General features: G+C 43.5%; 1 protein-coding gene across 2 annotated transcripts; it reads right to left on the bottom strand.

Annotated features, from left to right (window-relative positions):
* Positions 1–2,054: 2,054 nt before the first annotated feature.
* Positions 2,055–49,812, bottom strand: satb1b (SATB homeobox 1b; the record flags this gene model as incomplete). 2 transcript variants are annotated; one of them, XM_079241218.1, is made up of 12 exons in its annotated part: positions 2,055–2,663; positions 4,620–4,826; positions 22,175–22,330; positions 22,692–22,763; positions 25,948–26,160; positions 30,999–31,495; positions 34,447–34,524; positions 35,571–35,682; positions 40,932–40,980; positions 45,072–45,198; positions 46,030–46,206; positions 49,599–49,812. In XM_079241218.1, 12 exons carry the CDS (start codon positions 49,810–49,812, stop codon positions 2,055–2,057), a joined length of 2,511 nt encoding a protein of 836 aa, XP_079097344.1. The 2 variants fall into 2 exon arrangements, with proteins under 2 accessions (XP_079097344.1, XP_079097343.1); XM_079241217.1 differs by lacking the exons at positions 22,692–22,763; positions 34,447–34,524 and having other exon boundaries at positions 2,055–2,678; positions 40,857–40,980.
* Positions 49,813–72,089: the final 22,277 nt, after the last annotated feature.

Raw genomic sequence — 72,089 nt, forward strand, 5'->3', positions numbered from 1 at the left:
CGGGGTGTTAACAGGTGAGGGTAATTTCCTAAAGGTGCAGACACCTGTCCTCACCTGGGGGTTCACCGCGAGGCCAGGACACCTGTGCCGTTACAGATCTGAACTCCTCGTAGAGGCTTCGCCATTCCAGGTGTTCACACCTCACATCTTTTTATTTATTTCAGATTTCACAGGTGTTTCAGATACACTCAGCAGTAGAAGTGAAGATGCAGTAGAAGCGCCCAGGTACAGTCAGGTCTGAGAGGAAGAGGCACAACAGAACGCTGGATTCAGTTTCGCACGGTGAGCTCTTACACAAACTTCCAATATATTTACAATAATAAACAATCAATGATTCATAAGATGTGATATTTACAGTTCTTACAAACAACACGTGTTCAGTGACCTCGGCTGAAAACGAGTCAAGACGCTTTTTCTCCAAGCAGTAGTTTTTAAAAACAATTCACATTGTCTCGTCTTTTGTTTCCAGAGGCGACAAAATAAAACAAACAAACACAAAAAAAACAAAACGAAACAAAACAAAAACCCCTCTGGGGCCAAAAGAGTCTGGTCAAGTTAATGCCAAGAAATCTGTGGTACAATACAAACAGTTTAATTGTGTGTTTTTAAACAATCTGAACCACTTTCTGAACGCAGGAACACTTATAAAACAGTCAGTCGTAACAAAATAACTGGTGTTCTCATTGAAATGAACTCATAAAAAAGAAACGCGTTTGTACAGGAGATTTATACACAAGAAGCCTTTTGAACTGGGAAGTTAACCAAAGGAAGACGCGTCGCAGACATCCAGTTTTTCTTTTACACAGATTGCATATGTTTTTCTCTCTAAGGTGTTCTATAGGTTAGTCATTTTTACCTAAGCTTATTTGCATGATAGTAAAAATTGCATACAACATTAATCGTGAAGCTTGTAGCATGAGTTGCTCGACATACAGCACTTTATAAGCAACCTTTAAAGCACATTTCTCCATTTTAAACGTTTAAGACACTTTTCGTTTTTACTGCCCATTAAAATTACATTTATAAATAGAAATAAAAAGAGGATTTTAAAAAGAAAAAGTAAGCGCCACGTGACAAAACAGTGAAATAAAAACAACATAAAATGACAGAAATGCTGCAGAAACTGCAAATAAATAACGCTGGACAACATAAATGTCGTGTCGTTCACATTTCTAACTGTGTGGCATTTCAGAGTTACAGTGACGAAGGTTCGCAAAATAATCTAACATCGGCAGTGCCGTATCATACAAGGCATTTGTTGGCATAGTTTCTTTAAGACTTTTTTTTTTTCCTTTTCTTTTCTTTTACAGTTACAATATAATGTATATATATATATTTATATATTTATATTTCTTCCCTAACAAATAAGTAAAGACTGAGTTATTCTTGGAGATGCACCTGGGCTGGGTGATTGCCTTCCAAAAGTTTGGAGTGATCCATAATTACATTATGCTCTTTTTAAAAGAATAACTTATCTGCCAGCAGGCTCCAGACTTGATACCTCATGATTAAGGCCTTGACAACCACTTGGTCCTTGATTTCATTTGCTATTTAAAAAAAAAAAAAAAAAAAAAAATCCAGTTAAACATCACATACGTAAACACCTATCAAAGTCCTACAAACTCCAGGGGAATTTTTTTTTTTTGTCCTTTTAGATATAATCAGTAGTTCAGAAAAAGATATTCAGTGTAAAACAACGGACGTGAGTGCAGTCAGCAAATTTCCACGGCAACATACTCGGAATAAGTTTCTTTTTTTTTTTTGTGCAGAATATTTAAATGATGCGTAAGTCTTTACAGTAAATAATACAAGTTTTACAAAATCCAAAAAGTAGTCCTTGTTTTACTGAGTCTGAAATGGGCTTTCCAGTGTGTGTGTGTGTGTGTCTTCACATGGCCCGTACATTTCATTCGCTATAAACACCCCCCCGTTCAGGCCAAAAAAACACGACTTTTCCGTATTTGCAGCACAGTCAGCAGTCTGTGTGTGCGTGAGAAAAGTCGGTGTGCGTGGCGAGACGAGGAGGAGGAGGGAGGAGGAAGAGGAGGGGAGTCCTACTCCTTCACCTCGTGCTCCAGCTCTGACTGCGCCTCGGCGCCTCGGACCAGCTGCTCTTCGATCTTGATGGAGAAGATGGTGCTGTTGGTCTGCGTGCTCTCGTCCAGCTCCTTCAGCAGCTCGCCGCTCTCCCGGAAGTCCGTCAGCTCCTCGTCGAAGGCGGGGCTGCTGCCGCTGCTGCTGCCGCTGCTGCTGCTGTTGGCGTTGCCCGCCGTGCTGCTGAGGGTGTTGCCGTGCTCCTTCAGCGCCTTCACCGAGTGGTTGACATAGAAGCGCTGGTTCTGGAAGAACTTGATGATGGTGAGCTTGGGCAGGTCCAGCTGGGCCGACAGGGTGTGGATGGCCTCCTCGTCGGGGTACAGCCCCACGTCCTGGATGAAGCTCTGCAGGATGCCCAGAGCCTCCAGCGAGATCTTCCCCCCACTGGTGCGGGACTTGATGCTCCCTACGCGGCTGCCGTCGTCCTCCGTCTCGGCCGGGGAGGCGGTGGAGGGCTGGCGCGGCGGCAACCGGGGGCCAGTGGTGGGCTGCTGCTGCTGTAAGGGCTGCTGGGACAGGAGGGGCTGGGAGGGGTGGAGCGACAGGGAGGGCTGGTGCTGCTGTGTCTGAGGCGGCTGAGCCTGCAGTGGGGAAACGGAGGGAAGAGAAAGGAGACGGGGATGTTATCAGTGGACACCTTAACATTAAAACCAACTGAGCTGCGAGGGGAAAGGATGAGAGGACGCCACATCTCGCTGCATGCAATCAGCTCCGCTGGGAGGAACGTTTTGGTGTCAGAGGGAACAGAAACACTCGCGCAGACGCTCCACAGACACCAGCAGCTCAGAGGGAAGTCGCAGGGAAACTGGTCTCCAGTATATCCTGTCCTGCTTATCAGGCTCCAGTGCCAGGCAGCGATAAACACGCAGCGATGCTCTGGCTGATTGGCTGCAGGGTGAAGCAGAATGGCTATCGATGGCTTTCACTTCGCCGTCAGACTCCCGTTAGCATAAACACATGACACATTACTGGTAAAATGTCTCATTGTGTGGCTGGAGAGAGAGAGAGAGAGAGAGAGAGAGTGGGCAACTCGTGGTGCCTATTGACCCCACAGAATGGGCGCTCTTTTATTTTCATTCCTGAGTCAGATGCTGTAGAAACGCGTTTCGTAATCAGGTTTGGAAAACAGCACTTTGCAGGGACTCCAGCTGCATAAATGCACCCAGAGATGTGATTTTACTGTACCAACACGCCGAGCCACCATAGTTCTCGTTGAGCGAATGCGAGATCATTTGGCTGATGTGTCACGTTATTTAAACGTGGGTCTTTTCTGGACGGTGCAGAAGTGCAGCATTAAAACAGAAATAATCCTGTTTTATCCGTGTGGAAGTGTTTCTGTTTGCACAAAACTCCCTCCTTCCATATCTGCTGCTCAAACTGGTTAGTAAGAGAAATCCTATTACCTTATTTATTTCCAGTAAATGAGAGTCTTTGTGTAACGGCGGCCATGTATCCAAGTAACCAAATAACTAATCAAGCAGTCAGCTGTGGCACGGACTTTTAATAGAAGTATTATTGTACTTCATTAAGATGTTTCTGCCGTTAACCAAGGCTGTGTGTTATTTTCTATTCATACGCCAGATGTCTGGTATAAAGCAGTTCAGCCTAATCATATCTCTGAAATGGCTTTCGCTGAAAAGTGGGAACTTTGAAGTGTTGCTGTGGTTCTAATTTACAAGTGTTCATTACAACTCTTAAGTGTTGTTTATCCATTTTCCAAGAATATTAGTTAAGAATACATAAAAAACTGTTTTACTTGTTTGTTTTCGACAGACTTTCAGGATATGTGAGGCGGCGGATTATCGAGCCCGTCTGTGGATCCGTTAAACATTCATTTAGGGTCTAATTAGTCTTCATTTCTATTGACGGGTCCGTGTTAGAGGAGTTATTTAGCCTCATGACGTAAACTTTCCACGTCTAACTGGGAATTAGGAGCAAAAGGATTAAAACGCAGCTTTTAGAAAACAGATTTTTACACCATTAAACCCAGTTAGACATAGAACTCTGCAGCTGGACATACTGGTTCCGTGTAACACGTCTCAGGGACTATGTTGAGACATAAACAATCAAAACGGATGTATTGATAAGAAATGATCAGATCACGTTGCGGTCTGTTCTGCTCAGTTATGCCACAAACAGAACAGACGGCGTTTAAACGAGACGCTGCGCAGATTTATTTACCTTCTCTTTATTTATTTACTGCGTTTATTTCATGTTTGTTTCTTTGTTAAAGCGACATATTTTCATCCGTTTGGGACGTTCTTCCTCCTGTTTAGCCACTATTTCAGATGTGTTGGTGTAACCCAGGGGAAGGCAACTCTGGTCCTGGAGCGCCTGCAAGTGTTAGGAGTTTCCCTGCTGCAACACACCTCATTCAAATCAATGGCTAATCAGGTCTGATGTGTGCCAGGTGTGTTGCAGCAGGGAAACTCCTAACATTTACAGAACTGTGTCAATCAAGGACCGGTGTAAATGGTGCAAGCCGGGGGGGGGGGGGGGGGGGGTCTGATGGTCGCACTCACCTGAAGCTGCTCGCTAGAAACGTGGATGAGGTGCGTCGGCCGCTCGTTGTGGTGCTGCTGGCCGGCGCTGCTCTCCTGCTCGTAGATGGCGTCCCGTTCGGCCTGGGAGAGGCTCAGGAAGCGTCGGATCATGGAGAGGTTCTCCCAGAGCGTCCGGTTCTCCGGAGACGGGTCTTCTTTCCAACGTAGCAGCTCGCAGAGCCAGCCCTGGAAAACACGAAGCATCAACGTTAACCTGCTTCTTCTCATGCTAACAAACCGCTTCTGCATGAACAAAAAGACAAATAAAAACAACATTAAATGTGTTTAATTGATGAGAAACATGGTTGTACATAAATAATCCGGCTGTAAAAAATAAAAAAACAAACAAAAGGAAACTAGAGACTGGAAAAGCAGGACGCGCCGCTGGGCGCCCACCGTGCACCTGCAGGCAGCGTGCTTCTGTTGCACGCCGAAGATGAAGATGTGAATTAGCCAAGGTCAAGCAGCACAGCAGGGTGGAACAATTTACTGTGACAAGCAGCACACACTGGCATACTGAGTGCATATTGAGCAGCACCTTAGGGAGGACTCCGTGTTTGAAACTATCCAGCAGAGGGCCATGAAACACACAGCACACACACACACACACACACACACACACACACACGAGATGGGACACAAATGGAGGGGGGAAAAAAAAGCTTTATTTAATAAATAAAACACACGAGTCTGACTGTTGTGATTAAAGTGTTCAGATGTCACGTCTTAATTCACTTATGTCTGTTAAATATCAGCCAGAGTACAAATACTTCAACATGACATCCAACTAGATGAACAAATATTAGTTGAGAGAAACTGTGTTAACAGGATTATACCGGGTGGAATTTCTCTGTTTATCTTCGTTTAAATCTATCAAGACAAGATGTTTACATCCAGATCTCATGACTGAGTTTTTTTTTACGGTAAAAAAAAAACATATTCAGACAAAAGAAGCTAAAAGTACTTTGAGTAAAGTGTATTTTATGTGCATCTTATTTACTGTTTGCGGATATCTTTACTTTGCTGAGAGGTGGCTCTTTTTGGAGAATCGGGGAAGATTATTATTGATCAGATTAAATCTGAAAAGAACATTTTTAGTTTTGCAAAGTTTGAAGCAACTTCAACCTCAAACACAAAGCAGCTGCAACAAAGACCGCTTCATGTGGAGTCGCTTTGGAACGGTGATGGAAAAGTAAAAATATTTGCTCCAAATGACACAAAAAAGTTTTTGGTTGTTTAACATGAAAAAAAAAAAAAAGATTTCTTCTCTGAGACTAGCTGGAACCAGACACCTAATCTGATCTGATATCTAAAACAAGCTAAAACTTCTGGAAGCAACAGGAGCTTCTTCCCTTCTCTGAACTGAGCGTGCTCTGATTGTTTACACAACCATACAATATAATAAACCAAATTTCTGACATCTATCCCAAAAGTAAACAAGCTGAAATTAAATAAATAAAATATATTTAAAGAAATGTAAAAAAGAAAAAGCCTGCTATTGGGCTTGACCCTTGTGGGTTGCTGTAGCGACATGGCAGAGGAAAGAGGACTAATTTAACCCAGAATTAAAGTCATTTGAGCCCAGTGTTAAATGATCCAGCTTCTTGTTTTCTGGACCTTACTGGACACCAGAAAGCAGGAAATTACGCCACAACAATTCTGACATATCTCATAGTAAAAATAGTAAATATTTCTAAAAAATTTGACTTTTACATTTTGTCAACAAGCCAAATAAAGCTTTTTTTTTTTTTAAATTAAAAAATGCTTTTTTTCCTCATGTTTTCATAGGCTGCCTCTTAAATTATTAAAATTTGTTCATAAACATAATTTTTCATTCCTGTTGCTGATTGGTTTAATTGTCCGTGTCGTTTCGTAATGCTTGATTTGATTGGACGGCAGAATTCAAATTAAACAGTTTTTTTTAATTTTCAGGTCCTGAGTCGCTTTCTGGCGGATTTATACATTTTAAAAGAACTCTGTAAATGAAATTATTATATTAATACGCTTATTTAAAAAGTTTATATAATATAAAAAGTAAATGATCAAAGTAAATTGCTAGGCTTACTAGGAGCCGGAGCGCTGTGGAGCCATGTATTCCTTTCTCACTTAGCTGTGATGATTTCATGTATTTTTTCAGGAATAAAATTGACACTATTAGAGATCAAATTCACAATACTCTTCCTTCTACCTATAATGTTGAGCCTGTTGTGGTCTCCGAAGCATCCTTAGAACCAGGATCTGATTTGTGTCTAAATAGTTTCTGTCCTGTCCAACCCTCTGAATTAACTAAAATAATAGCTTCATCTAAACCATCCACCTGTATCTTAGACCCTCTCCCAACGAGCCTCTTTAAGGACATTTTCCCTTTAATTAATACATCACTACTAAATCTTATCAATATGTCTTTAGTGACAGGATATGTACCACAATCATTTAAAACTGCTGTAATCAAGCCTTTACTTAAAAAGCAATCTCTGGATCCAGAGGTGATAGCAAATTATAGACCTATATCTAACCTCCCGTTTATGTCCAAAATTCTGGAGAAAATAGTTTCAGCTCAGCTACATGCCCACCAGAGCAGAAATAATTTATGCGAGGAGTTTCAGTCAGGATTTAGAGCTCATCATAGTACTGAGACAGCATTGGTGAAAGTTACTAATGACCTTCTTATGGCCAGTCGATCATAACATTCTGTTACAAAGACTAGAACAGGTGATTGGAATTACAGGTACAGCGTTAAGCTGGTTTAAATCATATTTATCTGATAGACTTCAGTTTGTTCATGTAAATGACAAGTCCTCCTCCCAAACTACAGTAAGTCATGGAGTTCCTCAAGGTTCTGTACTTGGACCAATACTCTTCACGCTATATATGCTCCCTTTAGGCAAAATTATTAGACAGCATGGAATAAACTTTCATTGTTATGCAGATGATACTCAACTATACTTATCCTTTAAACCAGATGAAACAAATCAGCCCAATAGGCTACAAAATTGTCTCATAGACATAAAGACTTGGATGTCTAGAAATTTTCTCCTCTTAAACTCAGATAAGACTGAAGTAATTCTCGTTGGATCTGAAAAACTCAGAGCTAAATTTTCCGGTTTTGTAATGAACCTGGATGGCATTACTTTAGCTTCCAGTGCTACAGTGAGAAACCTTGGAGTAATATTTGACCCTGACCTGTCCTTTGGCCCACATATTAAGCAGGTTACTAAAACAGCCTTCTTTCATTTACGTAATATAGCCAAAATTAGGGACATTCTGTCTCGGAGTGATGCAGAAAAACTGGTTCACGCTTTTGTTACTTCGAGACTAGATTACTGTAACTCTCTATTACTGGGTTGTCCTAAATATGCCCTGAAAAGCCTTCAGCTGATCCAGAATTCTGCAGCCAGAGTCCTGACCAGAACCAGCATGAGAGATCTTATTTCTCCAGTTTTTGCCTCTCTTCATTGGCTGCCTGTTGAATCTAGAATAGAATTTAAAATCCTTCTCCTTACATATAAAGCCCTCCACAACCAGGCACCACTATATATCAAAGACCTCATTGTTCCTTATATACCAAGTAGAGTACTTCGTTCGCAGACTGCAGGCTTACTTGTGGTTCCTAGAGTCTCAAAGAGCCGAGCAGGAGGCAGAGCCTTTGGTTATCAGGCCCCTCTCTTATGGAATAAGCTCCCAGTTAGTGTTAGGGAAGCAGACACCCTCCCCACCTTTAAGACTAGGCTGAAGACTTATCTTTTTGATAAGTCCTATAGCTAGGGATGGTTAGCATCCCTTAGTTATGCTGCTATAGGTTTAGACTGTTGAGGGACATTTCCTGATACACTGAGCTTCTTTCTTTTTCTCTTTATCTCTTTCTTTCCCCCCCCCCCCCCCCACCATAACAGTGTTGCATCATTAACATGTATGTCTCCTGTCTCAGCAGGTCTCCCTGGCCGGGAGTAGCAGTTCCTGTTGTCTGTTGTCTTTCTGTCCTCTTCCCCCCACACAGCAGAGGCAGATGGCTGCCTGTCCTGAGCCGGGTTCTGCCGGAGGTTTCCTTCCTGTTAAAAGGGAGTTTTTTCCTTCCCACTGTTGCCAGTGTGCTTGCTCAGGATGGGAGATTGAGTTGGACTCAACTCAATCTGTTGGTTTCCTTATATAGGCTGTTATGAATTGGCCTTCATTATGTTTTCCCCTCTGTCTGTAAAGCGTCTTGAATTGAATTGAAAACAAATGAGCAGATAAATCAGTTGATGAGTTGCAGTCCGGCTCATTTCCATCTTTTAAAAACTTTTTAACTTTTTATTTCAGCAACTAATGTTTCTGATTTTGAAGTGAAGCTAAAAAAAAAAAAAGGATTTGTTCTTTTTTCTGTGTGTGTGTGTGTGTGTGTGTGTGTGTGTGTGGGCAGTTACAGTCACGTTAGTGTGTTTGTTCACTGAGCTGAGCGATAAAGTGAGGGCTCTTCAGTGGCTGAGTGATGGTCAGATGTGATGACCGAACCTGACACAGGCCAGTGTGTGTGTGTGTGTGTGTGTGTGTGTGTGTGTGTGTGTGTGTGTGTGTGAACGCGAGAGAAAGGAAACAAACACACTGAGGAGTTGTGTAGGAGAGCAAACTGGAGATGGTGGTTAGGTGGGCATGAAACTCTGCTGAATGGATGAAAAAAGGAAGGAATGACCGAGGAGGAAAAGTGTCAAAGAGAAGCAGCGAAGTGTGTGTGTGTGTGTGTGTGTGTGTGTGTGTGTGTGTCTCAGTTGGGTAGTGTGTCCTGGCAGTGCGACAGAGCAGCGCTGTAATCTCCCGGCCAGTGCGCGGCAGCACCTTTCATTTCCACAGGATTACACCGTGCTGCTGGTCTGCGCGCACACACACACACACACACACACACACACACACACGCACACACACACACACACACACACACACACACACACACACACACAGAGGGCAGAGCCACGCCGCCACACTGCATGCAGGAGATAACTCAGCAGTTTGGTTGTCCCCTGTTCCAACTCCTCCCATAAGCCACATCAAACCCAGGAGGGCTTTTAGACGAAGCCGAGTGGGGGAGAGACATGAAGAGTAAAGGAGAACGGGGGAGAGAGAAAGAAAGAGGTGGGGGGGGGGGGGGGGGGGGAGTAGAGGGGGCCATAAAGCCTGCGTGCCCACCTTGTTCCTTTGCCACGTTTATTGTTGCGTTTTTAATTTGCATGCAGAGGGATTTGGACGACGCTCCAGTTGGGCTGTCTGTGGTTTCAGCTGATTCGGTATTGAAGAACACACACACACACACACACACACACACACACACACACACACACACACACACACACACACACACACACACACACCATCTTGTCAAAGCCAGAGAAACTGTACCCCAGCCCAACGATGGAGTAATCCAACTCAAACACTCCCCAAACCAGCAGGATTAAACCCAAAGTAGCAGAGCCAATCAAACAAAGGCGCGGCGTGAACTCCGTCTCCATGCCAGGAAGTCCATTTGATGAAATCAAGTGCAGAGACTTTATTAGTGCACAAGTCTGATGTTTTTCTTTTACATTTCTGCCTGGGTTCGACTGTTTTAAATGTCCTTGTTTGAAAACAACTGAAGAGGAGAAAAATATCATGTGCTACAAAAAAAAACAAAAAAACACCCTTTTTTTTTAGCGCGATACGCGCCAAGCAGCAGTTAGCGCTGCTCCCAGCCAGCACTGTGGACAGTGGACAGTCAGCATTTTCCACTGCAGTTTCAAGAGCTTTGTTTGTGTTTGTCTAATTGCATTGCTTCCACAGGCCAGGCGGAGGCAGCGAGACAAGAGAGGAAAGACTGAAAAGTTACACGTTGCTTGTTTGTAGGTAAACTTTCAGAGATTAGCTTGATTTGTTAGAAGTTCGTCTAAACATAAAGTTATTTATATACTGAATATTAACAAATGAACATGGTTTAGTAATATTAAGTACATGGAGGAGATTTTCTGTTGAACATACTCGCACTCGGCTGATATTACCATACTGTTGCAAATCTGTTTGCCTCCTTTATTGTTTAATGTAATTTGTCGAGCCTCTCCACCGCAGCTGACAAGCACCAACTGCTCTTGATTGGATCATGGAAGTTGCTGCCCCTGCCGCTAAAGTGTTCCAATACGTTCCAGAAAACAAAAATCTAGGGCTCTTCAATCCAGTGTACTCGGTGTTTTGTTGAAGATCATTAAGGGCTCTCTATAAATAAACAGAACGAGTAGTTCAGAGCAGGCCTAGTTGCAGACCAACAGAGAATACACAAAGAGGAGAGGCTTTCTCATGCGATGCTTCAACCACCTCTGCTGCAAAAAATGCTGCAAAGACAGGAAGTAAAAGTTGGGAGACCTTTTGTGAATGATGGAATTGATAATAATACCGACATTTAACTTCTAAGTGAAGAAACAGATTAATTTAGGTTAGTTTCACACATTAAATCCTCCTACAGTCAGGTTTGCACCCTGTTCTTTCTCACAGTTACAGAATAAGAACTTCTTTCAAGCTGTTAATACCAGTCAATGTGAAAGTTTTACCTGGTTTTTTGAGTTTTTCTTCCCATTTTAGGCATCTTAATAAATCACAACAGTCAGGGACTGTTTGTAAACTTAACATAAACTTAGCAACAGAGTTCAGGGCTGGAGAATTGAAGCCGATCTCAGGAGCCATAATCATAGTTATCAGACTTTTAATCTGAAACTCAAACAAGCACATATGCAGATTGCACGGCTCTGTGGGAAAGTGCCGCTCCTCTGAATTCCCGGATGCAAATGTACGAGGCTGTTTAAGCTTTGTACGCTGATGATGGCTGGTGGAAACACACTTACTGCCCAAATCATAAGAACATGAGAAAATACAGGCAAGAGGGAAGCACTGGTAAACACACCAGGACCCACTTCAAATGGGTCATAACCTTACTGGTGTTTGCAGGCATCCTTTACCTTTTATCTTCCAACATAGAATGAACGGCAGCGTTGTATTTATTTTGGGCAGTGATGTTTTTCTTGCCTGCAATCGATTGATTATATCATATTACGCCAGTCGCTCCCCCTAACCGTACTGAACAGTTTTCTATGGACCTACAACTCTTGGAAGGCTTTGGTGTCATGAGATTCTAGATTATGGCTGAGGAGGTCAGATCAGACCAGAACCCCATGAGCCTCAGCAGATCATCGTATAGTTGGGTTATAAATAGCATCCAGGTGTTCAAATTGAAAGAAAAAAAAAAAAAAAACATTTCCTTGCTACACAATAGTTGAATTCATGCACAAGATTCACCCAACTATGCAACGCAGTATATCGTGCATGAGAGCTGCAGTCACAAGCTGCCAATGAGCGCATAGGCCTGCCCTGTCAGAGGACAGCATGGTATTCACTAGTCAACCCGCCCACCAACCCACTGCTGCAGACACCCCCAGCACGCTCACAAAACACAAAAAACAGGCTTTGCTGGGAGAAAGGGACAGTAGACAGAAAGACAGACAGAGTGGTCTGTCACACGGCCTGGACCAACACCTTCCCCCTAATCTCATTTGCTCGTTATCAGCCCCATCAAGCTGACCTCGGCCACCGCGAAAATAAATAAAATAAGCCAACAGATGTCCATCAATTTGCCATTTTAGCTTTCCCCCCCTTCCATCCTCAGATTACTGTGTGACCAGAAATAATGCTTCAGTACGAGCTCAGTGAGCAGACTGAGTACAGTAAGCAGCATCTGAACAAAAACGGCCAAGATGACGCATCAAAAACACACAAATCATAGATGAAGAAATGATTGTGGCTGCCGTTGTGACTGGCTGGTTCAGGAGAGGACAGCTCCTGAGACAAACCTCTCCTCTGTCTGAAAAATGGAGAGCTAAAAGTAGGAGAAAGACAATGCATAACTGTCTTTCCTCCTCCTTGAACCTGGCAGAGACCCAGCACTGGCAGGCAACACCATGCAGATAAATGCTGCCGATAACACGGTGTGTTCAGACCTGTTTCTCTTCCCCGTGCGAGCCAAAGCGGCGGCAGCACGTGCACGTTCAACCCACACGGCAAGCTGCAGTGCTCTGTAAATACATTACACCGCGGTGGACGCCCATCTGCTGACGACAGCAGAGTTTTCAGGTGTTCCTGGTGCTCGGGCATATGTGAATCTCCTGCAACAATAGGCAGTAATTGGCTGCACATTTCAGGAAAGCGGTAAATCTTTATATGCAAACCGAAAAGCTCTGTGTGAACGTACAAATTGACTTTGGTCTGAGGAAGAAAGAGCGGCGGAAATGGGGTCAGTGGCCTCAACTGAACTCGACCGGCAATAGGAAGGATAGTGGCAAAAAATCCAGTAAGAACACTCCGTGTTCCTCCGACATACAAGCACAAAGTTCAATTTATTTGTCTATAAATAACCTTTTTATTTAATTTAGCATTTTGTCTCAGTAGAGGCCCAACGTCCCCATAAAACCCACACTGCCCTGCAGTGAAGGACGAGGGTTGACCCAAACATATCTTCTTTTTGTTGTTTTCCTTCTTTTATTGCACTAAAATGAACTTTGTAGGAGGTTTTGTCACAGAATTTGTCTCAACGTAGAAAAAGAGGGACAACAGAAGTCTATAAAAGCAACAATGCATTGTTTCCTTCAGTTAAAGAGGTGTGCAGAACCAGTTTATGTAACCTCAAAGGAAACAACATGTGAGTCATTTTATTATTTTGCTTTTTCTCTCCATAAGACTACCCACGAGTTGTCAAGCAAATGCAAGCCAAAATTATAAACTTCACTAAATTAAAGAAATAGTGAAGTATTTGTTCTGTTAACTGGGTTTGAAGACAAACAAACTGGGGCCCAACAAAAACCAGTCAACTTTGCCATAAGAATGAAAAACAAAGAAATACACAGAAATTATTTTTAAATAATCATCCTTTCATATCGGTGAAAATTGGCCATGTTTTTTTTTTTTTTTTAACAAACAGCTAATGATTGATATGCTCAAAGACTTAATAAAAAAAACAACATCTTTATTAAAGCGCAGAATGGACCGGCGACGTGTCCAGGATGTACGCTGCCTCTCACTCAGGGATTGCTGGGATAGGCTCCAGCTTCCCTGTGAACCTTGATTGGACTAAGTGGCTAAGAAAATGAATGAATAATTGGCGTCCAATTTTTTTTTTTTTTTTTTAAATCTAAAAACAGCCAAAAACACTTTTAAGCAATTTTTTTTCCACACATTACAGGTTTTCTATATTTTTATTGTTGTGAAGCACTTTGTGATACTGTGTCTATGAAAAGCACAGTATAAATAACGTTAAAAGGCGCACTAAGCTACCAGGGCCGGATTAAAAGTGCACAGGCCCCTGGGCCCAGAGTCTTCCAGGGCCCCCCCGTCCCCACCGCAACGTTGTGAAAATTGTGAATGATTAACTGTGAAATGACATTTCTAACATTTCTCAGCCAATGGTACCAATAGCAATACACTAGACACAGTGGTGTAACTATCTGGCTTTTATGTACATTTTGTTTAATCTCCAAACTGCTGGTGTTTGCCCTACATTGGACCCAAGTGGGTGTGGGCCCCTGGGCCTGTGCCCAATAATGCCCATTGGATAATCCGGCCTTGTAAACTACGTTTGCTTGGAGGACCAAACTACCATTTAATGCTTGTGTTGTTTTCACTCTTATATGTAAGACGCTTTGGACAAAAGAATCTGCTAAATGATTAGACTAGACTAGACTAGAATAGAATAGGACCACATCAGACCTCTGGAGCTTCTTTATAAGTCCCTGCATTCATATGAATCCTCATCCTACCAGGTCACATGACCATCTGTCTCAAATACAACAGCGGTAATGATCTTATGCAACATGTCGGTTGAAAAATGAAGGATGTAATGTAAAGAAAGGAAATTAACTTCTTTATTTAAACACACTACTTTTCTTTCGAAAGTATCCGAGCCTGTTCACCATATGGTGATCAAAGAGTTTATTGTTAAAGCACATTTTTTATTTACCTCTGCATAATTTCTCATAACCTCACCATCTGATTCCAATTTTCCGCCTGGTCCTGAGCCTTTTGTAAGGACGCAGACGAGAACACAAATGGATCAAACGGACATCCTTCTGAGATGACGGATAGACCCTCAGGATTGGTTGAATTTCCCAGAACAGATGATGATAATGACGAAGCTTTATAGTGCAGCTCAGAACGTTTCTCCTCTCAAGGAAAACATCTAACGATTAAAAACTGAATCATCTCATTTGAAACTTGTGCTTTTAAATATGTTTCTCTTATTAAATCAAGCTGGCGTGACTCTGATGTGTCGGAGCAGATTGTTGTTGCCAGATTGTGTCACTATCCCCCTTTTGTGAAGATGTCAGGGGCTGAGCTGACTCGTACATGCCAAACCCTTCGTCTCCATTTGAGAAGTCTGAAAAGGGGTCGCAACCTCTGCAGATACAATAAACAAGTTGTCAATGTTGACAGATTGACAGCTAACATGCCGCACATTGTGTGTGAGAGACATAACTGTGCAGGAAATGTGTCAGCACTTGCACCCAGAGACAATACCAGCTCGTTCTGTGTGGCAGCTTACATCATGGCCACCGGACCAATAAAGCGTTGGGGGAATTTTTAGAGCAAGCAAATAGAGGCAGATGGAGCACAGAGAATAACCAACGGCAAATGACCAGTCCATCAAAATGGAGCGCATTAAACATCTGTGTGGTTAAATGATTTTTTTTTTTTTTATTTTGCAGTAAAGTTCATCACAGCTGCAGAAAACACTATCAGAAGTTCAACCTGGGAGTTCCCCAAAGCGCGCTCGTGTTGCACGACTAATGCGTTGCTCAACACCCTTCGTTAACAGACGTAATTTCATACACACAAATTAAACTGCAGGACTTTAAGCTTCTTCTAAAAAAACAAACACAAACAGAAAATAAACAGTAATTGTTTACACTACCGACTAAACATATAGACAAATTTCACCTTCAAAATCAATCAAAATCCACAATAAAAGCAGCGCAGATTGATCATGTGTACCAAATGGCTGAAAAATGAGTCACAGATGAAGCTTTAGTACATGTGCCTCTTTGAATCAAATATTAGTATTGCTGAATTGTGCCATAATCTAGTTTATCCTGCTGGTGGGCTGATATCTGGGTACTAGAACTGCAGTGTTCAAACACTCTTCTCCCACCACAAATTTACCTCTTGTTTATAATCTTTTCTATTTAATACTGATGAGACAGATGGAGGATGAACTACAGATAAACAAAAACTGCAGCTTCATTACAAACACACACAGAGCACCTACATGGAGCCTGATTCCATCAATTACAAGAGCTTGATTGAGATTTAATTCAAAGCTGGGGTTTAATTGCTAATATCAAAGGATAATTAAGCTGATAAATCATGACTGATCTTATTGAATTAGAGATTGAAATAGCAGAGAACTTGCAAATTGTCTATGTCAGTTAAATAAGTGATTTAATTGGGCTACAAGTTTGCTTCAGATACTAAATATTCAACCCAAGAAAGTGTTGACAGAACTCCAGAAGTGCTTGTGTGTATTTTGTCCACATATCTGAGTTTGTTTCAGGAAATTTATCTTCATCTGAGAATGGAATATTTATTCCAGTAATAATCAGAAAGCCTCAGACGCATCTGAACACGGCAGAGAAAGCAACGTAAATCCCTTCTTCAGGTTTCCCTGAAGTAGGAAAAGGACGGAGAGAAGATGCTGAAATGTACAGGAGCACGATGAGGACTTGGATAGGTGCTAATATCTCCCCATGCAACCCCCCCCACCACCTCTCATACATCTCCTGCACACACACTTGTACACACTCCCTCTCAGAGTGCATCTGCTGGAGCTAGTGGCTGTAGTTAAATTGAAATATTTCCCGGCGTGTGTCAGAAGCATGCAGAATGGTAATTATGACAGATCTGATTAGGCGGGCCGAGTCGGGCGGCTCCGGGCTGCAGGTGCGACCTTGTGCATTCCTGCGTGTGTAAATAAAATTAATTACAAGCGTAGGGGGCGCGCAGCGCGTGACATCAGCGCGCACAGGGGGGACTCCCACGGGGGGCACCCTAATGGAATATTTTCCCCGAGTCTAATAATACAGTTGGTATTGACTTGAGGTAATTAGGGGGATCATTAAAGCGCTTTTCCCGGCGTATTTGCCTGCCTGATCAGATTAGCAAGAATGGGCCTCAGAACAAGCCCTGTGTGGTCTGTCAGGAGAAGTGGAGACAGTGGGAGTGGGTTAGCTTGCTAACATTTGTAGGGAAGACAAAGCAAGGGAAAATAGGAGGAACTTTTTGTCAACACGGCTGGCGGACAGGAAGAGCGAGGCAGCTTGTGATTGGTGCACTTAGCACTTCTACTTAAGCTGACTGAACAAGAGAGGACGAGTGAAATTAGCTCAGATATCAACCAAAGTGGCTAACAGCTGCTGCGCAGTACAGAACATTTATCATCTAATAATGCATTAAAGGTGATGACGAAGAGTCCCGACAGCCGAGGAAGATTCTTAGCTTGGACTGCCGGGTAGGAGGTAGGCGAGGAAGAGTGAGTCCTGCGGTTAAAGACAGATGGGGTGAAGAGGTGGGATGTAAAGGCGTAAGTGAGAGAGATGGCAGAAGAGACTCAAAGTGCTCTGAGCATGCTCAGTAAGCTGGCTCAACAAAACGGGCGGTGGGGAGAAAAACATGCTGGTGGGAATTCCACCGTCCATTTAACAATAAGAGAACGGCTTATTTGGGGAGTTTGGGGGGGGGGGGGGGGGGGGGGGGGACTCAATGTTTGCAAGATAACTCATTCACTAAATTAATTATTCAGACAGCTGGGTCTCCAGTTCAAGAAATTGTGTCTTTAATAATAGAGGGGATCTGGCCTAGCCTGTTTCCCATGGCAACCTAATAACCAAGCAGGGAGAGGAGATAAATAAATAAATCAATTAATAAACAGTCACGGCCCTTTTAGATCCCTGGGGGCTTCGATACGCTTGCTCTGATCTGCCTAATTTGAGAGACGGAGAGGTGTGGAGAAGATATGAAGTTTTCCCGCTGCCCTGCTGTAGCCACACAAAGTCCAACTCTGCAACCTTTCATCTGCATCCCACTATTCTAAGCATCTGCTAACGTTTCCTGTCGGTTTTCTGAGCCGTTTAACAGAATTTACACACAGATCTCGACGCAAAGCTTGACTTTTAACACGCTGACCCAAAGAGGCTACTCAGTAACAGACACGCATCTGAGCTGCGGCAATCTAGAAACAGACACGGAAAAGGTCAGCCATCTGCCCCTCTTGTTAAGCAGCCGCTGGATGCAGCGGAGTGACAGTGTGTGTGTGTGTGTGTGTGTGTGTGTGTGTGTGTTGGGCGTGTCATGTGCTGAATTAAGAAAAAGCTCCCAGAACGACGTGAAACAACGCAGCAGATTCTCGGTGTGACAGGAAAGCTGTAAGTTCTAAAACGTGACGGAAACGTTCGCCGTAATTCTGTCAGCCTCCTTTCCTTCTTTTATAGCGTCACCACCCCGCCCCCCACCCACCAGCCCCCACCCACCTCCACCCACCAGCCCACATCTCTAGACCAACATGGCACTCACTCCCCACCATCCTCGACTCCAGGGACTGCTGTGCCAGGCGGGTGCAGGGTGACAGATGGCATGCACCAACCTCTCCCCCCCCACCACCACCACCACTCGCTCTCTCCTCTCCCCCCTACTGCACCAGCCCCCCTGCACGGCTCCCCCTCCGGTGGCACAGCGGCGGACCAGATCAGTGCCATTCTGTCTCATTAGAGCCTGGCTAATTAGCGAAGCCTCTTCCAGGGGAGAATGAGCGAGAGCGACAGAGAGAGAGAGAGATGAGGAGGGAGGGGGGTGGCGTTGACGGCGATCTGTACGCTACTGGTCATTGAGGAGTCGCAGGGTTTGGAGCCCCCTCGGTGCGCGGGGGCTCCCAGGGTGCTTGTTTTACGACAGCAGGGGCTCTGATTCCAACCCATTGCAAATTTCCTCTCAGGAAGTGTCGGGGATGTTTAGATATAAAAGTCGAGTCAAAGGAATACCCCTGGTCTGCTCCACCCCCACCCTGCGGACAACCTCCCATAGTTTTTTAGCTGCCCTCTCTGCCAGGCTAGCCAGTCCCTGTAAACACGAGCGAAAACAAAGCGCTGCAGGCGACCCGGATCGTAGCGCACACCTCTGCAGGCTACAACGAAACAGGCCGTTTGCCTAAATGTGCGACTTCTCTCTTTACTGGATTTAGACCAGCAGCAGAGCCTCTCCTTCATCAGCTAGCATCGTTGCAGAATGGATCATGAATAACAATTCTGATTTCTATCAAAGAGTAAACACAATATCTCTCCTAATAAATCTGAATAGCTGGGTGGATGAGAGGAAAAAGAAGCCTGAATGCTCAGGCTTGAAGTGAGTAGCAACCATTAATCTGATAAAGTAATATGGCTCGGGTTAGATTCACTGCTCTATAGTTACTACTCTGAATATGTGGCAGTAAAAGAGTGATTGAAATGCAACATTGAATGTGTGAGCGAGAGAGGGGGGGGGGGGGGGGGGGGGGGGCAGTTAAGGTCTGGCAGAGGCCTGCTGTGGTTACGAGCCCTAAGAGAGGACAGAGTGGCTGCATTCCAGAAACCTCCCAAACACACTCGCACACCAGCAGACACACTGGAGTACACAAACACTGCTCCGCACATTAAACCTGTATTTAATGCAAGAGAAGCACACATGCATTTCTATAAACAGCACAAGCACACACCTACACGCTGAGCGTACACTCAGTCAAGCATGCACCAATCAGTAAACTCCTATTTGCTGCTTCCCCACCCAGGGGACCAGCTCTGCCGGTGGCTTCTTTCAGGTTCCTGTCTGCCTTCCTACTCTCATGGATTTCCAGATCTCATCGCCTTTTCACAGCACGTCTGTCTCTCTGTGAATAAATGCGCTCCTACATGTACTGTAGCACGTAAGCAACACGCGGGACCAAACATATCCTGGTCACCTGATCCTGTGCTAGCTAAAGCATGCTGGGAAACCCTGAAGAGGCAGAGTCTGAACTGCACACTGAGCTGACAGGACAGTGCCAGCTTCAGTGATGAGGCCTCTTTGTCACCCTCCCCCAATGATTATTTCCCTGGACCCCATATGGGCATCCTGCCAGTCTTGCCCATCCTCCATCCTCATTGCCAACCACATCCACACTGCTCTCCCAGGCTCAGTACCAGCAGTCTGCTGGCAGGGTTCTCTACCCAGGGCTTGGATGCTATTATTATTATTTTATTTTTCTGCTGCAAGGCTGCAAACATCTCCTGACCTAAGCTGAAGCGATGATGTAGAGCATTGTATATAAATTAAATACCATTAACCTTTCCTGTCAGATTTACGTGGACGTTTGTAGAAAAAAAAAAGCAACACAAACCACCAAATAATTAGGCGAAAAGAACTTTTTTTCCCAACAAAAATCCTCCCATCAGATCAACTTATTTCAGCAGTTTAAGTCTACAAGCAGAGACGGGGAAGCAGCTTGCTTAAACAGACTGTGTTAATTACGTGCTCGATTCCCCTGCTTGCATATGGATTCCAGAAGAAATCACATATTTTTGTCTGTAAATACCAGATGAACCTAACATTTTAAAGATCCTTTTTCTGCCTCTTTCTGTAAAGAATAAAAAATGATATTTTATATGAAGAAAGCCATCAGCAATGAAATGCATAGCGGCCAATCAGAACAGAGGAAAGCGGCTATCTCGGCTACATCACTGTATCATTATCATCATCATCAGTGTCTTGGCTCATGAAATGTTAGAAAATGTCCCAAAAAAGAAAAATATTGTATAAAAACTTTTAAAATCCCAAACTGGTTTATATCAAATTTACAAATATAAAGTAATTATTTCACATAGATACATCTGAAGCCATTACATTTTTATGTGAAGCAAATAACTGATTGCTTGGCAACAATGTTCAATCGGCTAATCAAATATCTGTTTTATGTATATAAAAAGGAACAAAAGACGATTTCTCTCTTCGCATATATTGGACTGATGAATTTGGGGAAATTAAAAACTAAGTGATCCATCGAGCGGCACTTGGGAAGACTTTCGATGAAAACTCAACTCGAGTGTCTGACTTTTCAGGCTCAGCGATGTCGTCGTGTTGGAGTAGGTACTGGTCTGAAGGCACTGGTAGCTGTGGCGATCCCGGCTGGGGAGGAAGGGGTGGGGTGTGTGTGGGGGGGACACCAGCTGCCCGGGAAGCGCCCATTACGAGATAGAGCCAGAGATAAGTGCTCTCACAGGCCCCTTTTCAGAGGCATAATTAGCACACTTCTTATCTGCTGCTCAATTCACATTCACACCCGCCTGCCATGAATGGAACGTGAAAGAGAGGCAGAAATTGGGGGAATGGCAGAGGTAGAGGGGCAAGACGGGGAGACTGGGAGGGAGGTGGAGAAGGCACAGTGGAAACCAGTTTCCCAGACAAACCATCATTTGAGAAGAGAGAGAAATGAGCGGGTTAATACCCACCCCCCCCCCCCCCCCTCCCTTTCTCCATCCTACCAAGGAGTCTTTGAACTCCTTAACAAAAACAGTGGTTTGTGCATCAAACTGCAATTTGGTAAAACAAAGCTATCTGGGGGTATAATCATCCTAATCAGCAAGAAAAAAATAAAGCCTTTGCAGATATTTCAAGATTATTCCGCCCTTGGTGATCTATTCCCCCCCCCCTCCCATCTTCTTCATCAAGCACAATTGTGGAAATCTTTCCAACTCTGCTTGCGACAGACTCATAAAAAACCTTTAATGGTAAGTCTTTGGTGGTGCATTTTTAATTGCTTTTAATAAAGAGTTAAAGTGCTGGTATGTTTCCTCTTATTTCTCTGTTTCCAACACAGACGGGCTTACAGTGTGTGAGCTGTGTACTCTCAGAGAGACGATGACAGGGGCCCCTCATCATCTTAGCGTGAGCAGCTAATATAAACAGGTTTGTTTGCTGTTGAAACAGCGCTGACCGCTAAACTCCAAACCCACAGCGAAGAAGACATAAGACATTGTGTGGATAACTCGCCGCACCGATGCATCAATGCAAAGTTTTCTGACATTTTCAACAAACTTCTTCATCTTTGACATATTCTGATGTAACAGATGTAGAAATGAAGGCGTTGTGTGCTTGACTGTGTGTCTATAAGGAATTAACTAAATGCTCCTACAGTTAAGGATTAGCTTATTTAGACACAAACAAACCTGCTGAAACTAAAACATCTGTATTCTCCTGCTTTAATTTAACAGGGATTCTTGCTTGTGTGTGTCTGTGTAAAATTACGTACGCTAGTGTCGAGGACGGATCAGAGATATACTTCTGGATTTTAACAAAGATTCTGTTTTTTCTTTCCTCCAATCAGAGAAAAATGACCTTTAGATGTTTGTGAAGGAGAAGAACTGCAGAGCAGCTGACACAACCGGCTTGTTTGCAGCTTTTCTGCACTAATATTTAGTAGAGTAAAAGTGTTTTGGTACCTGACTCTTGGAGGCGGCAACCTTTGCAAACAGGGCCTGGGACACTTTGGCCCTCTTCATCTCCTGCTGGATCTCATCATAAATGGTGGAGTTGATGTTGAGGATGCAGCTTTCTGTCTTGCCGTTCCACTCGCTCGGCAGAGGCGACGGTTTCACCTTTAAACACGAGTAAAAAAGTTTGATGTTAAAGTTGAAACAAAAAAAAACTTACAATTTTTAATCAGATATAAAATATCTTCATAATTATCATTTAAAATGTTTAAATGTCCTCTTAAGATTTGCTCCTTTTGATCATATTAACTGATAGTTCTGATATGCTGTTACTGTTCTCACCAAAAATACAATAACAGCTTAAATTTCTAAATAAATGTCTTAAAAAATGCTGCAAAATAAACTTTCAACAACAACAGCTGCATGTTTACAGGTTCTTGACTGTGTATTGTCCACTAGTTCAATTATGTGTTTGAACTGGGAGTTCTGGAGTTTGAGAGGTGAGTGGGTGAAGTTGTTTGCTCACAGGTGAAATGCCCACGGGGATTCTGGGATTCCAGTCCTCGGGCCTCACGCTGGTACAGTCTTCCCTCCGGGGCTGCAGGATCAGGAACACACAACACAGCCATGTTTGTTCAAGCTAGCACGAACAGAAATAAAAAGGCAAAGATGTCTACACCAGCTTGTACACACACTCACACACACACACACACTCACACACACACACACACACACACTGCAGTGTAGATTACACCCACATGCAGAAAGAGAAGAGTGTTACTTTGCTCAAAAACACTTACATGTGTTGTATGAAATGTTATTATTCTTATGTCAAGCTGGTGATTAAAAAGCAAATGCAAGTCAAGTGAAATCAAATCATTTTTAATCAGCGGCTTGTTGCATCTCGACAAAAATCCTTTGACAAGGTAACAAGCCTCCTAATAAAAGCATTACCCGAGAACCATTAGCATATGAATCATTCCATACGAGGCTTTTTCAGAGAAGACATCCACAGGGTTGGGAGTGAGTGCGAGTGAATGGCATTCAAATAAACCATAATAACACCAACAGCGACCAACTCCTACCAGATAAAAAGCAGCAATAAAATATATATGCATTCAAGTATTTGTCTAGACACCTAATACAAGCTTCATGTGTTAAAAACAATCATATGATCCTAAAATTTGAGGTGAAATTGGAATGTCTGACGAACCTTTGGGTCTTTTATCTGCTTTTATGACAGCTTGACGTGGGCTTGTCAGTCTGAGCGGGACGGCACTGTGTCAAGCAAATTGTTAAGGCTGGGACGTGCACTAACTGGCTTTGTGGAGGGGAGGGGAGGGGTGTGGGGGGGGCTGCGCCGACCCATCAGCACACATGAGAGAAACATACCTCTGCATCTGTTTTTATGAGGCCAATAAAAAGCCTCCTCTGTCTCTGGCTCAATTGCCACCCTGGCTGATTTATGTGTGCAAATTCACACCGCATTGCTCCATAGGAGAGGCTGGCAGATGGCCAGGTGTATGGAGTGTGCAGACGTGTATGTGTGTGTGTGAGAATTACCTTGTGTGGGAGCAGGTCGACATGATAAATGCCAGTGAGTTTAAGTCATATGGGTGAAGTATATTAGGCCAGGAGCTATTGTACTGATGTGTCTACAGCACTGAGCGACAGGGAATAAAAATAAAAAAATAAAAAAATAAGGGGCTTTGAATGCTGTTTGAGTCGCTGTGTTTACTTTTCACCTTGCAGATCTATGCATGGCTTGTTGTGCACTTCTACAGATATGAAAACTGGTTTTAAATATGTTTAAATGGACCCAGTTAGACTAACTGGAAGCAAAGCCGTCAGCTTTGGCTTCTGCTGCACAACAAAAACACTTAACAGCAGGTTATTAAACAAGAAGATTCTTCTTGTTCTTCCTATAAATTCTGGTCGACTCTTTGACGTTTTCTGCCTCCGATTATAAAGATGAGCTGTGAACTTGTTGAGTGGCGCTGCTAATCTCCAAGCATGGCTGCTTTAGAATGCGACTCTTTCTGAGCTTTGTGCGGGTGCTAACAGCCGTCCCGCTGGGAGCTTTCAGAATGGAGGCTTGCTTTTGGAGATGGGTGGGCTGGAGCCTCTTTTACCTGAATAAAAGCCAAAGCTACACCGAGGACAGGACAGAGGACGCCTTTGTCGGCCCCTCTCACCTCCCAGATGCAGCTGACTGCACTTCAAATGGACTTAAGTGGTAGAAAGTTGCCGCATGCCTCTCTCATGAGGGACACTGATTTGCACAGAGGGTACAAAGTTGTTCTGTGGTATGCAGGGATTTTAAAAGAGGCACTGACTAAACCCCGTTTGATCTTTCGCAGGGTTGTCATCACTGAGCGAGCTTTATTTTGTTGAAACGCAGGGCTGCCTAACGGCTGGTAAAAGGTCAAAATTAGCACAAAAAATGATCCATCATTTGCACCATTCTCACCTGAGTGATGACGGCGGGAATGAGGCAGAAAATGTAAAGTATGTTGTGCAGCGTGCACGTTGGCAGAGTGAATCAGATCTATGTGTTTTCAGACCTGTTGCAGCCTGATGTAACAAAGGGGGAATATGAGGTGTGTAACCACACAATGCGCTGGTGTGGCGCTCGTATGCATGCTTGTTGTCGTCACATGTAAAACTAAAACATTTTAATGAGTGTGTGAGGCGTCTGTTCAGCATTACTGTGTAACAGAATAAATCTTCTGAATGGGAATACGACAGAGAGACGTTTTGTTGTTACGCAACAGTGTCAATGTCATGATTGTCACTCATGTCTGGATTCAGTCAATGTTTTCCTTTGACTGTCAGATACATAAATTAAAATAAGTTTAAGTTTAGTTAAGGAGATTTCTAAGACTAGAGTTAGGCGGGTTATGAATACTGAAATTTGCACAGGTTATGTTGTTATGTCATTGTGCGTCTGAGGCTCCAGCATGACTAACGAAGGTTTTATTTGTCGGTCTGAAACATGATAAATTAGTGTCAGAATGTGTAGACGTCCACTCAGACCCACACACATTCACATCCTTGTTGGATTAAATGGACTCATTAGCTGCTGCTAGTTTCCAAGAAGAGGCAGAAACCATGTAACAAAGAGAGAGGAAATAACCAATCAGGAGGGCCTGTTGTTTCTGAACAGCTAATGAAGCTAAAAATGAGGCGAAATGCTGCAGTACTTGTTGGTCGAAGCTCCAGCAGCATCACGTTTTAGCGAATTTGTCCCTGTAGCGATACGACACCGGCAGAGATCATGTTTGCTAATCTAACCTGATTTTTTTTTTTAATCTTCTAAAACAAAAATTCTTTTTCAGTTTGAGCATGTCTGGTTTTTCTAGCCATGACCGTTGATTTCTTCTGGAATGAAAAGAAAGGATGTTAATGTGATTACTTAGGATACATTAGGCGTGTTTACAGCCATGCAGCGCTGCAGAGATGCTACAACCCAAATTCACTTCTCGTCTCGTGAAAACCTCCAGACTGCTTCAACTCATTAAATATCTTCCTCCAAGAGTTATTAGTTGAGCAGCAGCAGTGAAATAAGCTTTTTTCCATTTCTACTTCTAACCACCGGTTTATTTTATTGTGTCTTATTTTCTATTTTTATTGGCTACTATGGCGCTTACTTCTCTTATTTATTTTGCTCATTTTGTGTGCAGAGCTTTGCGGCCGTTTGTCTGTGAAAAATCTCTGAAAAATGAAAGTTTTGTTGCAGCTGCTTGGTCAGAACTTCGCTGCCACAGAGAAGAAGGGGGTACCTGTACAGGCCGACTGGGCGGGGTGCTGATGAGCGGCGCGGAGCCCATCGCCGAGGCCGCCGTGAGGCTGCGCTCCCTCTCCTCCTGGTAGATGCGGTCGCGCTCGGCCTCTGGCAGCTGTAGGAAGTTCTGCATGGCACGCAGGTTGACCAGCAGCGACTGGGACGCTGTCTTGGGGTCTTCCTCCTTACGAAGAATCTCAGACAGCAGGCCCTGCAAGGTGAAGCGGAGGTATTAAAACAACATGGCGAGGAGACAGCAAAGCAGCGGGGGGGTAGGGCTGCTCGATTAAGATCTCGATTATTTAACACAATTATCCAGTATTTTTAAACAACGCTGCGCATCGTGGTGTTCTCGACTCCGTGTCGTGCATTATAACCGTCTAATGCACGGTTCTGAGTTGTTTAATCCGCTTTTATCGCTTATATAGAAACTATTTTACGTTGACCTGGATGTACGTTTTATACCAAACAACCGCTGTCAGGCTACAGCGTGTTTCTCTCATTCACCTGTTAAAATACAGCTGATCTGAACCAGCTGAATAACAAATTGCTATGGTAACACCTGGTAATGGAGGGATATTACAGTGTTTAACTCGCCGAACTATGTATAGGAAAATAATGCAGCCAGTTGTCACTGACAATGGTATAAACTATGTTCAGGTGAACTTCCACAACCGACTGCAGTTATTCTACATTGACCTGCAGCCGGAGCCGACTGAGACTGGCCGCCTGGGAGTGCTTTAGGACGGGAGAGGCTCCCGCTGCTCCTTCCTTACAGTAACTGCAGAACAATATGTGCCTTCAAGTCAGTCGCCAAAACACCTGTAAAAGTCTCTAATAACTCCAGTAAAAGTTGATAGATTTGTCGCTTTTAACTAAAAAAGTCGCCAGATTTAGTGAGAAAGTCGCCAAGTTGGCAACAGTGTCTGAATGAAAGCAAAGCGGCTGTGGGAGGAGTTTACAGCACAGCGCTGCAACGCCAGAGACGCTCGATTAGCAGCTGAAGACAGCAGGAGAGGAAACTGCAGAGAGAAAAATAATCACACCCTTTTATTTTTATGACCGACAGCAGAGGCAGATGGCGGCATGTCCTTGAGCCGGGTTCTGCCGGAGGTTTCCTTCCTGTTAAAAGGGAGTTTTTTCCTTCCCACTGTCGCCATGTGCTTGCTCAGTCTGGGAGATTGAGTTGTAGCCTCCAACTCAATCTGTTGGTTTCCTTATATAGGCTATTATGAATTGGCTTTCATTATGTTTTTTTTGCTGCCTGTAAAGCGTCTTGAGATGGCACTGCTGTGATTTGACGCTATATAAATAAAGTTGAATTGAATTGAGTTGAAAATCCAGATCGTAATTGAGATTAAAATCCGATTAATTGCCCAGCCCTAGCGGGGGGAGAACAATAACAAGGAAAAAAGGAGAAAAATCACAAGAAAGGATTCTGAAATAAGATCAGTCTCAACTCAGCATTTGGTTTGCCCTTCATGCAGTGTTTGTACAGAAGCAGGTGAAGTCCACCTGAAAGAAACGACGTCTTAGTTTTCCCTCCTCCAAGTCATTTCTTTAATCATTCAGTCCATCAAAGGAAGCATCACATTGTTCTGCTTCTCTTCATCCTGAAGTGAAAACACATCGCTCTGCTGTCGCTTCATTTATAGATGACTAAACGGCTCCACAGAAACTTCTGTTTCATCTCTCGACTTGTAATTTTGCACATCTGACATGTTTTTAGGCTGCCTTCGATAAGTGTACAGCTATTTGCATGAAATGTCTTTTTCAGTGGGCAATCAGTGGATCCTCTGTTTACTTTTCAATAGCGCTCAATTCCATCATTATGAGACAGCGATGACTCCATTATCAGAGATGTGTGATTGGGCCTTTTCATCAGCTCTTGGCCACACACTGTGCAAAGCGTCGCTTTGCTTCTCTCACCATCAATACGTGTGATTTGGTGATAAAACAAGGTGGTGTGGAAAACATGCTTGTGCTTTTTTTTCCTGTTTCCATGCATGGAAGTCCTCTTGGATTAATGATCGGTTTCTGTAAATAACAACGCATGTCACGGCAAGCGTGAACACAAATCCCACGTTTAGACTGGAGGAAATTATTTCTGCACGTTTTCAGGAGACGTGAAACAACCGTCAGAGTCTACAACCTGCAGCGTTGGTCAGAAGTGACCAAATTTCTTTGTTTGTGTCTCTTCTGATCTCCCTCCTGCATCGACAGCAGCCCCTTCATGTCACTGCCTGACACACCTCCCCCTCCTTTTATTAACACAGGCTGGCAGAAGAAAAACAAATCTAATAAATAACCCTCTAAAGGCATACTCTCCAACGGCACATCGGGCTAATTCCTCATATCAGCCGCAGATAAGACTGCGTGAGAGCTTCCCAATCTGCTCAAAAACACCACTGTCTGCCTCCACCATGTCATAAACAAACATCGTTTTTGTTTTATTTGGTTGGGGAGCATCTTATTAATTTACACAAACCTAAATGCAAACAGAGCGAAGATGATGAAGATTTGCTGATGCCCAAAACAATTCAACTTTTTTATGAGGCATCGTCTCACTTTTAGATCGAGATAGTTTGATTGCAAGAGCGACGACATCAGACTGGGAGTAATACCTGCAGCAGCTTGACAGAAGCAAAACAAATAATTGTAAATAATTGTAAAAGCATGACCCATCATTGTGAATTGTATTTTAGAGTAGGATGGCCTTCGTTGTCCATCAGGAGAACGGGGTATTGGTACATTTTGATTTAGAAGGCCATGCTTGGGCTGCTGCCAGCCTATGTCTGTGATTTAATCACACAGAGATGTGTTGATTCTTATTTTTTGCGATTGAATGATCATTTGATGCTTTCTGTTCCATTTGTCCGCACAGAACTGGGAAAAAGGGCCTTTGTCTACGTGGAACTCTTTGCAGAGAGACTGGAAATTGTCGCAACTTATTTCTTTGAACGGTTTTAAGTCCAGAGTGAGAGATTTTGAGATGTCCTGCTTTAGTTGTAATTGCTTTTAAATATTTGTTGTGTTTAAGTGGAAACATGTAAATTGCCTGTAACTCTTGCTGACTCTTGGCCAGGACTCCCTTGAGAAAGACGTTCTTAACCTCAATGGAACTTTCCTGGTGAAATAAAGGTTAAATAAAAAAACAAAAAAAACAAAGCAAATGTACATATATGCACCTAAAGGAGAAGATAACCGTGTAAAGTTAAATAAGGTAAAACAGCAGGGCTACATGGACATCTGGATAAAGAGCCTGATTGGAATAAACCAGATGTGCTCCAGTCTGGTCCTGGAGATCTACCAAACTACAACCTTTAGATGCATCCCTCATCCATCACGCTTCAATCAAATGGCTGATTTCCTCCATTCTCACGTCCTTCAGCTCTGCGGAGGCAACAAGGTTTTATTTGATTCAGGTGTGTTGGAGAAGGGAAACATCTAAACGATCTCGAGGACCGGACTTGAGAACTCTGATGTAAACAAACCGGTTGAAAGATTCGGCTTCAGTCAGACTCATTCAGGCTGATTTCATCTCGAGGGGAGCTGCGTGCGTTATGGCGATTGTTGCTCCGATCGATGTGCATGAAAACACATCCAAAATGATCCTAACTGTAACCTACTGTAACATCTTCCATGTTAACGTAACGCCATCCTACACTTTACGTCATGGCTTAGTTTGGTCTATTTCATGAAACAATAATGTTGAGGCTACTGTAAAAACCATGGGGTGTGCAAAACAGAACGGATCGGTGTGTGATCCAAATGCATTGATTGATATCTTAATCGAACTTAAAATGATTCAGAGGAAGAAACTGAAATAATTAAAACAGCTATAAATATGTGTTTGTTTACACAGGAAGTCGCTGTTTCTCCTTCCAGTGTCGTCTCCAGAAAGTTCTGTGCATGTAAGCATGACTTGTGCTCCTCACACATGTGATGCATGTAAACTCACATCATGACTGGAACAACAGAACATGTCTGTGGGCTGACAGATGAATTCTTCTGCATGTACACATGGATACTGTTTTATTGGCTTTGTTTGGATCCAAACTAAAATAGACATAAATGGCTTTAAGTTACGCAATGCAAAAGTCATGTAACATTCAGAATACTGTAAATGCATCATGAATAAAGAAGCTGAAAGACGTTCTGCTGTCTCTGTGCGTGCATGTGTGTCTGAGTATGAAGGGAATCTACATATGTAGCAGAAAGAACGGATGCTCCAACCCAACCTGGGATCATTTCCATGGCAGACTGCCAGCTCTCCTCATGTACAGTAGAGATGTTATCTGTACTGAATGATAATTATGAATGAGATATAGGCTGCGGCTTCAAACAGTAAGCCTTTCTTACAATTCAATACCGTGAAATTGTTTTGCTTATTCCTTAAATTGATGTATTTCCTTTGGAAGCGGGACACTGGTGGGAAATTTTTCATAGCGAGGGGCAAATTTTCTTGAGGTTTGATGTCATAAGTGGGACGTTGTAGATTTGCAGATATTTACGTTGGTTATGGAGCCTCGCTGGTCCCTCATGATGTCATACACAAAGATGAACAGCTTTCCAAGAAGCAGCTGCTGTGCAGGAAACTCTTTAAATCCACAATTTATGCTTCTTAAACATGAAATTACATAAAACTATGAATGAAGAAGTAATGTTTTACTTGGAAGAAAATGCTTTAAATATACAAAAGCAAATAATGTTGACTGAGAAAGGAATGATGATGGAGTCAATAATAAAGGTCAATCCAATTGATCCGCATTATTATCTAATGTGATTCAGTCTGAGATGTCCTGATCTCAGTCTGCAGCCAAGGGGGAGATTTCCCTAAGAGATTATAACTTCCTTTTCTTTTCTTTCTTCTTATTGTTGGTGCTTTAAGTCGAGAAGCAACCCTAATTTTCTCCCTTTGCTTTACTCCCAGTTTTGTGCTGGGTTAAGTCGCCCCCTTTCTGTTGGTCATTTAGCCTTAAAAGAGAGCCCAACTGGAGGGGCTACACAGCCTGGGTAGAGGTCTGGGGACTGGGACAACGTCCTCACCTGGGTTCTGTTGAAGGCCACTCTGGCAAAGACGGCCTGCGAGATGCCGGCCCGCTTCAGCTCGTCCCTCACCCACTGGTAGATTTCAGAGGAAACCTCCGTGTTGGAGGCCACCTGCGACTCCAGCGGCTTGGTGTGGGAGCTGCGGTTGACAGGCGGGTGGTTGAGGTACTGCTGCGACAAGGACTGCTGCGCCAGCAGCCGGTTCACTGCATACTGCTGGTTGAGGATCTGTGCCATCACGAGCTGCTGGTTGACCAGCTGGGGGCTGATGGGGGTGGACACCAAGCCCGGGTGGTGCAAACTGGGAAGCTGAGGCTGCCGGCCGCCGGCCTGGCCACCGTGCGGCGGCGGAGCGTGAGGAAGAGGCGGCACCGGAGAGGACGGGGTCTGCTCTGCCGTGCTGCCAGGGATGGGCTGCTGCTGGGAGAAACCCAGGTGGTTGTGGTTGTGGTTGGAGCCAGGAGGGGACAGATCAGACAGGCCGTCCATCTCCGCTGCAGACAGAGAGAGGCGCACAAATCAATACGGATTCTCTTTTACAATCAATTACTTATTACAGAAAACACCAGAAAGAAACGCAGAAAAATACGATTATTTTTAGGCAGAAAAAAAGAGGAAAAATCGTTGGATTTCATTCATCCAATCATAAACATCAGTTTAATGCGACCATAAGCCAAGTCTCCAGTCAGAAGACGTAAAACAGAGCTGGTCTGTTTGGGATCAAACTCTTGCCTCGGGTGGATCTTTGCCTGTCAGCTAACATTCCTGTTTACTCTCTGCAGGGAGGGAACACATTTCTGCAACCAGTGAGGCTTCCAGACCAGATCAAGGAAACCAAATTATTATCAAAAAGTTACTGGATTGTGGTGTCTTTCCCATAACCAGTGCCCTTCGGAGTCCTCTTCCTCCCTGACTGGATATGACACAGCTAATCAGCCGGCGAGTGGTCGAGCAACAAAAAATAAGAAAAACGAAGAAGATGGAAACGCAGATAAAAGAGCTTCATTGTGTTTGACCTGTGTCTTCCACAAGCCATGCCTTCAAAATTAACTTCAGAATGTCTGTGGCCTCGTGTGGAAAAGAAAAACATTTTGCACAGACACTGGAGTGTGTGTGTGTCTGTAGGTGCAGGACTAATGTGTGTGTGTGGGTGTCCACAAAGGCAGAAGCAATACTGCTAAATCTGATTCCCTCTTTGCATCCTTAATTCTAAAATAAGGAACACACGCTGGCCAATATGACATTTTTAGGGGAGGATGGTTTAAATATAAATGTGAAGAAGTGGACGAAGACAGAAGCAGCACACATCGGAGCGTATAGGAACTACCTTGTCCCTACACGGTACCGGTTTGGCTCAAACACCATAAAAAACGAAAAGGAAAAAAAAAAAAAAAGTCAGCGTGCGATCATTTAATGGCATTTCGGTGATGTTGGTGATGTCTCTCGCTTTGGGAATCCTTAAGTCCTATAATGGCTGCTGGGGAATATTTTAAGACAGGTTTAAATTATGAGCTTAGAGGATGAAAACAACTATTTAACATTCAAAGTACTACCCACAAAGAAGTGAATGAGCAGTTGGAACGGCTGAATGTTCTCAGGTTGCTGCTTCTCTTTAATGCTGGGGTTTGGTTTTCTTTTTGCATATGCTGCGCCGCATTAGTGAGGGGGCAGCGTTTAAGAATTCATCCCAAACTGCAACATGAACAGCTCAGAAGTGGGCTGCGGCCTCCACATCCTGGTGTTGAGGGGAAAGGATGAAGACAGGGGGGGTCTTCAACCAGATGAATTTACCGTCAGATGAAAGATTAAAAGGATGAATGTTTTCCAAAAATATCGACAATAATCTTGTGTATGAGCCGTCTGCTTTGGCTTTTTCTTTAACTGTCTACGCGCACAACACACCCGGCTAAGATGAGTGTGTTTGTCATGATGTGGACTGGAGGGGTGGAGATGACAAAAAATAAATAAATTTTAAAAAAAATCCTGGTAATAATCACATCTCTGCTTCTAATCCCTGGCATTCCCTGGCTCTGGCGGTGTGGCGTGCCTATTCACTCATATGCGAATGTGTGAGTGTGTGTGTGCATATGCTTGCTCATACAGACTGCTGGGGGGCATACTCACAACACACAAACACAGAGGCACATGGAGGCATTTCCATGCAAATTGAAAAGAGAAGGGGTGACAGAAGAGCATGGCAGACCCTGGGAGAAAAAGGCTGCCACAGAAGCGGGAGTCCTCGTGTGGAATCCTGCCACAAAAGAGCCCCGGATTAAACACACAATGGGAATGGGATGTGGGCTGCGGGAGGGAGGGACTGAGTGTGTGTGTGTGTGTGTGTGTTTCTGAATGTGTCTGAGAGAGAGAGGGATGAAAAAGAGACATTGACCCAACTCTCGCTCCTACGTTCACCTCCCTGCACAAGTCAAAAGCAGCCCTGCCACACCCGCTGGCTGCTGGGAACACTTCAGCTGAGGAAGCTGCCAGTACCTGCCGTCAGGTACTTACTCCCCGTCACTTCAGGCTCTCGCAGCTTGTAAAACGCAGCGCGGTGACGTAAACCTCGACAATCATGAGATGCTACAGCCAAACACAAAGGGATGGCCGTGCTACTCCTTCCTCCTGCCTTGGTATGTGGCACATCTCCTCTGTTTTCCTCTGCAGACAGCAGCTCATCATGAAGAGGTTGGGGGGGGTGTTGCCACGAGCCTGTGGTGGGCACCTCAGGCTTCTGTGCCAAGGTTGTTGTATCTGAGGTTTGGCCAACAAGGCATGTGGCTACTAGAGTTTGTGTGAATGCAAGCAAGTACATCTTGAGATGTTATCGCTGCTTCTGTGTACAAATGCAGGCGGTGAGGCGCTTATCAGGACTTCATGTACCCAAGACAATGAGGCGGAAACATTAAGGTGAAAAGTTAAGCATTTCATGCGTCTTTAAAGTTAAGATTAGTGGCTTCATATCGGCATCGAAGCAGAGAAAAGACTCTTCCTGAACAGCATGAAACTTTTCTCCCCTCACTCATCTACATGACCGTGTAACACACAACGCTGCTCAGGTGGATAGTTTACCCCAAAACTAGGAATAAGACGAGATCTGCTGAAAGTTTTGTGACCAATCAGAGCAAAGAGAAGACTTTTGCCTTAAATAGACAGGAGCTAAACAGAGCTTTAAGAAGCACAAGCTGAGAAAAATAGGACGAGGAAGCAGCTAATTCCAATCAAACCAATCTAAACTTCCCATTTCTGATCACTTTAAAATGAGTTTAAATTGTTTTATATCAAACATAAAGATTATAGTTGAGCTTTAGTTGAGCTTTAGTTCAGCAAGCGACTCAGAGGCACCATTAAATGTGGCCTCTGTTGCAGTGGAGGTTACCTGTCCACAAAATCAACGCACACCCATCTTTATACGTGTGTTTGTGTGTGTGCCCATGTTGTAACATACCTAGTGCATTGGCACGCGGGCTGTCGCGGAGGACACACGTCCCCAGGTAGCCCTCCAGCTGGGAGGGTTGGCGCATGCCTGCACAGTCAGATGGCAGGGCACGCACATGCGCACACACGCAAACACATTCACGCACAGACACACAGCACACAGTGTAGAGTCGTGAGGAAAGAAACACAGGAGGTTAAGGCTTTCTGCAGATTGACTCTCCCACTCCAGCTACGCAGGAATAAAACATCAGCATGGCTAAAAAAAAAAATGCCCGACTGGCAGCTGAACATTAAACCAGACAGAAAAACGTGTAGGAGTATGCAAGAGAATACACAAGTACTGCAGGTCTGAAGTAACTCGTGTTGTCGCTTTAACAGCGTAAAAGATAAGATGTGATCACAACGCGCTATTTGCATGGAGGCTGTGAAAACATTTTGATATAGTATCTCCTCTGTCATCGCTGTGGAGCAGTAGCACGCTGGCAAAGAAAAAAAAGAAAAGATTCAGTTCAACAGATTGCTAAAACTAATATCTCAACGCTGCGTTGCCTTGTGAGTCTCTAAACACAGAGCCGTTCTGCTTAATCAAAAGACGGGAAAAATACATCGGAATTCCATCTCCAGCCTGGGTGCTCCTGGTATTATACAGCGTAACCCCATTTCCTGGCGGGTCAGAGGAGATATTTTTGAGATGATATAAAGCAATGCATTGGTGGAGGGTAGATAAGGAAATTTAATAGAATCTGAGACGAGGCAACGGCCAGTTAAAGCCGTCGCTGCCTTTGGTTGAGGGAAAAACTAAAGAGTTAAACCCACACACACACATGCAGGCAAAAACGAGAAAAATGAAGTCAGAGGCCTCAGTTTGGCTCTGGCAGTACTCTTAGTTCAGGCAATCATGGATGATTCAAAGATAACAGCAGGTTCAACTGCACAGAGTAATCTGGAATTATTAGATAACGAGATAAAAATGTATTCGTGCTGCACGCAGCGGCGGAAGACAAAGAGTCGGCTGGTTGGGGCACATATTGTAATGATGACTGGTGTGAATGTGTAACTGTGTGTGTGTGTGTGTGAGAGCAAAGAGACAAAAAAGTGTGAGCACCATACTTTGCGCCCCTCCGTTTTGCTTACCCATCATATCTTTTGTCTTCTTGAAATGTTTATACCAGCGCCCAAATTCCTGACACTTCGCCGCCGACACATTTGCATAGTAAGTGCTGTTCACAATGGAGGAAATCATACTCTGAAAGAGAGAGATTGATTGAGGAGAGAGAGGGAGAGAGACTTTAGATTCCCATTGAGGGACATGCAAACATAATATAAACGCTTGTGAAACATGCAGCTTGTCAAAACAAATAATAAAAAATAAGGGTATGGTAAAGCCCGGTATCCAAAACAACCCAAAAGCATAGAAGGCATGCAGAATTTTAGGATCTTAAAAAATAAAAAAGAAAGAAATGACAAGATTTTATCTCATCTTTTTATCAAATGCCTTTGAGTTTGTGTGGTTTTCTGTCAGAGTGGGTGTTTTAGTGCAAACTTCTGTCTTTCTAATAACAGCAAGAGGCAGGAGAGATGTTTACCTTCAGCAGGAAAGGAGGAAAGCAGCTGTGGAGTTGGGCAGTGTAAACACATAATCTTTATATTTTTCAGCTTTTTATTCTCACAATCTGTTTGATACAACTTCAAGAAGATTGGGGGGGGGGGGGGGGCGGGGGCGCGGTGAACAAGCATGTCGTTCTGATGCTCCAAACTCTCCCTATGCAGTCGGCTCTTTGCCCTCTCTACATTTACTTCGACTGTTTTCCCCTCACCTGGGTAAAAAAAAAAACAAAAAAAAACAAAGCGCTGTTTTGCTCCCCCCCCATTCAGTTTCATTAAAATGAATGTTTTAACACCTTGCCAGCCTCCGGGTGAATACCGAGGTTGGTGCAGGAGAAATTGTTTTTGATTGTTATAAATATTCAAAAGAACCAAACCATCTGTTTTCAAATTATAGGTATGCCATCTTTATCATTTTCTATAATATATGCAGCTGAAGGATGGTGGTGGTGGTGGGGGGGGGGGGCCTTCTGGCAGAGTAGCATGGCAGCACAAATAAAAGTGCTTTGGGATGATTCTGGTTCTCCGGCTGCGGCTTCGCTGCACAAAAGGAGGGTAAAAGGTGACAGCTGTACCATCAGACGGGTCGGTCCGACTCTGAACTCCTGACCTCTTCATTAAAGCTGCACGCACATCAAACAGGCCGCCGCTCGCTGCCAACACCATAAAAACTTGAAAAAGATGCTCATATGCAGGCAGGAGGAAGATGAACCCAAGTATTTCACATGAAAAGTTTCGGACTTATGGGCCACATCGTGCAGAGACAACAGCAGCGTTTAACACAGAGGAAGAGCTCGTCTAAACCCAACCGGTTAACAAACAGCTCGGCCTCCACATACCTGCTAACACCATGTGGAGTCAGAAGTGCTCGCCTTTTGTCACACACACTCAGCTGCTTCTGTTTTTCCCCCAGAATAAAAAAAAAAAAAAGGCCAGCTGAGGAGAGTCACATTGGTGACTGCAGCTGGGTGTGAATCTGTGCCAACCAAGCTGCGGTGCATCATCCCGTCATGATGAGAAACGGGGGGGTAAAGAGGTCTGCAGTTGGACTTGCACAGTGTAACAAAGCAGCCTTTTATAGATATATTGAAAAGCCTTCATTGAATAAAAACCCTGATGGAGTTCAGGTTAGGGTTAGGAAGTCAGAATTAGCCTTTTAATGGGAGAATGCATGAAGCAGTTCCTTCTCTCGGGTTTACGCAAGATTGTTCTTATGGACTATTAACTCCTAGTTCACCCTGGCGTGCTCTTTAAATGTCTGTTCCTGTCTGTAACGTATGACGTGTCAAAGCCACAACCACTGCAATTCCATTTGATCCATTTCCTTGCAAAAAAACCAGACAATTTGGGATGTTAATTTGCAGATTTGGCAGCAAAACACAGATCTAGTAGCCGATTCCCGACCCAAAGATCCATCTGAGAGTCGTTGGCTCAAAGTGAGAAGACTTCTCCTTTAAGTTGGCGGGTGGGTGGGATAATGAACTCCTCTCCTCCAGCCTGCCATGTTTTATTTACAGTATATCTGGGCTACGGTGGCTCCAGGCAACAAACAAGAGGCCTGCAGATCTCGTCTCACTCCCTCTTCCTCCGCCATCTTTGACACAGATGTTCTAATAAACGCTCCTCATTAATCAGCCCTCTCCCTCAATACATCACTCTACCTCTCACAGGGGGCCCTGCCTGTATGTGTGAGGGGAAACAATACACACACACAGACACACACACACACCTATTTTCCCTCTCTCCCCGCTGCTCTGTCACACACACATGCATACGCACTAAGTGAAATCAAGCAGATAACCAGAGCCTCTGCTTCCACTGTGGAGCCAGCAGGAGGGCTGAGCTCGGGTTTGTCAACAGGTAGTAAGACGATGACTGCGTGTATCTCTGAATGTGTGTGTGTGTGCACACGGACCCTTTAAGTGATAGCCATCTGCAGCACAGAGAGCTTATCAGCAAGACCAGGAAGTGGCACTGGGCTGCTATCGGTCCCCAACATCTACTCTACTCCCCAACATGGGAGACAGGAAGAGAAGAGTGTGCGTGTGCGTTTCTCTGTGTGTGTGAGTGCAAGCTGTGCAGTGAGTAGGTACTGTAGGTGCACACACACACACACACACACACACACACCCCTGCAGACAAACGTACACACATTCCAACTTAGCCTGATGTCTTGAATCAGCTGGGGGAAAAGCGGATCCTATTTGTGAAACTGTGCCTCGCCTCTCGCCAACATCTAGCAGAGCTCAATTATGGCACATATCCACCCCCCCCATCCCAAACTATTCACCCCAACACACACGTACATCTACACACACACAGACACACACACACACTGGCAACCAGGTTGTGCCTGTGGCAGCCGAGGTGGTGAAGGTCTGCAAAGATGGCATTTTGATGACTATTTGCTGCTACACCATGCAGCAGCTGGTGCATCGGGGGGGCGTCTGAGTGAGAGGGAGCAGGGGGGGGGGGGAGGCGGTGGGGGCAACGGGGAAAGGTGCTGGTGGGGGTCTTGTTTGTTGCTGGTGTCTGGTGAGAGGTTGGGAAGCGTGGTGGAAACCTCGGCAGCAGAAAGAAAGAATTAAAAAGCCTGATTGGTGGATAAGTTCCGATTTGCTGACGCTGATGTGTGTGTGTGTGTGTGTGTTATTAACTGTGAACGCTGAAGAGCGTGTGTGTGTGTGTGTGTGTGCGTGTGTGTGCAGGTCAGAATTAGTTCCTCCTGCAGACTGACAATGGCCATGAGTGAATGTGTTCTGTCCTGCTGCCATTTGTAGGGCAAACACACAAAGCGTGACTCCCCGCTACAACAGAATCAAACTAAATGTTTGACACGGCGCCGGACAAAAGACGCATTTCACAAACGAGCCCCCCCCGCTGTATTCTTTTCTCTGTTCTCCTCCTTCTCTAGCTGCTTGGAGCCCAGCTCAGAGGCGGAAGAATTCGCTTTCGCTTCCTCAGTGGCTGCGAATCATCTATTAACCTCTCTGTTCGCTGTGGGATTACACAGCAGAACATCCAGAGAACACTAATCCAAAATAACAAAAAAAAAAAAAAAGGTGCCAATCTTCTTCTGCCTCCTGCTACGCCCCTTTCTCCTCCCACTGGCTGCACTTTTAGGGGGGAAGTCAGAGGGAGGGGGTCAGTTTGTCTTAGCAACGTGTTGACAAGCAGGTTTATGTGGAGCAAACCGCCGTTCTGCGAGCGAAGCAAACCTCGCCATCGGCCATCTTTCAGCGCGGCAGATACTCAGGCTGTGACGATACGCTTTAGTCTCGATTTGATTTTTTGGGTGCCGATTCGATTTGAATTTCTTCAATATTGCTATTTTTTTTATAGATCAAAAACCAATAAAAATGTATAAAACTTTTTTTTTTGCTCGTCATTTTTCATGATTTCAATTAAACAACACAGTCGCCTAAAACTGTGAAGCAAAAAAAGAAAATCCCGATTTTCGATTTTTCGATCCGGTTTTCTAGCAGATCCAGATGCTATAAAACACAGAAAAGCTGCTTCAAGTCAGAAACTGGAGTGGTGTGTCTGAGATCGCAGTGGGAAGTTTACACACACCAACAACGGAAGTTATTGTTTCTCTACGGACGAGACCATCTTTCATCTTCCAAAGGAAAGAAAAAAAAAAGCGTCAATCTTCCAATTAAATTTGAGACGAGTGTGTATGTCAGTACCGCAAATGTGTGTCTGAGGCAGACTGAGTGTGCTTTGTGTGTTAAATCCTCTGAGCTAGTGTGTGCTCTCCGCTGAGCCGTCTTCACATATGGACCGTAAACAGGGTGATTACCAGACCGGGCTGGGCTCCGCCTGAACGCCACCCAGGGACTCTTTACATCATCAGTGCACTGCTCATGCCCAGCTAAACACACACACACACTGAGAGCAGACACTTGCTTGTCCAAGTACACACACACACACACACACACACACACACACACACACACACACACACAGCACAAACGAGGGTCTCCAGGTGACCATACGGTGGCCTGGGAGGAGAGCTGGCTTCAAACTGAAGGCACTTATGGACATGCTTGGATGTACGAACACATAAAACACAACTAGCATTCACACACATACATCCTTGACATTTCACCAGCATACTCAAGCACACACATATCTTGTTGAAGTGTAACTTACACACACACACACACACATTATTGGGCACTGCGAGAGATATACTGCCTTTTCATTCCATTCACTCCCGAGCTGCCGCGATGATATACAGACTGCGCTGCCTGCTAATGCCATATCTGCTTTCTACTGAAGCTCCCAGCCGACTAAAACAACACAAAATATAACACCTAACATGAGAACGTGCCGTTTTCCAGCCTGATGCAGCGAAACGCTGAGAATGAACCGAATCAGAGAAGGAGCAACAACAAAAAAACAAACCAATCCGGATCGTTCTGGGTTCCGTCCAATGTTTATCTAACAATAACCATATGTTCAAGAACACCTCTGCTTTTTGGCTGCCATTGCATGTGCATGTGTGTGTGTGTGTGTGTGTGTGTGTTTGTTGTGGGCGACGACACAACAAAAGAGAAAAAAAAAAAAAAAAATCTTGCGGCAAACAAATGACAATAGCCATTGACTTGGAATTTCTATGCCAATTCTCTTTCCCACTTGATCAACCTCAGGGCATTTGATAAGCGAAGGATAAAAGACGGAGGTGATGGAGATAGGGGTGTGTGTACTGGTGTGTGGTTATGGTAGCGGGGGGGGGGGGGAGGTTGAGTTTTAATCTGTTTTCTTAATTTTTTTTCCCTTCTTTTGAATAGACAGTTTGGGCTTCAGCACCTGTGATAAAGGACATTCTTTAGCCAGAGAGCTCTGATTCATGTCTTTGAGTAACTCCTTGAGGGCGTTTCTTACTGTAGAGTGGCTCCATTGCTCTGGCGGCAGGTCCTCCAGCTTAGGACAACTGCGAAGACAGAGGTGACACACAGGCATGGAGAAGGAAAGACGGACACAGGGTAGGTCATGAGAAACAGCGAACAGTGTTTCTATTCATGCACACAAGAAATAACCTTCAATCTTCAGCAGGTTTATATCATTTCACAAAAAGATCAGAATAACTTCTAATTTAAACATTTATTTCATGTGTGATCATGTTTAATTAGCTACTAAAGACAACCACAACGTTGACTGTGTTTGTTAAAAGTCAAGTGTAAGGTAAACATTTCATCAACTTATAACTAAACAGCCAACAAGATCCTGGACTGTAAAAGCTCCCACAGCGACTGGAAACTGGCTGTGAGAGGTTCAACCTCTCCACACCAGCACATCCACCCCAAACCAGCAGCTTTCATTTTATTTTATTGCATGACAAAACACACAAGTCCCAAACTAAACACAGAACAATGTTATTTATTAGTTCTGAGTGTGTGTGTTGCTCTTTTTGTGCAGTGTATAGTATCTAGAAAGCAAACGTCTGTGTCCAGAGTTCCTGGTTTTTAAAGAAGGTGAATTTCTAAATGTCAACCGAAGCTGAATCATTCAAGTCTTTGCAAACCATTTAGGTGCTCATTTTAACGAGACTACGAGTTAAAAAGCTTCTGGAAATCACTTTTTGTGCCTTGCAAAGAGATTTTTATATCTGTTTATGAACTTATTTACACTTGGCCTAAACAACAAGGTTAAAGCTACTGACTAAATGTAGAACAACAGTCTGAGGATTATACCACATAAACCAATGTGAAAACTAAATATACATTTTTTTTTTTTTTATCATGAAATAACTTGTCAAGTGTTTTTTCCTCTGATTCTTCCAAGAATCCAGCACTCCAAACCCCAAACATGCATCTAAAAAGTGAACCTAGATGGTTAATAATTCCTAATCAGTAATATTGTTTAATTTTCTGTTGATGGGCTGATCGTTCCTCCACTGAGCGCAGCTACAAAACCGGCCTTTTGGGAGCAAATTATTCTCCCTAAAAACAAAGATGCGAAGCCTGTGTGCAGTACTGGTGGAACCCTGTTTGAACCACATTTATTGATGAATTGAACTAAGATGAGACGGGCGAAGCAGCACAGACAAGACGGGAGAAAGCGCTGCGTGCACACAGGGCCCCTGCTCGCTTTTCCTGCTGCAAGCGTCCCTCCAAGACAGACAGATTTCATTTGGCGCATCAAGCAGATGCATCTGGAGATTGCTCCGTCTCTCTCCATCTCTGCCTCCCTCTCCTCCCTTTCAGATTCTCCCTCTCTCCCTCTTTCTCTCTCTCCTGATTGTTCTGATTAGTTAATTACTTTATACAACACATCTGCTGGATTGATGCATGAATTATACATCAGCTGCATGTGGCGACTATTATTTCGTGTTACTTCTACCTTTCTGGCTCGTTGTGCTCGGCGAAACAATTTAAGGTCTTACTCGTGGGTTTCTGAAGCAATCGGGGTCGGTGTGTGTGTGGGGGGGGGTGACCATATGCAGCAAAGATGACTGTATCTGAAACAGGCTAGCTGTGCCTTGAGCTGGTGGAAGAACAACATGCTGCAGGCACCCAGCTCCACCTGAGCATCAGCAACGTCTGGAGTTTAAGAATAAGAACCATATTCAGATGGTTGGTGTAAGAGAACCTGGCTCCAACCCTCCACATGTGCATGACACATGTTTGCTGCTATATATGACACTTATCACTAAATCATTTCTGATCAAAGCTGGCTTTAAGTTAGAGAAAGGAGACGAGTGTGCGAGCGTACGAGACGATGTTTGCACGACGGACCACAAACCCGTCCTTTGATGTGCTGGAAATATTACGAGCAGGGAGAAAAAGGAGGAGGATGGAGGAGACAAGGATGCGTGCATTGGTCCAGGCCACAACATCTGCTAGTGAGAGAACACACAGACTCGTACATGCACACTCTTCATCATGCCAACAACGGATTTTCCAGAACACCTTAAACTGCTCCAGCAGCTAGAAAGCCTCCGGGGAGAAAGGAGAGTGAATGGGGGGGGGGGGGGGGGGTAAGAGACAGGCAGAGAGAGAGAGAGACAGAGAGACAGCTATCCGTGCATTCAGAGGCTGGCAAGCTGGAAATAAACACAACCTTCTGTGTTCTGGCTGGTGGTCGTGTTCACATCAGTCGGTGCATGTGTGAGTGCTTGACTGGTGAAGGTGGGAGGTGGTGGGAGACAGAAGGAGAGAGGAAGAAGAGGCAGAGCGAGGTAGAGGGAGAGTAGAAACAGCTCTCCAGAGGGTTGCAGAACACTGGGTTAGCATGCAGCTGGCACGAGCCTCCACACCAGTGCCAGTCGGCTGTGTGTGTGTGTGTGTGTGTGTGTCCATACGGGCCTGTCTGTGTGCAGGACTATGAATGTGTGTGTGCTCTAGTTATGTGTATAAATACAACAAAGCCTTAGCATACAATCCGGTGAGCGACGGCAGAAGCATCCCGACCAGGAGGAAGAGGTTGGACTTAAAACATCCAGGTTTATTCATGGACGTATTTCAGGTGAACAACCTTGTGTTCATCTGCTGGAAATCCTTCCTAGCAACACAGATACAAACAAGCTTTTTTCTTTATTAAAACCGCTCGGGTTCAATCACTGCCGCTTTATTATCATATTTCATTTTACCAATCTCCAACGTAAAATATCAGTCTTATCTGCAAACAAGTTAATATCACTTAGAAGTTAAATATAGAAGAGAGCAGGAGCTAAATCCGCTCCATCATGACCGTGGAAACTGGATTGTTAGCAACGAGGGGAGATGGAAGGATGGTTTAGCTATCTGCACTCCCATCTCTTAATGGGAAAATTGACAAATAAAACAGTTTCTGTGTTTCATTGGCATCATCGGATGGAGGAAGTTTTCATTATTCAAATGGGGTTTTTCCTCCCGCTCCGCTTCCTGGGAGCGGTCAGTCTGTTGTGGGTGTGAGTGATATGCTATTCTCAGTATCAAACGCGCAGATTGGCACCTTCCTCTGGGCAAACAGTACGTGCTGTGTGTGTTACTGCTCTAATCAGGGATTAATGTGACTCTACAGTTTATGCATTTAAAAAGGAACTTGTGTGTTTTGTTCAGAAAAAAAAAACAAAAAACTGAGGCATGAGGTTGTGGATTCAGCTGTTATATAAACGGCCTGACTCCAAAAAAAAAAAAAAAGGTCATACACACTAATATTCTGCTTTGATTACAGCAGCGATCGCGGTGGCATGGCTTGATAAGCTTTTGCAATGTCACAAGACTCATTTCCACCCAGTGGTGCATTAATCTTCATCCAGGATCTTGTATTGATGACGGGGGAGTTAAAACCCTTTTTCAGCACATCCCAAAAAATCTCATTAGGGTTCAGGTGTCATGCTCCCTTGACCCCTCCCTCTGAGGAGTCAAGGTATGAAGGCTGCATCACTTCCTCTTCCTCTCTCCTAACACTGATCTCTCTGGAATGGGTAAATCAGGACTCATCAGACCACATGACCCTCTTCTAGCTCCAGAGTCTGATCTTTATGCTCCCCAGCAAACTGAAGGCTTTTTCTTCAGCTACCCTCACTGATTTGTGGTTTTTCTTCTGACTACACAGCTGTTCAGTTTCCCTTTGCATCATGCATGTGGAAATATGCCGACTTTCACTATTAAACGGAGATCAACTTGTGATCTCTGGTTGATTTCAACCGAACACTTCAGAGATCACCGCTCAGGATGTTTTTACGACCATGTTTCTTCCTGGAAGGCGATGGTTTCCCAAAGTCCTTCCAGTTATTAACAACGCGCTGGCCAGTTCTTAACCTAATTTTATTCGTTTCTGTCATTTCCAAACATTTTTTCTCTACTTGATGCCGGTAATTTGACCCTTCCTGAACAGACTAAGATCTTTTCCACGACCACAGGACATGTTTGTCCCACATGGTTGTTTAGGAAACAAAAGCTCGGGTTGAATAATTTGTTGCCAGCTGAAAGATAACCAGTCATGCAGTAGTTCTCCTATCGGAGGTTTTACCTGTTTGCTTCCTGCTGACTGTTCTTTGGCCGGGCATTCATAAGATTTACCAATGCGTTTGCTTACCTGTGCAGCTGGATCTTTAGCGTGACCACGTGGTAGACGTCCTGCAGCATGTCGGCCACTGTGGCGTCCGGTGCGTCTGTCACGTAGGACAGGGGGACGGGGTTCCACTTCCCCACCTGAATCATACCTGTAGAAATAGCAGGCGCGTATACATGTAAATGCGGCCACACTTAGGATTAATAACAGATGTGGATGCAAGAACAAGTACATCTGAGCATCTGAGCTCGCTGTCACTGCTTAATTTAAAACGGTAACACATGTGCAGTGTGAATAACACCATGTGTAGGCACCCAGGAAGCATCTTGGTGCCATAAACACTCCTCATTTCTCTTTATTTGTTGCTGAAATCACAACAACCGTGCGAGAATTTCTCCTGACACCGTCTCAAAACCAGCGTCAGCCCACACAACAGGATGTGAGAAGGAGGACTGCTTCTGGGAGAGGTGGACTTAGATATGCATGTGTGTGTATACGTGTGTGTGTGTAAGTGTGATGGACAGGCTGTAATAAATAAAAAAATAAAAATAAAAAAAATAAAAATAAAAAAAAAAAGAACGTGATGAAGCGCCGACAAACGACCAGCTTTGGTTTTTGTCTTTTAGTGCAATTAGCCGACCCTTTCCTCCACCTGCCTCACACACCTACACTGAGTGTGTGTATACAATTATACGCAGCGTAAGTGTGTGTGTGCAAAGTACATAAAGGTGCATGTAAACATTTTAAAGGGAAAATCTTCCCATCTCCTGCTACTGAGCATACATCTGTGTGGTGTAACTCTCAGCAGACTGGAGCATCTCCAGCCTGGGATCCGTGTCAGGGTGTGTTACTGTGCCTTTCAGATCTGCTGCTGGGAGGCTCGAATGGCCTCTGAGTGTAAGAAAACGCTGCAGACAAGACGTTAAGCAGCACGAAGAGAGAAGAATGAAAGAAAAGTGGGCCAATGAGAGCGAGCGGTTACCTTTGGCCTGGGCTGCCGAGCTGTGGGAGTAGCCCAGTGACAGGAGGGCCATCTCGATGAGCTGGTTGAAGAGCATGTCCTTACGCACCAGGACAAACTCGGCGTGTTCCTCCTTGCTGTCGAAGTCCATGGGGTTCTCGTAGTGCTCCACCACGCAGAACACAGGCAGCATGTTGCCTGACGACACAGAGACACAGGTGAGGACTGAAATTTCACATTTCTTCACATGTAAACTCTGACCTTCAGTTTTCTGTTTGCAGGGGGGGGGGGGGGGGGGGATAAAGCTGCTCGATTATGACCAAAATTATAATCACGATTATTTTGACTGAAATTGAGATCTTGATTATTTAACACAATTAGCCAGTATTTATAAACAACGCTGCGCGTCGTGGTGTTCTAGTCTCCGTGTCGTGCATTATAACCGTCTAATGTTTAATCCACTTTTACCGCTTATATAGGAACTATTTTATGTTGGCCTGGATGTACATTTTATACCACACAACCGCTGTCAGGCTACAGCGCGTTTCTCTCATTCACCTGTTAAAATACAGCTGATCTGAACCAGCTGATTAACACGTTGCTATGGTAACGCCCTAACGGAGGGATATTACAGTGTTTAACTCCCCGAACTATGTATAGGAAAATAATGCAGCCAGTTGTCACTGACAATGGTATAAACTATGTTCAGGTGAACTTCCACAACCTACTGCAGTTATTCTACATCGACCTGCAGCCGGAGCCGACTGAGACTGGCCGCCTGGGAGTGCTTTAGGACGGGAGAGGCTCCCGCTGCTCCTTCCTTACAGTAACTGCAGAACAATATGTGCCTTCAAGTCAGTCGCCAAAACACCAGAAAAGTCTCTAATAACTCCAGTAAAAGTTGATAGATTTGTCGCTTTTAACAAAAAAAGTCTCCAAATTTAGCGAGAAATTCGCCAAGTTGGCAACAGTGTCTGAATGAAAGCAAAGCGGCTGTGGGAGGAGTTTACAGCACAGCGCTGCAACGCCAGAGACGCTCGATTAGCAGCTGAAGACAGCAGGAGAGGAAACTGCAGAGAGAAAAATAATCACACCCTTTTATTTTTATCATGGTTGAAAACCCAGATCGTAGTTGAGATTAAAATCCAATTAATCGCCCAGCCCTAGGTTAGGGTTAATGTTTAGACCTGATGAAGAAGTCAGACTGAGTGTTAAGGGGATTTTAGGGGTCTGATTTAACTGTTGCTGGATGGAGGAGGAGTTTCAGTCGGACACTCTCCATTCTTTAAACCTTTACCTTTTTGTCCTAACACCGAGCTCTCACATTAAGTCGAAGGATTTAATTTCACACTGGTGTTAAATTTAAGGTAACGTGTTGCTTTCTATGTTAAATGTGAGCCGTACACACATAACAGCATTATAACCTTCAGGTTAAAACTAAAGTCCAACTTGGCTCTCCTCCGTTTGGCACAATGTCGGCTTTATTCAAAGTCAAGGTGCTGAAATCAGATTTGCCTCGTCCTACACTTGCCAAGCCAAAATCATCTTCCCATGATGCAGCACTTCAAATCCTGACAAGCTCTGCAGCCTGACGTTCACCAGTCTGTGTCAACAGAGGCTCTGCTGTTGGGTGCACTGAACAATCCTCGTCCAAAGACTAAATGTTCAACTGTGCAAATAGCTTTTCTGTCCAAACAACGTCCCTGCAATTTAAGAAAGTTCGAGGAAAAACTAAAACTTTGGAAGTTTCTCTCTGTGTTAAAAAACAAAAGAGGGTGAAATTCCCATTCCAGTGTTAATGAGGAGGTTAGGAGATGTCCCGTTGCTCTACGTGTCACCAGGACAGATTTCAGCGTGTTTATCGTCCCTGCGATCAAAAATGATCCACATTGTAAAATGATCAGATCCCAGGCATTCCAGAAGATGCGCACAGCTCTGGTAAAACAATCAATAAGCCGACAAATGCGATGGAATGTGCTGAAAGAGCTGCTTTTCTCCTCCCCTGATTTTAATAGATAAAGATCTAACAATAAAGACTGCTGTGTAGGTTCATTTGGGGGGGATCAATACTGGCTTTGTTTCCAGAGAGCCCAGAGAGGGCTGCGGTAAATATTGTTTCGGGCTCGGACACAATGCCCAGTGTGGGTACTCGGCGGCAGACCGCCCGCCTCCCTCGCCTGCTTCGCCCTTTACTAACCTAAACCGGCTGATTGACGAGTGGGAGAGGCGGGGGAGGCGTGGAGGGCAGAAACGTGGTAGCAGGCCAAGAGAAGCGGAGATGATGAAGGTGAGAAATTAGGCTCTCTCTCATCTGGAGCGCAACACGTAGGTAAAACATGGCAAGCACGAGAAACGGCCCATCTGAGGACACTTTCAGCCACATTCCAAGAGTTTCTGCGTTCTTGTCGGCCAAACGAAATCAAACAGTCGAGCCTGAGCAGCCAAGTGTTATTATGACTCCAGAAACTGCAAGTTTTGAGACCGATTTCTAATAAGAACAAAAAAAACAACAACAAAACATAATCATAAAAAAGTTGGACAGCTTTTGTTTTTCATAAGAAGACAGCGGCTAAATCAAAAAGCTATGTCAGGCTCGCTTCAAACAGAAACGGCTCTTTAAGGACCCAAAGTTTCCCGTCAGAGCAGGAGGGCTGCAGTTGGAGCGGTGACACAGCGCCGTGCTGCACGACACACTGCTCCTCTTTTAGCTTTTGTCTGGGCAAATAAGTGGGAGTGTGTGCGCAGTATGCGCGTGTGTGAGCTGAGATGACTAAAGAAGCATTGTGAAAAGGTTTAAGAGTTTTGGAGAGCGTGCAGGGTTGGTGGTGGGTGGAAGATGGTTTGGGTGTGTGTGTGTGTGTGTGTGAGAAAGGAGCAATTTAAACTGCATTTAAATTGCCTTCCTCTGTTTACATGGATTACTTCTCTCTTGTGCGGGCACAAACACACATAAAACTTTGACGGCGTTTGTTTCATTTAGCCCATGCAGGTTAGTGCCGTAAATAACCATTTCTTTGCTTATTTGCAAAGTCTGATTCATCTATGAAGCATGCAAGTCATGAGAAGTTACACTTTTAATGATCAATTCATCTCCAAAAGATTCTTCATGAAACATTTTGTTGAAAAAGTTTGATAAGAAGTTGAGAATGGCAGCATGATTTAATATTTAACAACTGCTTAAAATCTCAAATCGTTTAGTTTTCATACATAAGATAAAAAAAACTTAATTTTCTTGGCAAGTTATTAATTTTTTTTATCAACTAACTGATTAGTTAAACTGCGATGGACTGGCGAGCTGTCCAGGGTGTGCCCTGCCTGTCGCCCAAAGCCGGCTGGGATAGGCTCCAGCTTCCCCGCGACCCTGAATTGGAATAAGCGGTTCGGAAAATGAATGAATGAATGAATGATTAGTTAAAGTGCTTGTGAGTTTACAATGACATGAAAACCGCTTTCATATTTAATTTGCTGGACATAATTTGGATTATTAGCATTAAATCAAACTAAATGTTTAATAAAATCTATTTTATTTGCATGGACTAAAGGATTAATTTACTAATTGTTCCCCCTCAAACACAAACCCTCCCTCCTACCTCTCTTGTGGCAGGTCTTCAGCAGGTGGCCGGCGGGTTTGTAAGGGACCCCGGCTAGTTTGGCCCCGGTGCTGCCCAGCCTGGCCCGGCCCAGAGGGCTGCCGTTCTGCTCCAGCCGGGGCAGCTTGGCCGGCGGGGCCTTGGCCTCTGCCATGCTGTTGACCATCTCAGAGTTCTCCTTGCCCAAACACGTCTCGCTGAGATGTTCCATCATTCTCAGCACCTCGGCTCACTATCACCTGGAGAGGCACAAACACAATGATTCAGCTGCCAGCGAGTGTGTGTTATGAGTGTGTGTGTAGCATTCAAACATACAGCTGAAAAATGATACGAGTCGAGGAGTGAACACTAAATCTTTTGTGTTTATACTACGGACATGTGAAGACGTGAAGGGACGTTTTTAGAGCGAAATATGTGCTTCCAGTAATGGAGACTTCTGAGAACAAACCCATCATGGCAGTCGTGTCAATTCGCCTCAGTTATTACAAGTCAGGCCACAGTGACGTTATTGTTTCACTGTAATGTTCCAGTTTTTTTTTCCAACACATGTATTATGTATGGATGTCCCACTAGAGTTCCCATGCGAGAACTGGGAAAACAAGCCCTGGTTTTTAAGTGCAAACTCATTCATTTGGTGGGAGATTCCACTTGAATGAATACAGAGCGGTTCGAGAGGCAAGGTTTCGTCGCGGTGCCTTCACAGCGAGGGGGGAAATAACGTAACTCGGTCTGTGAGTCACTTTGTGTGGCTTCACATTCATGACGCAGCTCGGAGAGGGAAAGGAGGCGACAGGCCTGCCTTGTCGTTCTGTTGTTGTGACTGACACGCGCACAACTTACATGACTTTACAGGTGTGAACTTTATTTTTAGCTTTTGCATGTGCGGCCCAGTTTTCATAGCAGGCGGTAAGTTTTGCAGCTTCAGGAAGGAGGGGAAAAGCAGCTTGAGGAAACTCCAAAACAGGCAGATGCTGACTCATGAGGGTAGTCATCAAAAGTTAAAGTGGGAAAGAAGCGATATGGGAGGAACAGGCAGGAAAGGTGGAGGAGGAGGAGGGGGGGGCGCTGCATCAACTACAGGTGCTTCAGTGCAGAGATGCATAAAAAAAACCAGACAAATTCACAGCAATAATACAGAACAAGTTTAAGTACTGATCAATAAAGGTAAAAATCTAATGGTGCATGCTGGTTAATGGGTGCTGATGGACGTGAACTGGAATGCTGTAGTCAAAGAGTGAAAAGGGCAAAATCATCCACCCCTACTAAAGATCATGAACTCCTCCATTCATAGCAAGCAATGAGGCAACTAATTCCCCATAAATAGGGGGGCCAAAGGAATCCAGACCCGGATGGAGTCTGGATCCAGGTCAGGATTTTTAAATGACCTTAAAACACACAAAAAAAAATTACAGAGTAATATTTAAAATGGATTTTTTTAAAAAAAGAGGAGGATAAGTTGAGTTTAAGAAGCCTACAAACCAACCTGAACCGCAGCACTTCAGCACTGGGGAGCATATAACACCGCCTGGGAAGCTCGTCCTTTGCAACTTTGGCCAGGATAAAATAGATCTTTACAAAAACAACAACAAAAAAAGAAGAAATCTCTTTTAAAAAAAACAAAAAAAACCAAAAAAAAAAAACTCCTGGTGTCGCTCTTACGTATGCATGGCAGTAATGACACACAAATTTAATATATATATATATATGTATATTAAAAATAAAAATATTGCTGCTGGAGCAGATGCTCTCTCCTGCTCTGCTCGGCGGCGGACTGGAACAGCAAGCCGGGTCTGAGCGAGGGACGGCAGGGTCGAGGTGGACCGCGGAACGCGAACATCGGTGAAGCGGATTGTGATGTGTCTGTGCGCGCGTGCAAGCTCTACCGTTACCTAATTCCGTCCAACTGAAGGAACATAACCGTTAAAGCGGTTAGTCGCGTGCATCCGTTACAAGTGAAAGGCGACTTCGGCTTTTTTAGTTCGCAGCACAACATCCAAAGCAGCGAGCAGGCAGGCAGCCGTACGGGAACAGTCAGCAGCCGCCTCGGACACAGTTGTACTGACAACAACCGTCGCCGAGACTCCCCCTTCAAAAAACCAAAAAATTATAAACCCTGTCGCTGTGTTTGTTCACGGAAAGACTAACGACCAGAAAAAATAGCCGAACCTCGGCTTAGCTAAGATGTGACTGTCGGTGGAGTGAGGGAGAAAAATAATAACAAGAACCGGCTGTGTGCTCCTGCCATGGAGGCGATGTGGAAACGATATGCGGACAGTCGAAACAGGTTCGCAAAATGAAACAAGGAGAAGGGGGTCAAAAAGTGCGGTTTAGTTTCCGATGTCGAGGTGGAATAAGGCTTCCTGTGGGTGCATAAGAGAGCTGCCAGCGATAGTAATAGTAGGAGGCGTCCTGTTGGATGGGGATTGGCGTCCGGACGGAGCTCCTCTTTCTTTCTATCTCCCTCTCTGTCTCTCCCCCTCTCACTCCGTCTCTCCCTCTCTGTCCCCATTAAATTATTAGTTGTATTGACTCATCACTCCCCCCTCTCCTCTCCTCGCTGCTGGTGCTGCCTGCGCTTTCCCTTTCTCCTCCTCAGTTCAAATGGCGTGGCCGTGGGGGTAAAAAAAACAAAACAAAACGGGTGGGAGAGTGATAGAAGAAAGACAGGAGGTGAGGAGCTGTGACACGGACGGAAATAATCCCTCTCTGTGAGAGTAAAACAGTGGGAAAGTCCTGGCGGAGACGAATTAAAGTAGAGAAAAGTGATTGTGGTGAAGAAAACGCGCACGCGCGCCCATACATACACACGAACAGGCGCGCGCGCACAAACACCCTAACGGTCGTGCGATTTCCGGCTGTGCGCGCAGGAATTTTTAATCAGCTTGATTAGAGTGAGGCGGTCCTGCATTTATTACTGGGCAACACGCGGATGCTCAAACACGCGCGCACACAACCGATACGTTAATTAATGATATATATATATATATATACTAAAAATGATATATATATATATATATATATATATATATATATATATATATATATATATATATATATATATATATATATATATATATATATATAGTTTTATTGTTTATTTTTCTGAGTTTTCATTTGGCTCGTTTTTATTAAATATAACTTTTTTTTTTTGTCTGAAAGTAGCCCAAAGTAAGGTGAACTATTTGACCTCCACTCAGCGTGGAAGAGAAGAAGCTAAGTGCTAAAGTTGGAGAAAACTCCTTCTGAGTCTCTTTTCTAAACTTTAAAACTTTATACAAAGCAAATTACTTTTTAAATACAACACTATATAAGCATCATTTTGTATTTGAACTATGAAATATTATACTAATGAAAATGACAGGCTATGAGAAAAGCAATTTACACATTGCATTACTAAAATAATACATAGTAGCAATAGAATATATTTATGATGTGTGGGAAATCACAGCATTTAGTGCTGATATTTATTACATGATAAGAAAGGTGTTATTATAGTCTAGTTTTAAACTATATGCTAGCCCGTATGTTTATCTTTATCCTCCTGACTTTGTTGTCTATTTCTGTCTTTACTGATGGTCATATAGAAAAAATATTAAGTTAGACCTCTATAGCACAAATAGAAAACACATGTCTTAACTCAAAGATGACATTTCCCATCTCAAGACGTTGCTCCTGCCCTTTTGTGACGCGTGTTGTTCCCTCAGAAACTTTACAAGAGCTGCAAACTGTACTGGATGATGTCAAAGCAGATTATTCCAAAAATATTAGACAAGCTAATCTCTGTTGATGTTGTCAACAAAACCCTGAACTGTCGAAGGGGTTGGAGGGGAGAGGAACAGAACGTCCAGAGGGCAGCCCGGTGATGTTAACCTATTATTTTGTAATTATTTCATGAGCTGGTATTCTACATGGAAAATAACAAAAACTTAAACAAGATAATCTGTTGAAATTGTCAACACAGAAGCAGAGGTGCTGTTTGTGTGCAACTGTAAGGTAGGCTAATAATAACAGCAAAGGCCATCTTATTGGTGGACACATGCACCTGAAGGTAACAGCTGTCTTCTTTCTGCTTCTGGCTTTTCATATTTTAGGTCCTGTGAGGAGCCAGAGGGGGGAGCGTTTGAGGCAAAGTTCACCCCGAAGAGCACAGGGGAGCTGATATTTAACACGTCTAAAATACCGTGGAGCAGGAGAGCAGTGAAAGGTAACAAAAGACAAGAAATATCAATATATCCCACAGATTAAGAACCAAACTAGGTTTCTTTTTGCTCTTTCTAAATGGCATGTTTTAAAAAAAAAAAAAAAAAAAAGAAAGAAACAAAACAAGGCTCCAACACTGGGCCAAATCTTACATCAAAGCAAAATGAAAAAACAAAAAGAAAATTCTGTCCAGGTTGTGTAAGAACAAAAACAGGAAACCAATAGAAAACAGGAAGCGTGTACACCTATCGCAGCGCCGGAGCCACAGGTTGCGAGCCGAGCGTGGAGGTCAGGCATGTGTGAAACACTACTTAACACCCCGTGCTTGCTAATAAATCTTTGCAGGGCACATAAAGCTCATCTTTGCACACAACACCGAAAATAAACCGACTCAAACGAAGCCGTCTATTTTTCACAAACAACACGGCTCGGCACATGTGAGCCTCTCAGCTCGGCTCCAACGAAGAAGAAACGTAACAAAACAGCTGTGAAGAAGAAGAAGTGATCAGTTCTAGCAATGCGACACTAAAACTGCAGCAAATTAAATGACAAAAACACGACGGGATGCTACATCTCCCAAGCCGATAACCCCACCCATGTGAGGTCAAAAGTTTCTCCCACTCAAAATACATGTCAAGTCAAAGGGACTGCGTGAGGAAGCCACATCCGAGGGCCGGCGGTGCAGCTTTTAACGGAAAAATACAATGTGAAACTCACCTTTCACACCCAAGATGGAACAATGTCTTGTCAATTTGAGACCTTGTCAGTGGGACGTTTTGAGGGGCGGCTGTGTTCAGGAGGGTCCCTCATATGTGGGTTTTTTTTTTTTTTTTAGTCAAGAAAAGGAAGAGATCTGAAACTGATAAAACAAGACCCCCTCGCAAATGGTTGAATGTATAAACCGAAGCTGCCGCACAGATTCTGCTATCAATTCTTATCTCAACCATTCTCTGGGTTTCAGAGATCTGCCAGCACTGTATACTAAACACAGCTGTGGTGTGCAGTGTGGTTAAATTACTCTGCTATGCATCCGAATAAAAGGACCCAAACTGTGGAGTAATTACTGTATTTTTACAGAGTCGTTTCAACATTCGATATTCTGTTTCTGAGAAATGCAACAGATTTCCAACATGAAGACATAAAAACCAAAATTAAAAAAATGAATCACTTTGAAGTCCATCCAGAACATTTGGCTGCAAGATGCATGATACATTCACCAGGAATTCTCCTGCAACTATACATTCAGCCTTCATTTCTATAATAATGTATGTTTAAAGATGCCAAATTTCTACCTCATGTGCTCACATTCACCCTGATGAGTGGCAGCATGATGTGCTGCAGCCTCCAGAACATGAAGCCCGTCCTCTGCAGACTGCTTTGCGTCACCTTGTGCTGCATGACGCTCTGCATGCTGACATCTTTTCAACCTTTGACATGTTTTACATGATGTTCATTGCAGCTCCTGTTTCTGCTTTTTGGTGTTTTGTTGTTTTTTTTCCCCCCCTCCTGGCCGCCGTTAGCAGCATTCTGAACACAGGAGCGACTGTCGGCAAATGCTCTTTTCTCTCTGGCATGACGCAAGCAGCCGCAGTCATTTCCACTGTGATTGTCGGGCACCATCAGAGAGCATCGATAACCCCTGCCAGGCCTTGGCACCGCCAACAGGTGCCGGCACTGCCAGCAAGGTTGGCACCGACGAGGCTGTGAAAACCCTCTGACATCCAGAAGGGCACAGATTTGCTCTGAATGCACCACTGAATCAACACTGCTGATTATCAATTAACATATACCGTTTTGTATCGCACAGAAAAGAGGAAAAAATGGGTTTTGAAACCCAGAAAGCCTGTTTTAAAAATACTAGCTGTGTGCTGCTATAATCATGTGCTGAATGCAGATTTAGCTCCGTTCAAGGTGGGTTTTTACAAGCCTGTGTGTCTTTGTGTCGGGAAGATACAGCCAGCGCTGTGCATGCACACTTGTGTAATTGTTCAGGCAGGATTTGCTGCCTGATGGCTACATTTGTAAAGAAATCATGAAAAACAACATGACAGAGTGGATGCTGATTTGCAACAAGAGACATCTCATATTTAAATGATATTTAAGCACATTCCACCTTTCAGCACATGTGTGTGTGTGTGTGTGCAGGTATTGTGTGTTTCTAACCATAACACATTTATCAGGAGTTGCATATCTGACCTGCTGCTTTTTAAGCATATGTTTATGTCTCAGTGGGATGAAGCATTATGTCTGCTTCTTTAATAATCAACTCAGAGAAAAGGCTGGGAATGAAAAGGGAAGATGTATCATTGTTGGCTTAGCTCAGAAAAACGTCTTTATTTAGTGTGTCAGGCGAAGCGGCGCCACCACTTACTATACGTAGGTGTTGTGATGTCTTCATGCTCTCCACTTGTGATGCTTCTAATAGGCATTAATACAATTATTTGGTTACTAATACAAATTAGTCTGCACATCACACACACACACACACACACACACAGAGAGAAGCAGCATGGGGTATAAGCCCTGTCACCGGTTCGACTTTGAGCTCTTTGCTGGAAGTGTCTGCCACAATGAAAACACAACACATAAACATAATGGTATTATTAGAGGCAGCAGAGGATTTAATAATCTGTCGAGGAACGTGTCAAAACATGCCTGCATCGGTGTGGGTGCACAGACGAACCTCAGCCGCGCAGAAAAAACGTCATGTGCAGCGAAAATAAAGCAGAAAACAAGGCTGTCGTTGCTGTAGGTGCAGAGACTAAACTAACAAGTAGTTAGACGAGTCGTAAACACGACGGTTGAGTGGATGCAGGCCTTTAAGGATTCATACGGTTTCTTTTGTTTATTCCTGATTGACTTTGTGCTAAAAGTTGTTGTTGTTTTTTTTTCTTTCCTTACAAATCACATGCAGTCAGACTGAACATGATGTGTTGCTTCCAGAAAACTAGAAACGCTGCGCGTCATCCGCTTTTCTCTGCATCTCCTTCCACCTTGCAGGATGTCTTCTCAGAAAAGACGGATTTCCCAGCACAACTGTTGCACAAAAACACAACCTACAAATTATTTTCTGTCCAGTTTATTCATGCAGAGTGTTAAAAAAAAAAGAAGAAAAAAAAAACTCCCTGTAAGGTTTGTTGTGATGCGGAAAGTTGAGTGAATATTCCACGGTGGAGAAATCCTTCCAATGAAACGAGCTTCGTTTCCGTTTCTCTTACAAGAAGAAGAAAAAGGTGGGGTTTTTTTTCTGTTTTTTATTTTTCTCGTATGTCCACACTTTGGTGTGGGAGGAGGCAGAAAGGGGAGGAAGAGAGAACAAGGGGGGTGTAATGAACTGAGAGTCGGCTCCTAAGTACTTAATTGTTTTATAATCACATGAAGTCGACAGAAATAGAAGCAGAGCAAGTGGTCTCCACCTCGGGTCTGCTGACAGGAAGGCCTACCACCCGCTCGCCTCCGTGCCTCTCTGCAGTCGTGGAACTCAAACCGAAGCCCCCCTCTCCCCTTTTTTTTCTCTGGTTACTTTCAACGATGCGATGCAGGCGAGATAATTCGCTCCACCTCGTCACACACCGCAGCTCTCCACCTTCTACAGCCGCTGCGGCGGTGGAACGGCATGCACTGTACCTTATGCAACTCCCACACACACTCACACACGAACATCCGCTCAGTGACGGCGAGCAGCCTCCATGTTGCATCTGACACGACCTCTGCCCTGAGAGGCCGAGCCTGCGGCGTAACCTGGGCGACAGCGCCAGCTTCAGGGTCGTTGGGGTGGAAACGGCCACCGGGTCACGGCGGGTCGGCTCCGGCCCGTGACAGTTCTCCTCTCAGGAATCCAAACGAATGATTTAAAGCATCATCTGTGTCTGGCTGACTGAGAGGACCCCTCCCACTCTCACTCTCTCCGCCGTTATTGAATTATAAAAGCAATTAGCCATCCAACAATCAGCAGACATCAGTGACTTTTAAAGAAATGACTTTTCTGCCACTGCACCCGGGACCCCGGCCATCACATGACTGAATAATTAAACTCTAATTTCTGCCTCGTGGATCGCAACAAATAAACAATTAATAGAGTCAGACAAACTGGGGTGTGTGTGTGTGAGCCAGAGAAGGACGTACTGAAGGTGGCTTTGTGAGCGAGGACGGGTGGAAAACAGCCGTCCTGTCCCGCCGAGGTCTGTCCTGAAGTGGCCGGAAGGGCAGCAACACCCCGCCGGCCTTGTGGCGAGCCTTACAGAAATGAGGGCAGGTGATGAAGACGTGGGATGAAGGGGGAACGTAAACATGTGGGGAAACAGCTTTTAATATCGTGGCTTTAAGCAGAAGTGTTGAATAAGACTTAAAGATGCGACGCTTTATCTACATATTTTTCTCTGCATATTTAATCCCTTGTCAAAGGACGCATCATCCATCCAGTGGCGAACAAAACAGTTGATAAGGCAAGCGTGTGTGTGTGTGTGTGTGTTAGAGAGAATACAGTATCTGTTGAAATTGTTTCATTGGGGTACGTGGGTGGGTATTAACAACCTGATCTTAGCGGGATGCGCTTTCCTCTAAATCGCTCTTTTTCTTTCTCTCTGCGAACAAAGAATCCAGAAAAACCTACACAGATCGGATAAAGACAAGCGCTGGAATAAAACACAAAGACTTTTTTTTTTTTCCCCCTCACCAGAAAAAAAAAATCATGATGAGAGCTGTAATAATGTGATTTAAATCATGAAAACTTCAATTCCTTAAATTGTATTTGTTACACTGGCGCGAATCACTTTAAATAAAACGAGGGAAAAAATCCGAAGAGAAGGGACGTCTTTCTGGAAGAGCGTGACAAAACCAACGTGAAGGACTTTGGCTTTCCTTTGGAATCACACACACACACACACACACACACATATATATATATATATATATATCTAAATAAATTTCCTGGGGAGGACAGCATCTCATTCAGCAGACGGGGCTCGTGCTGAATCTGAGGACCCAGAAACACAATGTGACACTTTAATCACTAAGCCGGGGAATCTGGATGAACAGTATGCAAAGCAAAAGCCAAAACAAATGCAGTGAAACATGTTGGAACAACATAACCACACTTCTCTGCTTTTCCCTCTTTTTTTCCACAACTTTCCTGATAATGACAAAATGAGCTGTAAGTCCTGAATCACACACTAAGCATTCACCCAGGGTGGCATGTCTGCAACCAACAGAGGAGGTTAAAAGGGTGTGTGTGTGTGTATGTGTGTGTGTGTGTGTGTGTGTGTGAGGAGGGGTTCTTATATTTTGAGCCCAGGAATGCAGCAATCTTTTTAACTCGCCAACCTTTTTTTTTTTTTTTTCCCAAACTAGCTGCGACACGCCGTCCCAAAAGGAAAAAAAAAGGACAAGAAAGTGGAGAATCATTGTTATCTTTCTCTTCTATTAGCAGTCATAACAGAGCTGTTTCATACAGAGGCGGCGGTGGGGGGGTGTGTGTGTGGGGGGGAGGAATCCCCAAAGAGCCACACATTAAAAAACGAGACAGGCCTCTTATTTACTGGCGACAGTCTAATAAATACATTTGCTGGCAGCTAAACAGGTATTTACTCCGCTCCCTACCACAGGTATAATTTCACTGTTTGCTGAGCTGTTATTTTGCTACAGCGATAATTATCGAGCTGGTAAAGAAAGACGATTAATGGTTTTAGCCGACATATCAGCGAAGCCAGGCTCCAAACTCTCAGCATTTAATGATTCGCATCTTTGTGGGTTTTTTGGCAGAGAATGTGAAGAAAAGACTCCAGAACAAAGAGGTGATGGTGAAGTTGCTGCAGACCAAGACAGTTTTTATCCAAACTTTCCTCAAGCTGGTGATTTATTGAGTTATTGGATTTTCTTTCAAAGCGATCAGGACGTCTTAATACCGTTTAAGTCAGAAGTGAAAACAAGCAAACCAGCGGCGACCTGTGCTTCCCAGCGTGCAGACTAATTGGTCTCTCGGGGGGTCACTGGACAAAGTTTGCTGTCTCTTCTCGCTGCAACACGCCGGTGTTTCTCCTTGTTCATTTACACAAGTTCCATTTTTCCTAAACGTGCTGCAGGATCCCAACCGAGATTTAAAGGAAGGCGAGAATTTCTGCTCTGCGTGTGAACGATACGAGCCCATTTCCTGCCATTACACTACTACCGTACAGTAAACGCAGCACGCACTGGTTTCGATTAGTTGTGATGAAAACAAAACCAAACTGAGGAGAGGAAAAATGAGAGTATGACAACCTGTAAGATAAAAGTTCCCAGCTCACCTCCTGGCTGTAAATCACAGCGAGGGGTTGTTGGAAGAGCCGTGAAGCCGGCAGAACGCAGTCGTACCGTTTAATTACTGACTAATAAGCTGTGACAGATGTTTCGGCTTCGCTGCTGGGTCTGTGTGACCCGGCAGTCGCAGCAACCTCGCCGTCTTCACACTCCTGGTTCTTATCATTCCTGCTGAACAAGTTCACGTGGAAAGTTTTTTTTTTGTTGTTGTTTTTGTTTTGTTTTTTTTGTTTTAACCAAACATATGAGAAGATGTTTATTTCTTCCACTTTCACAGCTAGAAACTGATAAATGCCGTCACAAAGGAACGCTTCAAGCCGAGGAGTAATATCGAAAAGTTCTGCTTCAACGTGCACAAACTGAGGTTTTTCTTCTCGTCTGAGGACTTTTACAAGAAGTGACACATGGCAGCCTGAGGCAGGAAACGGAGCGAGTCACTGCTCTCAGGCACTGACCAGACAACCCGCACACCCTGGAACTACCACCCATCTGCAGAGATAAAGAGGAGGAAAAAAATCCTACGGTGTTCTGCCATAACCTGTTTTCTCACATGCAAAAAAAAAATAATAAAAAAGAATGCCATGCTTTATCTGGTGTGAGTTTGCAAAAACACACAGCCTGATGGCAGAAAAAACAAACTGACTGTGAGATTTTTTCAGGTTTTCTAACAAAAGCAAGATGCTGAACTTTCTTTCCTCCCCCTCGTCTGACTTGACCTTCTGCATCCTCATGCCACCACACACAACACACACACGCTATTCTGTGGCACATGGGTATTTGTGATGATAACTATTTATGAATAATCACAAATAGCAGAGTGAACCGTGGCCGAGCTGCTGTGTGAAATGTCAGCTATTTTCTAAAGGAGCTGAGAGTGAAACCTTCAAAAACTGGTAAACCACACAGCATCAGTGCCCACGCACGCTTAACAATGGCAATCCATCTTCTCATAACTGCACACACACACACACACAGGTCTGGTTTTACCTGAAATTACTTCATCAGCACTGTGACAAAAGCCATGAGACAGACCAAACTGCACCTCTGCATCATCATGTCTATCTGACTGCCTCACACCAAGTCAGGCAGAAAGCAGCTTGTTAACCATTTCCCTGCCTTTCCCAACTTCCACAAACACTTTCATCCTCTAGCAATAAAAAAAAAAGGTTTAATCAAGATGACACATAATTAAATAGGAAGTGTAGGGAGAGAAGAAGCGAAGCGGCTCTGATGGTTTAATAAAGTGAAAGTAGACGGACTGCAGTTGATTCGGCGTTTTTACCAGGCTTGTCAGCTGATTATTCTCACTTTAATTTTCATTTAGGATGAAAAAGAGACATTTAAGAACTTTATACATATTTTTAAAGGTTTCTATTGGAGGGGAAGTGCGTTAACCAGAAGCATCCCTGGGTTCCTGAACGCACCAGGAGCGGTGCTCGCATCTCTGCTGCGCGCGGAGTAACTTGTTAAATGAATTAGAGGAGATGGATGTACTTAACCCGCCAATATCACGAGTGCTTTGCTTATTTGTACAGAAATGACACGGGTCAATTTCCCAACGAGATGGCAAGAAAAACACTCCGCGCGCACACGAGTTGCAGAGGTTTTTATTCCTCCTGAATGTCCAAACTTTTCGGGAACTTTTGCGTTTTACGAGGAAAAAAGTCAACAAATCCTTCCTTTTTTTTAATGACACGTGAAACTAAACAACTGCGGAGATGCTCGAGGAGGCGAGATGACATGAGGAGAAATGAGGGGAGCGTACCTTCAGAGTCAGCAGTCGCCCGACCTCTTGTTTTCCATGAAAAGTTGAACGAGCTCTTGTCGGCGAGATCCAAAAATAGGCAACTGCTCTGTGGGAGGAAGAAACTACTGTAAAGAGTCAAAAGTCCGACGGATGAGGAGGAGGAGGAGGAAGAAAAAGGAGGCGGAGGAGGAGGAGGAGGAGGGGGGTGGTCTTGCAGAAACCGCACCGGCGGAGGTTGAAGTTGAAGTTGAGGAGCGCACGCGGAGACGGAGCGCAGAGACGCGAGCAACCGTGCGCTGCGGGCTGCGGGGGAGAAGTAGAGGAGAGGAGAGGAGAAGTAGCGGCATGTGAGGAAGGAGGGCTGCTTTGAGGAGGGTGGCAGGTAAATGAACCGCCCCTCCCCGTTTCTGATGCTCAAATCGATGATTTGCCAGCTGTGGCGCAGCTTGTCTCATTGCCCCACTTTGGTTTTTACAGCCGACGCGCGGCTCTCCGGGGACCCGCGCGGAGGAGGGGGGGGGGGACAGAGAGAGAGAGACAAGTCACTGCCAGGAGAGCTCCACTCATTCATTTTCATATTTACACGCCACATGTTTGCATGTCAAGAAGAGGAAAAGTCTGGTAAATAGTCGGACTGCGCGCGCGACGTGCGTCCGTGCAGCTTATTACAGTCAAAACGCGACGTTTTACCCAACGTGCCAGCTGCCCTCCACGCGCACCTGAGCGGAATATGGAGCCACGTAGCCACCTGTCTGATGCTTTAAATAACAGCAACAAAAAAAAAGGGGGAGAAAATGTTGAATAAAGAAGCGAAAAAGTGTGAAACTCTGCTGAAAAAGCAGGAATAATGAAGCCTGAGCGCGCGCTGAAAGGCGCATTAATAACCCAGGTTGTTGTTTTGCTCTTATGCCGAAAGCTATTTATTTTTCCAATTAATTTCGCCAATTTGAACAAGGCTTTTAGTGGGTAAATATCCTAATTATTATTCTGGCTATTCAACATTTAGAATGCATCACGTCTGAACGAGGCGCACTTTCTGTCATTTCTGATTTTTTTCTCGAGTTTTAATATTTATTTTACTATTTATTTAATTTTACATTGTTTAACCTGCAACTTAATTTAACTTCGCAAATAAACACACATATATATACATAAATATCGGCCCCAACGTCCTTTATGTTCATGGATACGAGGCATGTTCAGGAATAAAATAAATAAAATAAAGGTTTGTGTTGAAGGGATGTTAAATGAGGTGAAAAGCAGAAGTATTTCCTTTTTTCTCTTTTCTTGGAATTTTTTTTAACACAGCTTGAAGATGAAGGAGCAGAAAGGACAGGGACTGACAAAACTAACAAACAAACAATAAAAGAATTTTTTTTTTTAAAAAAAAAAAGGAAAAAGCTTATTTTTTCCTTCATAATGTCTAAAATTGTGTCTTTTAAATTTATTTCTTCAGCTGCGTCTCGTGCGTGTGTGTAAGTCGCTCCTGTTTTCTGAAATTAGACAGAAATTTTCAGGTTTCAGTGAGAAATGAAAAAGTCTTCCTGAAGAACAGACTGAAGGGGAGCAGGGAGGAAGAAGCGGCTCGCGCGCGCATCACCATTCCCTACAGGAATCTTCCAGACAAATAAAAAGAGAGAAAAACGAGTTAAATCGCCTCGCTCGTGTGGTGACATACAGCGTGCGCGCGCACCTCACGTGCTTTGCCTTTTCTTTTTGACGACTTGAACTTTTGTGCGTGTTTGCGCGCTGAAGAGACACATCAGCGTGCACGCGCGAGCAGGTGTGCTGGAGCCCACAGGTAATGCAGCTGTTTGCATCCAGCATTAACGTGCTTCATTTAGGGGACACACACACACACACACACACATTTATCGTGCCTTTTTTAATTTAAATTTAAATCACGTTTCATATTGAAATTACACTTATTGGGGGGGTTTAGGGTTAATGTAGGGAAAAATCCTGAAGTGTGTTTAACTTGTCCACAGTAACACACACACACACACACACACACACACACACACTGAAGTCCTTATTGTAACTGAATTGTACAAATACTTCTCAGAAAAGTTCATTTGTTGTGGTTTTGGGACTCCACAAAAGTTTCACTATGAAGTATCTGAAATCTGAATTTAAAAAAGAAAGAGGCAAAAAAAAAAAAAATAGATCACACAATCTCTGCATATGATTCACACCATCTCTCTCTCTCCCTCTCCCTCTCTCTCTTCTTCCCTCCCAGGAGACTAAATGGGAATCGAGAAGTTCCAGTAAAAAGATTCAGATTTGCTTTCTGCGTAATTATAAATTCATGCTAAGTTGGGGATGTTTTCATCATTACAGACAACAGCTGGTGACTTGAATGCAGCCTGTGTTTATAAAGCAACAATTCATGATGCTGCCTCTCAGAGCCCTCGCGCGCTGCAGTACTCACGGTGTCCACGAGGGGGATCGGTGAGCCTCATCACAGAGAGCGGCAGCAGCAACGGGACATGGAAAGATGACCCCTCTCTCTGTCAGTCTCCTCACACCTCAGGCTCTACGTGTTGCCATCCGGCGACCTTCTCATTCCAGCCCAGACAGCAGCAGCGACGTGTGAGATGCTCTCCAGATGCAGACTGGTGATGTGCGTGCACGTCGCCGAGGCAAAACAGAGGGCACATATGCAGCACAAAGAAACACAAGTGACTATGTACAGTGTAAACAAATCAAAGCAAACCTTAAGCCGATACGTTTTAATCATCTACACCCCCCCTTCCCCCACTCTGAAAACAATAAACAGCTCTTGGAAAATTACAAGGGTTATACACCCCAGAATTAATCTTTCCAACCCATAACTAAATAGAGACACTGTTGCCTCTCAATCAAGCGGGTATATTTTAATTACAGGCTATTGACTACTGAAAGTAATTTGTCTCAGAAAGATGCCCAAGAGCTAAAAGACAGACGTCTCGTCTCAATCTGAAATGCTCCGACACCTTTTTTTTTTTTCTTTTGCTCTGGTTTTGTGGTTAGCCTTTGCAACTTTCCTCAGCAGCTCTTTTATAAGTGCCAAGCCTTTAGAGATTAACCAGGAACCCTGAGAAGACTTAAGACTTTTCGGCTTCTTTGCCTTTTCTTTCATTGCACCTTTGAATCTCTAAACAGAAGAGCTTCACAGAAGATATTGTCGTCAGTGAAAAGCCATTAATCCTCATCTGTGTGGAGGACGGTGGAGAAGAGAGCCGATCAGATGACCCACGGTGCTCACTCCTTCCAGCTGTTAATGGGACGTCAGTCAGCTGAGCAAAGGAAAACAGCCTTGAAGTGTAATTAGTGTTTGATATGAACTCTCCCATCAGCTCCATGTCACATTGTACATGTGCAGAGGATCAGATGAACGCAGACTGGCCAGATGTTGGAGGAATCTGTTTCTTCAGGTGGAACGAAGGATTTCTGTACTGGGATTTCCTTTTCTTTAGTGTCCATCATCCCACCATCAGAAGGACCAGCGAGGATGGTTGTGTTTCCCATTTTCAAACACAAATTCCTGGGAAATTTATATCATATCTGTTAAAAAAAAAAGAAAAGGTGACATAGTGGGAAGAGTCAGGAGGGAGTTTTCTGTTTGCTCACAGAAATGAGATTTCATTTTCTTTTTATTTATTTATTCATTTTTATTTGTTAACTTTTTATTATGTTTATTTATTTTTCATTTTTTTAATTTTTTTAAATCTATTTTTCATTTTTAATTTTTTATATTATTTTTATTTATTTTATTTTCGAATTTAAATAAAAGCAGAAAAAAAAGCCCTGCTGCCACATATTTCCATTTATCAAATCAATTTCAACAGAATTATTACACAAATTGTAACAGAGCCACAATTTTACAGTTTCCTTTCTACAGACATGCACAGTGATTTGATTTATTTTTAGCTATTCTATAAACATGTTTATAAATAACACTTAGTCATATTCTTATATCTATTCTAATTAAACAGCAGCATCATTTTGTTCTCCTGTTTATAACTGAAGTAAACCTGGTAATTACAATGAATATTACATTTTCCTGTTTATTTTACAAAGAGTTGTGGAGTATTTGATGACTCACTAATGACCACTAAAGTGGCCAATTTGCAAATCTACCATTGACACCCCTGCATATACTAGAAAACGGCCTTTAAACAGGTGTCTACTGTAGAGAACACCATGTATGAAAGGGTTAAAAATCCCTCAGTGTTTAAAAAAAATATGCCTGGAAGAGTTGACATGGGGGTTGCGAGATCCTTTCAGGGGGTTGCCAGATAATTGTAAAACATTAATAGCCTACATTTGTCAAATAAATGTGTGGGTTTTATCAAGGCTGTTAAGGTTTAACAACAAATCAGAGAGAAATCTGTGAAATTAGCGCCTTCATTATTTAACATATTAATGCATAAACAGGTAAACTGGTACACATCCAACTAAAAATCTGAATCCACCAAAAAACACTTTTATCCTCATTATTTATAAAGGTTCTGAAAATTTTCCACACTTTCCATATTTATGGCTGGAAGGACGAGCCATTTGCGATATCACATAATCAGTCATTGAGGAGGGGTGATTGCGAACGCAACGTAAGTCGTCTCGGAGTTATGACTGAAAAAAGACTTGAGCACAACTGCATTAGAAAGTGTCAATGCATAAGTTAAGTACATTTTCTCAGTGATGTGCCCCTATCAATGGCTCATCTCTGCATCCATCTTGCGTCCTGTCTCTTCTCTTAACTCTCACCGGCCAGTAAAAGTCTGATGTTGATTCTTGTCATATATCCTCCTCTCTTTTCTTCCTCTGATAATTCCCTCTTGTATGTTTAAGCTGAATCAGACTCTGTGCGTTAAACGTGTCGGGAATAAGAAGTTTTTTTAGGTTGGAAAGTTTAAAAGTGTGACTTTCATACAACAAATTTAGAATCAGAAAATAACGGATGACGTGAAGACCGTACGATGTGTTCATTTTCCTTCATCTTAGGTTCGGCTCTTACCAGTGTAATCTTCTTGTGTCTTCATTTTCAGCAGCCTTGACAAAAGAAATGGCATCAGCTCTGGTTATGCTTACAAATCTACTCATGATGTTAAAATAATCACAATTAGATTTTTGTTAACATTGATGTGATGGAAGCCGCTGTTTTCCTCCGGAAACGTAGATGTTCAGTCATGTTGCTATTTTAAACTGACCACTATTGACCGTATTAACCTCCATCTGCAACCAACAGCAGGATAAAGTAAATGCAGAGGACAAATGAATTTCACCTAAGATGATTTTATGCAAAAGAAGTCAACCAAAAAAAGGAAGTTAGAGGTTTAACTGAGTGAGTTAAAGTACAATGAAGCTGAACTATTTCTTTTTTTTTTTTTATGTATTTAACTTTGTTTTGCACATAACATCACAAGATTGTTGTATTTATCTTTTTATTTTTAGGTTTCTTTAGATGCTTGGTCACTTAAACTAATGAAATCTAGGAATATAACAAGCTGAGCTGAGATAAAAACAGTATTTGTTGAGCAGTTTAATGAATAACCAACAACTGAAACGTGACCCCTGTAACTTTTTTATGAGACATCTTTTGTCAAAATGTTGAAATCACCAGTTTCCATTTTAACAATTAACAGCAGCTGTCATATAAATACAGCACAACAGAAAATATAATGAATTCAGTGCCTAAACTTTAATTTCTGAGACTGAGATTTAACGTTTTGTTTTCAAAGTTGTCACGGTCAAGACAGGCAGCAGCTCAGGGAAGCAAATATGACAATACACTCGCAGTATACAGTGTGCACAGCAAAATACACTAAACACGTACATCTCATATCACATTAAGATCACAAAAAAGCTTTAGAATATTATAAACAATTTTTTTCAAAAACAAAATCACAGAAGATGATGATTGTTGTGCAACAACCATCTTACACTTTCTTTTAAAGGATCTTTAGTTTGATTTGACACGAAAGTCAGAAGTCGGAACTTTGACAGATAATCAATCTCCTGCTTCAAGTAAGAACGTAGAAGAACCGCGGTTTTTAGCTGGTTAACAACGTGACTTAGCTTTAGCCCGCTTACCTCCGTTAGCTGGTTAGCTCTTGTTATCTCCGGGTTAGCTCGGTTAGCTCTTAGCTACAGGCAGCTTGGAGTTCGCTAGATTTCAATCATCCACGCTCACAGCCCCCCTCTCAGCTCCACCTCTTTGCCCATTTATGTATTTTCTGGACAGACAACCCGCGTGACACTGCCAAGATTGCGACGGTAGGAACCACCCACCGATCTTCAATAAAGCTGTTCAGAAACCTATCGATGACGTCACAGAGGCTCCGACCATCTTTTCATATACAGTCTATGGTTCACAATTGCAAAGTCGGAAACTCGGAAACCAACGTTAGCAACAGTTTGTAATGTTAGCAGAGAGACTACATCCAGTGCTTGTATTTTGTGTTTTGTAAACCTATTCTCTGCATGGAAGTTATGAAGTGTGATCTATGACGCTAATTTATGTACAGCTTTGTTTACTCTTGGTTTTCCTCACCATTTGTTGGGCGGCCATCTTTACAAGGGAAATGCTTGGTAGGTGGGTCTGCTCCAACTTTCTGAGTGAGATTTTCAACTTCTGATGTTTACTGTATTTCCAAATGAGAACTTGTAAAATACAACTTCCTTGTACAAATCAAATGCAGCATTAAAGTGGTCTTGGAGCTTTTGGAGTCTCCATTCTAATTGTTATATATCAGAGATCCCCAACTGCAGTTCTTGAAAGCCAATGTCCTGCAGGTTTTGGATGTTTCCCTGCTGCAACACACCTGACTAAAACAAATGGGTCATTTACAGATATGTATAAAGTACTAGAAATCAAGACTCAAGTAAAAGTACAAGTACTCTATGAATGAAGTTACTTGAATAGAAGTTGAAGTGTTCTTGAAGTGCCCCACCTAAGTAGAAGTAATAAAGTATTCAACATTTTTTTGTACTTGTGTATTACAAGTAGTTTATTTTAACATTTTTACTCAAGTATTGAAAGTAAAAGTAGTTCATTGTGTTGTGTAGTTATTTAGGACAACATTAACATTAACAACATTTGTATATCATATTTTATGATATACAAAGTCACACTGTTTATGATTTCAAACTTTTAGCATGACATTCAGAAATCCTTTTACTGGAGCAGTAGCACATGCGTTTGTACTCGGCGAACCGAGTCCACTTCTTTGGTTTGAATCAGAATTCGTTTGGCGCATTCAGAGCTTCCCAAACAAAGCAGACTTTTAAACAAACGGACTCGGATTTGAATAAAAAAGGCTGATGTGAATGTGCCCTAACAGACTTGAGCAAAATTTCAGAAGACCTTGTTGGAGATCTATTTCTTTCAATCAGGTGTGTTGAAGCAGGGAAACATTCAATACCTGCAGGACACCAACCACAGTTGGTGATGTACATGCTTGTGTATTACAACTGTAGCAAGAGGTTTCCACTAGGGGGCGGATTAGAGAACTCAGATGGGGAGGAGTTGCCACATTTTTAGGTTGCAAACAAAAGCAAACATGGCTTCAGTAAAATAAAATCAGAAAACTGCAGCAGCGGTCTCGTAGATGGTAGGATGAGGCCCCTAAACCATTCACACGTCTTGTCTTACAAATTTTCCGTCATTTTTACCCCTATCCGATGAAACTGGTTCCTGCCCCTACTGCCCCTACTGGTTACACACATATTACAACTTGTAAATAAGCAGTGTAGATTTCTAAAGACATGCCCAAAGCGCGCTTTTAACAAGGGTTTAATACACAAGGCGGCCATGATAAAGACATAAACATGTAATTAAAACATGTTTTCATATTTAGGTTTGGGGAGCAACTGCACAGCAGGTGTTACGAACTTCTGCTAAAGCTAATCCAAACATGTTGTATTTCAACAAGGAATTATTACTTTATATTGCATATTATTGTAATCTTATGAAATTTCCTGGGTTTTTTTCAAATCTGGAGCCTTTATTTGGCCCTTTTAACAAACATAATTTTGTAGATTTACCACTTTTACGATGTTATGTCAACATTACTGTTGTGCAAAAGGATTGGATGCAGAAAACAAAAGATTGTGTATAAGAGGATTTTAGCAAAGTTTTTACCATAAAGTGATGCAAAAGGTCTCAGAAACCGTATGTATGTATGTATGATATATATGGGATTAAAGGGTTAACTGTCAAACATCCTGTCATGCTTTCAGGAGGAAAAACAACCAAGAGGGAAAAACTGCTACAAAGGAAGGTTAAAACGTTGCACTGGCATCCGTCCATCCACACTGCATTTAACCCCTGGCTTGTTTGTGTCAGGCTTGCAAACACGGCTGGATGCCGCGCACGTCATGCAGTACAGAGCCATGGGAGCCGCAGACTCTGTGTTTGACATGCGTCTCAATGCAGCGCTGCCGTCACAGTGAGACACCCCATCTCCTGGAGAGTCTATTAGCTGTGCTTAATTAAACAAATGTGATTAGACTGATCCAAACTCACACAACTGAATCCACAGTAAGGAGTCAACCGTGAGAGGAGGCTGCAGAGAGAAAGTCGAGTCACGCATGGCTTGGCTTTATTAATAGCGCCTATTACACTAACACATGCCACTGCAAGCTGCAGAGTTAACGCCTGAGTAATGTGCACGGACAGCGATGTTTCAAGTCCACTTCTGAAGTTTGTCAATCATAGCTTATTGCTAAATGTCAAGAGAAAATGAAACTGGAAGAGTCTGGATAAGCTGATAAATAATAAGAGATTGATTACTGGTAATTAAGTGCAAAGACGTGGGTGGGATTTCGCCACGGCTGTCTGCTGCAACCAGGTGGAAGGCAACAGGGAAATTTTCACATACTTGTAAAAAATGAATCACTGACAGAGAGATGAGACAGAAACTAAAGTGTCTACATGTGCTAATATTTCAGGGGGATTTTAACTCTGAGTCATTTCAGTTCAGCATCAAACATAAGCTGTTTCTGTCAAAAAAATATTATTTGCTACTCAGCAGCGCACTTGTTGAGAAGAGGAAAAAGTAGCTGAAGGAAGCAGACTTCCAGAAACTGAGTTAAAAGTTTGAACTCTCCGTGCCCTCGGTGTCTCCTGAATTTGATTGTGCACTCATTACTCAATCACAGACAACCTAGACATCCAGGGCACGGCTGTTTCAAACAACAGTCTGTCTATGTCTGAGCGAGCTGATGGATCCTGATGAGCGACTGCAGGTAAAATGCCTCTGATACGTTATTGGGTCAAGGCCAATTGAGACTAATGAGGTCTTCAACTGTACCTTAAAAAGTTCAGGAAGTTCAGTTTAGTTTTAAGTCTATCAGAGGAAGAAAAAAGCCTCTTACTTTCTACTGTATTTACGGTGTTTTTGTGCATATATGTGTGTTTTGTGGCTGGATGATGTGGATGTTTAAAGCCGCGGTAATACTTTAAAATAACTACACACTCGGAAGCATTAATAAAAACTGAATTCATCATTTACAATGCATATTTCTGACAGTAAAACTCATTTGTATATGGCTTATAAAAACAGTTGTAGATGTTTCACATTCCTGAATTAATAATTATAAAGTATGTTTCTGATATCAATACTCATTGGTAGATACTTTCTAAACACATTTATTAATGTTGTACTACTTATTAATAAGATCATCTACAATATATGAGCTGTATAATATGGATTCAGCATTTCAAAATATGGTGTTGCATCATTTACCAACCAGTTATGACTTATTTTATGGATGATTGCACTTACGGGGTTAAGGTGTGCGCTAGGGTTAGGAGCAGTTTATCTTATTCCTGCATGGCGTTAACTTTCTTGTATGTTTTTGTACACTCTTCAAAAGGACGTTCAAGTGGCAATTTATTTAACTCTTTAGCCCAGGATTACTCAATCAGGTTCAACGAGAGCTGCAAATCCGGCAGGTTTTCTATGTATCCCTGCTCCAACACACCTGACTCAGATTAATGAGTCATTCTGCAGATACAGATGTGTTGAAGCATGGTCAACCTGTTGGATTGTGGCTCTCTTTGGACCTGAATGAGTGCTTTAACCCTGGGTGAATGATGATATTTGTACACTTCATTGGACCCATAGAAAATCATGGAACCACACTGAGTTTTCCACACTCTTTCCAGCTTCTATGGAATTCTTAAGAGGAGTTATGACATGCGTGACGCTGCCAAGATGGCGATGGAGTGAACCACCCAATGAGCTTCAACTCAGCTTATCAGA

This window comes from Telmatherina bonti, assembly GCF_933228915.1.
Source record: "Telmatherina bonti genome assembly, chromosome: 5".
NCBI classification, from domain to species: Eukaryota; Metazoa; Chordata; class Actinopteri; order Atheriniformes; family Telmatherinidae; genus Telmatherina; species Telmatherina bonti.